The sequence below is a fragment of the Salmo salar genome, chromosome 22, assembly GCF_965601325.2.
Source record: "Salmo salar chromosome 22, fSalSal1, whole genome shotgun sequence".
NCBI lineage: Eukaryota > Metazoa > Chordata > Actinopteri > Salmoniformes > Salmonidae > Salmo > Salmo salar.
The window spans coordinates 10780845-10852933 of NC_138312.1; the positions used below are offsets into that span (position 1 = coordinate 10780845).

The 72089-nt window shown below is 42.3% G+C and overlaps 5 protein-coding genes across 8 annotated transcripts in view; 3 read left to right on the forward strand and 2 right to left on the reverse strand.

Annotated features, from left to right (window-relative positions):
• Positions 1 to 233, forward strand: part of ngfb (nerve growth factor b (beta polypeptide)) — a 24031-nt gene extending 23798 nt beyond the window's left edge. For both annotated transcript variants that reach the window (XM_014166102.3, XM_014166101.3), the window contains exon 3: positions 1 to 233. This exon is cut by the window's left edge and continues 676 nt beyond it. The gene's annotated coding sequence lies outside the window, so the exon portion shown is untranslated.
• A 13960-nt stretch (positions 234 to 14193) lies between these two features.
• tspan2a (tetraspanin 2a) lies at positions 14194 to 30565 on the forward strand. The gene is made up of 8 exons (XM_014166099.3): positions 14194 to 14423; positions 20821 to 20923; positions 23909 to 24006; positions 25052 to 25126; positions 25254 to 25349; positions 25485 to 25547; positions 28811 to 28894; positions 29037 to 30565. The coding sequence occupies exons 1-8, from the start codon at positions 14355 to 14357 to the stop codon at positions 29100 to 29102; spliced, it is 654 nt and encodes a 217-aa protein (XP_014021574.1). The 5' UTR covers positions 14194 to 14354; the 3' UTR covers positions 29103 to 30565.
• A 72-nt stretch (positions 30566 to 30637) lies between these two features.
• Positions 30638 to 43848, reverse strand: LOC106582726 (mitochondrial glutamate carrier 1). Of its 2 annotated transcripts, none has more exons than XM_014166098.3 (10): positions 43702 to 43848; positions 38968 to 39099; positions 38656 to 38781; positions 36595 to 36650; positions 35385 to 35475; positions 35123 to 35241; positions 34844 to 35030; positions 32388 to 32542; positions 32204 to 32279; positions 30638 to 32054 (listed from the first exon to the last, which is right to left on the reverse strand). In XM_014166098.3, the coding sequence occupies exons 1-10, from the start codon at positions 43794 to 43796 to the stop codon at positions 31907 to 31909; spliced, it is 1185 nt and encodes a 394-aa protein (XP_014021573.1). In that variant the 5' UTR covers positions 43797 to 43848; the 3' UTR covers positions 30638 to 31906. The 2 variants fall into 2 exon arrangements, with proteins under 2 accessions (XP_014021573.1, XP_014021572.1); XM_014166097.3 differs by having other exon boundaries at positions 34844 to 35033.
• Positions 43849 to 52067: 8219 nt separating this feature from the next.
• Positions 52068 to 53852, reverse strand: tshba (thyroid stimulating hormone subunit beta a). Its single transcript, NM_001123528.1, is given in 2 exon segments — positions 52068 to 52725; positions 53657 to 53852. Coding segments are annotated over 2 exon segments (420 nt in total). The 5' UTR covers positions 53819 to 53852; the 3' UTR covers positions 52068 to 52467.
• A 9680-nt stretch (positions 53853 to 63532) lies between these two features.
• LOC106582730 (sodium-coupled monocarboxylate transporter 1) overlaps positions 63533 to 72089 on the forward strand; it is a 15963-nt gene continuing 7406 nt past the window's right edge. The window contains exons 1-8 of one of the 2 annotated variants that reach the window (XM_045705362.2): positions 63542 to 63656; positions 64246 to 64532; positions 65857 to 65922; positions 66156 to 66207; positions 66517 to 66584; positions 66842 to 66996; positions 67119 to 67259; positions 67372 to 67501. In XM_045705362.2, the coding sequence (XP_045561318.1) occupies positions 64335 to 64532; positions 65857 to 65922; positions 66156 to 66207; positions 66517 to 66584; positions 66842 to 66996; positions 67119 to 67259; positions 67372 to 67501 (810 nt within the window). In that variant the 5' untranslated portion in view covers positions 63542 to 63656; positions 64246 to 64334. Of the gene's footprint in view, positions 64533 to 65856; positions 65923 to 66155; positions 66208 to 66516; positions 66585 to 66841; positions 66997 to 67118; positions 67260 to 67371; positions 67502 to 72089 lie in introns of both variants that reach the window. The other variant, XM_014166103.3, reaches the window with a different exon arrangement.

The following is a 72089-nucleotide window of genomic DNA, read 5'->3' on the forward strand; positions in this document are numbered from 1 at the left end:
CTAGGTAATATCATCGGGTCACTGCAATACTGCAGTCCCAACCCCCCACCACCTACCCACTGGAGTGCTCTGAGACTCTGCCCCACTACAGCCCTCACCTAGCCGTCTGCACAAAGTAAATTATTGATTATGAGGACTGCAAGTATATAAACCAACCATTTCTTTATCACTTGTTGTTGTTGTTGTTGTTTTGTTGTTGATATTGTTATTTATTAAACACCTCAGTACATGCACTGCATGTTGTTTGGCGTTATTGTCTGGGTGGTGGCTGTCACAGGGACCAATGAACAACAGGCACACTCCTAATGTCAAAAGAAGTGGCTACACTTTTTTTAAACTGTAGAAATGTCTGCTCCATGAGAAAGTGGATGAATAGAAACATACAGCATCATTTTGAGGTCCTTTGGTCAACATTTGGCTCATGGCTTCTCTGAGATGGATCTCTTTTACTTCAGAACAATTTCAGTTCTGTTTTTCCAATTGTCAATTTCAAGAAGGATGAACAAGCCATATCTAAAATAAAAAGTCCCTGTGGGTAAAATTTCTCTCCACGGGCTGACTTTCCTAAATGCCTCAATCTGTTTGCATCATGAAAAGAAATAACATGTAGAGAATAGCTAAGGTTCTTGATTGCTACGAAGCCTTTAGAAAAATCACCCCAGAAAACAAATTTTTGCCAATATTTATTTTACTTTTTATTTTTAGAAGGTGTGTCATGTTCATCACCCTTGAAAGGTTTTGCGTTAGCTCCGTAATTGAAGTAGCACTTTAATTTCTCCCATATTTAGCTTATTTCACCCATGACTAAATGCAAATACAATACTGACACAGATCAATGCTTTCGGGAAAATCCCCCCACACAGCGTCCCTCACACACTTTTAATGTGGTCCAGCAGTCCTGGCTAGGTGGTCTAAATCAAGAGATTGGAATCTTCTCCTGGCTGCGTAGAGCATTTCCATAGCCCAAACACTCAGCTGGATAGCCATCCATCCACCTCCTGGCTGTGACCCCAGGACCTGGGCAGGTCGGGTGTAAACACTAATAAAGGTCAGTTAACCACAGGGCAATGAGGTCACATCTGTGAAGCGAGCTACGACACTGGTCTTCAACCCCAAGTCTGAAAAGACCCACATGGTCTGACTTGTTGTAATGTATGCATTGTATATTATGAAAGTTTGCACAGATAATGATGTATTTAATGTATGTTGCATATGTATTTCATTTATTATGTGTGGCATATGCATTTATCCAGAACTTACTCATGGAAAATAACACTTTTTTTTTTTGCCCAGTGCTAACACAGCTGGTTCAATGTATTCAACTAATCATGAAGCCCATAATTACACTCTTAGAAAAAAAGGTGCTATCTAGAATCTAAAAGGGTTCTTCAGTTGTCCCCATATGAGAACCCTTTGAAGAACCCTTGTTGGTTCCAGGTAGAACACTTTTGGGGCCAAGTAGAACCATTATGGTTCCATGTAGAACCCTACATGGATCCCAAAATGGTTTTACATTGAAAAAGAAAAAAGGTTATTTTGGAACCCTTTTGGAACCCTTTTTTCTAACATTGTAGTTGAATCAAGTGTATTCATTGGCTGGAACAAACACATGCATACATGTGGGTTTCCTGGGACTAGGACTGAAGTACACGGATCTACAGTCTGAGAGTTTACAGAAGTCATAGTTAGACAGTATACTTTGATCCCAAAGCCAGAAATATAAGAGCATGCCAGCATTAGTAGTTTTCAGAGCCCTTGTTCTGTTAATTCCAGAGGAAGTAGAGGTGATGTTTTTGTTTACATAACCCAAGTGACATGCTGGTGAAGAATGCAGACAAATTATCGACCAAGGACGTATTGGCTAGTAATATGTATCTGAAATTACTATTTTGGACCCATAGTTCTATAACCAATGCTGTCTCTATTGCAACTCCCAGTCTCCCACATCTACTATTAAAACTGTATTTGGATGAATAGTAGGCCTACAGTGCTTATTTTCAAATTCACACTAAAATGCATTTTTATTCCACTGTGATATTTGAAAGGCTGACCTTTTAAGGGATGTTTTAAAGCTGAAGAAGAGCCAAACACTGAAAGTTTGCCAACATTGAATAGTGGAGAGTAAACCACATGTCCACACTCCCCTCTGGTGTTCTTTTAGATGATCTACAATCTCCCTACAGTTCAAAGACTGCACTACACTGACCATTGCCCATCCCACTCATACTGTCATAGACAGCTGGTACAATTCTGGTCATGGAAAAAGGACAGGTAAAGACAACTACAAACTCCTCTCAGAGTAGTAATGTTAAACCAACAATCTCTATGCATGATTTCTTTACCAACTAGTTACATTTAATAACCATGAACTATTCCTAGTTGAAAAACAACAAACCATTTTGCTTCAAAAACATTTGTCAAACAGGGATTTGACCATGACCCAATATAAATGCTTCAATTATTTGTCATGTCCTTCACCAGAGAGAAATACAATGTTTAAGTTGTTTGATCTACAGGCTAGTTGGAGAAAGCAGCCGTTCTGACACAGATCCAGAGGGGTTTACCTCCCTTCAGCCAATACAGAGTCAAAACAAAGTGAGCAGAGACTGTAGCTTTGACCATCACTGCCACAACTGCTTGACCTCCTTCCTGCCCATGGACAAGAGGCCCAAAGAATACACATTTAGAGGTCCTCTGCTAGTCTTACAATGAAAAGAAAACAAAATATTTAAAAAATCTAATAAAACATCCTTTAATTTGGTTGAATGGAACAATGATATGGCAGTTTCGATCACGCAGACTGTGGAATCTTGGTGCATGTAAATCTTGGTGACTTAGATTGTCAAAGTGATTCATGATGATTTATTTTTATTTTTAACCTTTATTTAACTAGGCAAGTCAGTTAAGAACAAATTCTTATTTACAATGATGGCCTACCCCATCCAAAACCAGACGACACTGGGCCAATTGTGTGCCGCCCTCTGGGACTCCCAATCATGACCGGATGTGATACAGCCTGGAATCAAATCATGGACTGTAGTGACACCTCTTGCACTGAGATGCAGTGCCTTAGACTGCTGTGCCACTCGGGAGACCTTTTTTTTACGACTCCTTGTCTAGCTTGCTAGCTAAGATTTTGAAAGTATGACGTAGACATGATTGTCCAATCCAAGCTACGGTAGATATAAAGTGATTTGACATCATTTTATATGTGGGCAATGACCTTGAGCCTTCTTGGATGGGCACTTCTAATGTAAATCTATGGCAGCACCCAAGGGGCTTGAATTTTCGAGCTCTCCCCGTAGATTTTGCGGTGACGTAGTGTCCCCATGAGTGACAGAACACTGAGCCAATCACGACGCAACTGGAGAACATTACCATCCCCTACGGTCCGTATTTTCCACTGGCTGCCCCACCACCACAGAAAGCACTGACCTAGGCTGAAACACCTGCATTTTGGAGCAGCCTTAGTCAAGAAAGCAAATAATATATATATTTTTTTATATTGTATGCCAAACTGATATGTGACATGTATTAATGCAAAACAGGCAAAAAAAAAAAAAATCATGTATTTTTTATTGCTGAACAGGTGGGGCTCTGAATGATGGGACGCCACTGGATAGTTGGCAGCATTAGCACAAAACTGAAAGCACGTACCACCACATTTAAACACGGCAAGGTGACTGTGAACATGGACGTGTACAAACAGCCCAGTTATGCCCTCTGTAAGGCAATCAAACAGGCAAAATGTCAGTACAGACTCAAAGTGGAATCGCAATTCAGGGGCTCAGACACGAGACGTACAGTACCAGTCAAAGGTTTGGACAGTCCTACTCATTCAAGTGTTTTTCTTTATTTTTTATATTTTATACATTGTAGAATAATAGTGAAGACATCAAAACTATGAAATAACACATATGGAATCATGTCGTAACCAAAATAAGTGTTAAACAAATCAAAATATATATTACATTTGAGATTCTTCAAAGTAGCCACCCTTTGCCTTGATGAAAGCTTTGCACACTCTTGGCATTCTCTCAGCCAGCTTCATGAGGTAGTCACCTGGAAGGCATTTCAATTAACAGGTGTGCCTTGTTAAAAGTTAATTTGTGGAATTATTTCCTTCTTAATTCGTTTGAGCCAATCAGTTGTGTTGTGACAAGGTAGGGGTGGTAAACAGAAGATAGCCCTATTTGGTAAAGGACCAAGCCCATATTATGGCAAGAACAACTCAAATAAGCAAAGAGAAATGACATGAAGACATGAAGGTCAGTCAATACGAAAAATGTCAAGAACTTAAATGTTTCTTCAAGTGTAATCGCAAAAACCATTAAGCGCTATGATGAAACTGGCTCTCATGAGGACAGCCACAGGAAAGGAAGACCCAGAGTTACTTCTCCTGCAGAGGCTAAGTTCATTAGATTTACCAGCCTCAGAAATTGCAGCCCAAATAAATGCTTCACAGAGTTCAAGTAGCAGACACATCTCAACATCAACTGTTCAGAGGAGACTGCGTTAATCAGGCCTTCATGGTCAAATTACTGCAAAGAAACCACTACTAAAGGACACCAATATTAAGAAGAGACTTGATTAGGCCAAGAAACATGAGCAATGGACATTAGACCGGTGAAAATATGTCCTTTGGTCTAATGAGTCCAAATTAGAGATTTTTGGTTCCAACCGCTGTGTCTTTGTGAGAAGCAGAGTAGGTGAACGGATGATCTTCGCATGTGTGGTTCCCACCGTGAAGTATGGAGGAGGAGGTGTGATGGTGTGGGGGTGCTTTGCTGGTGACACTGTCTGTGATTTATTTAGAATGCAAGGCACACTTAACCAGCATGGCTACAACAGCATTCTGCAGCGATACGCCATCCCATCTGGTTTGCGCTTAGTGGGGCTATCATTTGTTTATCAACATGACAAAACACACCTCCAGGATGTGTAAGGGCTATTTGACCAAGAAGGAGTGTGATGGAGTGCTGCATGACGTGGTCTCCACAATCACCCGACCTCAACCCAATTGAGATGGTTTGGGATGAGTTGGACCGTAGAGTGAAGAAAAAGCAGCCAACAAGTGCTCAGCATATGCGGGAACTCCTTCAAGACTGTTGGAAAAGCATTCCAGGTGAAGCTGTTTGAGAGAATGCCAAGAGTGTGCAAAGCTTTCATCAAGGAAAAAGTGGCTACTTTGAAGTATCCAAAATGTTAAATATATTTAGATTTTTTGAACACTTTATTTGGTTTATACCTAATTCCATATGTGTTATTTCATAGTGTTGATGTCTTCACTACTATTCTACAATGTAGAAAATAGTAAAAATAAACAAAAACCCTTGAATGAGTAGGTGTGTCTAAACTTTTGACAGGTACTGTAGGTGACAGGGACTCCAGACAATAATGGGTTATAAAGGGAAAACCACCCTCTTTGCCTGCTTCGATGAAAACACAGTGCTGCCGAAGCAGGCCACCACTGCTCATGAGGACGGTAACTGAACTAAATGACTATCGCCCCGTAGAACTCACTTCTGTCATCATGAGGGGCTTTGAGAGGCTAGTTAATATCACTTCCACCTTACCAGACATCCTAGACCAACTGCAATTTGCATACCTCCCCAATAGATCCACGATGACGTAATCTCCATGACACTGCCCTATCCCATCTGGACAAGAGGAATACTAATGTAAGAATGCTGTTCATTGACTACAACTCAGCCTTCAACATCATAGTACCCTCCCAGCTCATTAACAAGCTCAAGGCCCTGGGTCTGAACACCGTCCTGAGCAACAGGGTCCTGGACTTCCTGAGAGGACGCCCCCAGGTGGTGAAGGTAGGCAACAACACCTCTGTTACACTGATCCTCAACACAGAGGTCCCACAAGGGTGCGTGCTCAGCCCCTTTCTGTACACCCTGTTCAATGATGACTGCGTGGCCATGCACATCTCCAACTCAATCATCAAGTTTGCAGAAGACACAACAGTGGTAGGTAGGCCTGATTACCAACAACGATGAGACAATCTACGTCAACAAAACAATGGAGCTGATCATGGACTTCAGGAGACAGTAGAGGGAGTACGCCCCCATCCACATCGACGGAGCCACAGTGGAGAAGGTGAAAAAACAGTGGGGGGAAAAGTACCCAATTGTCATACTTGAGTTAAAGTAAAGATAGCTTAATGGAAATTACTCAAGTGAAATTGAAGGTCGCTACAGCGCCTCTTCAACCTCAGGAGGCTGAATACATTTGTCTTGGCCCCTAAGACCCTCACAAACTTTTACAGATGCACCATTGAGAGCATCCTGTAGGGTTGTATCAACACCTGGTACAGCAACTGCACCTTCCACAACCACAGGGCTCTCCAGAGGTTGGTGTGGTCTGCCCAACGTATCACCGTGGGTACACTGCCTGCCCTCCAGGACATCGACAGCACCCTGTGTCACAGAAAGGCCAAGAAGACCATCAAGAAACACAGCCACCCGAGCTACGGCCTGTACACCCCGCTACCATCTACAAGGTGGGGTTAGTGCAGGTGCATCAAAGCTGGGACCGAGATTGAAAAACAGCTTCTATCTCAAGGCCATCAGACTGTTAAATAGTCACCACTAGTCATCCTCTGCCCAGTACCCTGGCCTGAACTTTAGTCACTGTCACTAGCCGACTGCCACCCGGTACTCAACCCTGCAACTTAGAGACTGCTGCCCTATGTACATAGAGGCATTGAACACTGGTCTTTTAAATAATGTTTACATACTGTTTTACCCATTTCATATGTATATACGGTATTCTAGTCAAGGCCTATCCTATTTAACTATTTCTGTACAAACAGTGTTGTAAAGTACTTTAAAATACATTAAAGTACTACTTAAGAAGTGTTTTGGAGTATCTGTACTTTACTTTACTATTTATATTTTTGCTTCATTACTGAGAGCTGAGAGGCGCTGGTATGAGGAGAGGGAGCGCAACGGACACGGGAGGCAGCCCCACAATTTTTTTTTGGGGGGGGGGGCACACGGGGAGATTGGCGGAGTCAGGTAGTAGACCTAAGCCAACTCCCCGTGCTTACCGGAAGCAGCGTGGTACTGGTAAGACACCGTGTTATGCTGTGGAGCGCACGGTGTCCCCAGTGCGCGTTCAAAGCCCGGTGCGCTACATACCAGCCCCCCGCAAGTGCCATGCGAGTGCAGGCATCGAGCCAGGGCGGATGGTGCCAGCTCAGCGCGTCTGGTCTCCAGTGCGCCTCCTCGGTCCAGGTTATCCTGCGCCGGCGTTGCGCACTGTGTCTCCAGAGTGCTGGGAGGGTCCAGTTCGCCCAATGCCTGCTCTCCGCCCGTGCCAGGCCAAAGTGGGCATTCAGCCTGGAGTGTGGGTAAAGAGTGTCCGTACCAGAACTCCAGTGCTCCCCCACAGCCCGGTTTATCCTGTGCCTCCTCCTAGGACCAGGCCTCCAGTGGGTCTCCCCATCCTGGTCCATCCTGTGCCACCTCCCAGGACTAGGCCTCCAGTGGGTCTCCCCATCCTGGTCTGTCCTGTGCCACCTCCCAGGACTAGGCCTCCAGTGGGTCTCACCTGTCCAGAGCTGCCCGCCAGTCAACAGTCGTCAGAGCTGCCCGCCAGTCAACAGTCGTCAGAGCTGCCCGCCAGTCAACAGTCGTCAGAGCTGCCCGCCAGTCAACAGTCGTCAGAGCTGCCCGCCAGTCAACAGTCGCCAGAGAGGTCAGACTGTGCTGAACTGCCGGAGTGGCCAGACTGCGCTGAACTGCCGGAGTGGCCAGACTGCGCTGAACTGCCGGAGTGGCCAGACTGCCCTGAACTGCCGGAGTGGCCAGACTGCCCTGAACTGCCAGAGTGGCCAGACTGCCCTGAACTGCCAGAGTGGCCGGACTGCCCTGAACTGCCAGAGTGGCCAGGGACGCCCGCCAGCCCAGTGAGTCCTGTGCCTACGCCTAGGGCCAGGCCTCTGTCCTGTCTCCCCAGCCTGGTGAGTCCTGTGCCTGTGCCCAGGGCCAGGCATCCATCATGTCTCCCCAGCCTGGTGAATCCTGGGTCAGTGTCGTCGGAGCCGCCAGGGACGCCCGCCAGCCGGGCGCAGCCAGGGTCGCCCGCCAGACGGGCACAGCCAGGGTCGCCCGCCAGACGGGCGCAACCAGGGTCGCCCGCCAGCCGGGCGCAGTCAGCGTCGCCCACCAGACCTTCGGCGCAGCCAGGTGCGCCACATAAGAGGGCGACGTCAAGGGTGGAGCAGAGGCCACGTCCCGCACCTGAGCCGCCGCCGTAAGAAGGCCCACCCGGACCCTCCCCTTCAGAGTCAGGTTTTTGCGTCCGGAGTCCGCACCTTTGGGGGGGGGGTACTGTAACGCCCTGGCCATAGAGAGGGGTTTTTTGTTCTTTATTTTGGTTAGGCCAGGGTGTTACATTGGGTGGGCATTCTATGTTCCTTTTTCTATGTTTTGGTATTTCTTTGTTTTGGGCCATGTGTGTGGCTCCCAATCAGGCACAGCTGAAGCTCGTTGCTGCTGATTGGGAGTCACACATAAGGAGCATGTTTTTCCTTTGGGTTTTGTGGGTAATTGTTTCTTGTTTAGTGTGGTTGCACATGACAGGACTATTGGCTGTCAGTTTCCTTGTTTTTGTATAGTGTTCTTTCCAATTAAATTGAAGGATGAATACTAACTCTGCTGCATTTTGGTCCTTTCCTGAAGACAGCCGTTACATCAAGTAATATTTTCCTGGGTGACTTTCACTTTTACTTGAGTCATTTTCTATGAAGGTATTTTTACTTTTACTCAAGTATGAGAATTGAGTACTTTTTCCACCACTGTGTACATTTTCTATTCAAACTCTCATTTTCTACAGATATACTACATATTATATCCATATACTGTCCATAAAGTCTATGCATCCCATCATATACCTATATATTTATATTCCGGACTCTGACATTGCCAGTCCTAATATTTTTCTATTTCTTAATTTAAAAAAATGTATTTGTAGATTTACGTGTTTTGTATTGTTAGATTTTACTGCACTGTCGGAACTAGGAACATACGCATTTCACTACACTCACAGTAACATCTGCTAAATATGTGTATGTGATGCGACCAATAAAATGTGATTTGATTTAGATTTTCACCCATTGTCTCTGAATCATATGCTAGCACACTGTATTAATTTACAATCATATATTTGGTGGGAATTTAATACCACCAACATTTAACAAACTATTTTGTCAATAGCGATTGATGAGCAAAATGTCTTGACAGTGGAATCCTGAGTGACCTACAAAAGTCATGATGGTGTTTTGGGCTTAATGAAGATTCCACAGGACTATTTCCATAATAAACATATTGACTCTAGATTAAAGACCATTGGACACTGTGCTCATTTAATTATTTATTTCTAATTTATGAACAAATATAAAGGCCTACTTACACTCTTAGAAAAAAAGTTGCTACGTAGAACCATGTAGGGTTCTTTGGTTTGTCCCCATATGAGATCCCTTTTTGGTGCTAGGTAGAAACCTTTGCAGAGAGTTCTACCTAGAACCATCTATGTAGGGTTCTTCATAGAACTCCCTGTAAATGGTTCCAGGACATCTACAGGGTTCTACAGAGAACCACTTTATTATCTAAAGGTTCTTCCTAGAACCCTCTATGAAGGGATATACCGAGAACCCTTTTATCTTTGGAGGGTTCTTCCTAGAACCCTCCAAAGGTTCCACCAGCCTTATTATCCTTTAAAATTCAATTATTTATGCCAAAACATTACATATATCATCAGGCCTTTCTTTGAAGGCCTAGTTATACCCTAACTCAGTGGTGTTGGGAAACTCCTGGTTTACAGGCCACATCAGGCCTGTAAGTCACATTGTGCTGGCTTGCAATGTGATGTTTAATTCCTATTGGAATCCAGACAGAGTTAGGTAGTGATGCTACATTTGATACTGGAGCTCCAAGGCATGCATCGAAATTGCTAAGCAGCTAACTTCGAAACAGTGTGCCAATGCGTGTATTAATTTATCAGAAGTCCGTCATCAATGACGTCTGAAGGTTAGTTTGATCACATGCTTTTTGAAACCGTGTGCTGCAAAATGCGAGATCCCACTGATCTTGCCGTGGTTCCGGTGCTTTCTTCAATTAAGCTGCTTTCAAACACCAACCTCTACTGGATATCGTACCTATAAATATAGTTAGGATTTTGTACATGTCATTTCACCTGACTGGTAGCTTAGAAGGTTGAGTAGGGAACTATGGACAATTTAGGGATGTGAGGGTATTAAGTCGACTCATGTTGAAGGCACACTGTTTTGAAAATAGTTTTATGTGGAACCACACTTTCTATACTGCTATAGATTCCATTTTTGAAAAATAGTCAATGTGAAGGCAAAACAGGGAAGTATGATGTAAGATGGAATACAACTGATTGTAGGCTATTAAAGCAAACGACTTTACGGCCGCGCCATGGAGTTTTGATAAATCAGTGGAGAAAAAAGAAACTGATACTCACACTTTGTTTTTTATTGCTGATCAGCAGATGTCATTAATGTGCATTGTGAACAGATAATGAAGCTCTGAGTAATGAACCTATTTTCTACATAATTGCCTGGAAAGCTTCAATGCTTCAGGAAATGTAGTTCCCCATCAATAGAGTTAGGATGTCCAAACAAGCGGAATGTTTTATTACCCACAAACTGAAATCCTGAATGACTGCCAGGGTTAAAAAGACTGATTATAGAGACTGCCTCAATCATATAAACTGGAACAACCATCTCAGTAAGGGGTGCAATAAGTCTGCCTACTAACAGATTGGATTAGTTTAGAAAAATGTACGCTATTTATCTTTGTGTAGCATAACATGAATCAACCAATCAATGTACATGCAAAAAACACAGATATTAAAACAAACAATTCTGAAAATCACCCTGCAATAGAGCATGCTGGGAAATATGATAAATGTTCAATGTAGAACCCTTCTTGCCTTCCAAAGAATCATCAAAAAACCCTTTCTTCCAAAAACGGTCTTTATGATGTTATAGGTTCTGAGTAGAACCTTTTGCCTTACACATAATGTCACACCCTGATCTGTTTCACTTGTCTTGTGCTTGTTTCCACCCCCCACCAGGTGTCTCCTATTTTTCTACATTATCCTGTGTGTATTTATACCTGGGTTTTCTGTTTATCTGTTGCCAATTCGTCTTGTCTCGTCAAGTCGTCCCAGCGTGTTTTCCGTGTGTTATCGTCTCTCTAGTTTTATTTTCCAGTCTTCCCGGTTCTGACCTTTCTGCCTGCCCTGAGCCTGCCTGCAGTTCTGTCACTTGTTGACTCTTCCTTGGATTACGAACCTCTGCTTACCCACAACCTGCCCTTTTGCCTGACTCTTTGTGGTTGTAAATATACTGAGAACCGAAGCATCTTTCTCCTGTGTCTGCATCTGGGTAAAATCTTGAGTCGTGATAGTACAACTGGCCATGACTGACCCAGAAGACTCAGACCAGCTCGACAACATTATCTCCCTGCAAGGAGCCACCATTGGAAGACATGAGGAGCTACTTCAGAACCTTATGGAGGGACTCCATACCTTGGAGGAATGCCTTGACCATATAGTCAAGTACTGGAGCAAGCCACAGGCTCAGTAACATTGCTACTAGTGATGCTTCTCCCCAGCCTACCCCACTTTCCCGAGAACCCCGCTTACCTCCTCCGGAGCACTATGCAGAAAATCCTGGAACCTGCCGGGCGTTTCTCTCCCAGTACTCCCTCATCTTTGAGCTGCAGCCCATTATTTCCTTCGGATCAGTCGAAGATAGCGTATCTTATAATGCTGATGTCGGGAAGGGTGCTCGCCTGGGCTAAGGCAACGTGGTATTAACAATCAGCCGTTTTCCTTAGTCTGGAGGAGTTTGTGGCGAAGGTAAGGAAGGTGCTCAATTTCCCGGAGAGAGGCGGCTCAGAAGCTACTTCGTCAAGACTCCCGCAGTGTGGCAGACTACATGCTAGACTTTTGCACGCTGCCCGCCGAGAGTGCCTGGAACCTGGAGTCCCTGTTTGACACCTTCCTTCATGGATTATCGGAGGAAATCAAAGACAAACTCACAGCCCGGTAGTTACCCTTCAGTTACCCTTGAATATAAGGATTGATAGGCACCTATGGCAATGCAGGAGGGAAAGGAGGTCTGTTCTCAGCCACAATCGCTCGTCCACGGTTTCTCACTTGTCTCCTACTGAGCCCATGCAACTGGGCAGGGCTAGATTGTCTCCTAGTGAACGTGTACGCAGGCTGAGCTCCAACAGTTGCCTGTACTGTGGTACAACAGGACATTACATATCCACCTGTCCAGTAAAAGACCAGGCTCATCAGTAGGTACGAGTACGCTGATGGGCCATACAGGGAGTCTCCAAACTCCAATTACTCGTACTCCTGTCCACGCTATCCTGCTGTGGGGTGACAGGTCAAAATCTCTGAGTACTCTGGGACTGACAAGAGCTTCATGGACGCTAGCCTGGTATCTGAGCTGGGTATCTCTCCTCAACTCCTCTCAATTCCCATTGACGCCAGAGCTTTGAACAGATGCTTCATTGGCAGGGTCACCGACAGTACAGTTCCCATTAACCTGCAAGTGTTGGGTAATCACAGTGAGTCCATACAGTTTCTACTAATTTAATCTCCTCATACACCTGTGGTTTTGGGATTTCCATGGCTCCAGAGGCACAATCCCCTGATCGACTGGGCTACTGGTTCTATCCTGGGTTGGAGCCAGTTCTGCCACGCATATTGCCTTAAGGTGGCACAGCCTGCCCTGGGATGTCCTTTTGTGGGCTTGGGTAAAGCCTCGGATCTCTCCGGCGTTCTCGCGAAGTACCAGGACCTCCGGGAGGTTTTCAACAAGGCTCGCGCCACATCCCTTCCTCCGCATCGACCCTACGATTGTGCAATAGACCTCCTCCTGGGCACCACACCACCTCGGGGGTGGCTTTATTCCCTGCCTGGCCAGGAGACCAAAACCATGGAGGTATACATTGAAGACTCTCTATTGGCCGGAATCATGCGTCCTTCAATCTCCCCTGCCGAAGGGAGCTTTCTTTGTGGAAAAGAAGTACAAAACCCTGCGCCCGTGTATCAACTTCCGGGGCCACAATGATATCATTGTATAAAATTGTCACCCGCCTACCACTTCTCTCCTTGGCTTTCGAGCCTATCTAGGGTGCGACCATCTTTTCAAAGTTGGACCTTCGGAACGCCTACTACCTGGTTTGGATACGGAAAGGAGACGAGTGGAAGACAGCCTTCAACACTGCTAGCGGATACTACGAGTACCTGGTTATGCAGTTTGGTCTGACCAACGCTCCCTCAGTGTTCCAGGCTCTGTGACATGTTGAACCGGTTTGTGTTTGTCTATCTTGATGACATCCTTGTCTTTTTCCGGTTGACTCAAGAGCATGTTCTCCATGTCCGAGCCTGCCTGCCGTTCTATCCCTCGTTGACTCTGTCTTGGATTACGAACCTCTGCTTGCCCTCGACCTGCCCTTTTGCCTGACCCTTTGTGATAATAACTATTCTGAGAACCGAACCATCCCCCTCCGGTGTCTGCATCTGGGTCATATCCTGAGTCGCGATACAGAATCTATGTCTTCCAAAAAGGGTTCTTCAGATCAAAACGGTTCTTGGTATAACCCTATCCCTCCATAGAGAACCCTTTTGGCAATTTATCTTATGTGTAAATGTTTTAGGCTTTCTTTTGGCATAATGCACTTCAAAGGTTTGGGTAGAAAGTTATTTACCAAGTTTCAGTTTTTGGAAATAAGATCTTAAAATATAATCTGTAGATAGAATATAGCCTATAGAATGCCATCTGATTGAGCATGAAATCAACCCACACATTTCTATTTAGCGTAAGCATGTTTTTCTACATGCTATAATGTCTTTAGTGAAACATTACTGTATTTAAATAGTATAGCTTATAATAAACCTTTTATAGTTAATATTGCACGCGTAGAAAACATACACTTATAAATGTAGTCCTTCGATAAAGTGTTTCAGCCTACAATAAAATAGGCTTGTTACAAGAAACAAATACAATCAAATTAAGTGGAAGTTTAAAATCCCAAAATATTGATATTGGCTTATTTAATGAGGGCACAGCATTTTTGCCATCTGATTAATTTGTACCACTCATAAACCAATGACGGAAATGGGCGGTCCAACAACGCGCGTAAAGCTTCTCCAATGTTGTCATTTTGAGATTGCAGCGCGGTTGTAGACTATTGTTGATGTCAAAGACGCATGTAGAACAAAGTATCGCTGTATTTTCATTCTTTTATTGGTCGTATTAGAGACGGATTTACAGAATCTCTGGAATCATGAGTAAAGTGCAAGGTGGGATGAAATGCGTGAAATATCTTCTTTTTGTTTTCAACTTCATATTCTGGGTAAGTGTTGATCCTACTACCGATACATTTATTCGATCATTAACATGGTTGCATCTGTGCAGAATTTATTGTGATTTATAGTGATTCCTCATAAATTGCATATGCTTTTTGCAGCAAATCCATCTCTCACGCTGCTGTAGCTGATTCATTTATATTCTTCTGCCGGTCCGGAGGGAAAGTACATGTCCTCTGTTGTTGTCGGATTTTTATCAACGTAACTCATTTTCATGGAAGCATGTTGTTACCAAATATAATCATATTCTCTTATTTGATGGTTGAGATAGAAAGCGCGCGTGTGCGCGCTCTCTCGCACGCACACGTTATATTAAATGTTTACAGCAGTATTTCTTCAAAGACATGTTCTCATGGTAACTCCTTTAACCACGACTCACCTCCTTCCAGATGTAGTTGAAGGATCTTAGTTTGATCACTCTTTTGTTGTTGAGAATTTGCGCATGAGCTTCATGATTTACATACATTCACTGAAAACCCGCACTAACACTTGGTTATAACAGTATTCCACTTCTCATGTAGCCTACTTTTGTCCAGTTTATAGTCTTACCACTGACCAAGCAACTGTACTAATGGACTAAATGTTCAAATCCTGTTGCAACTGCTCGGCATCCGACCGTAAGGCGCTACAGAAGGTAGTGCGTACGGCCCAGTACATCAATGGAGCCAAGTTTCCTGCCATCCAGGACCTATGTACTAGGTGGTGCCACACATCGACTAACTTCTACCACCGTTATATAGCCTCGTTATTGTTATTTTATTGTGTTACTTTTTATTGTATTTTTTACTTTAAGTTTATTTGGTAAATATTTACTTAACCCAATTTCTTGAACTGCATTGATGGTTAAGGGCTTGTCAGTAAGCATTTCACCTGTTGTATTCGGTACATGTGACTAATACATTTGGATTTGATTTGTTTATTACATCTGTACCTGAGATTCTGAGGTCACAGTTCTTCACAGGACTGACTGAACTTCATGTTTAGTGTCAACTCAAAGTGTGAATGAACCTCCACATAAAATGTTATTTAAATACTAATGAAATGGTTTATGTAATTGCACAATTACGACATCTATTACAGCAGTATGCATAGTTTGCTCTAGACTGTTGTGATTTACACTGTACGACGTTTCTCTAATTTCAACAGTAAAACACTGTAGAATGCACAGCAAAATACTGCAAATGTGTTTTACAGCACACTATAATACTTTTCTGTGATTTCAACACTAAGACACTGTAGAATGCACATTTTACAAAACATTTTACTGTTGAAATTGTATAAAAACTCTGTGGCACAGCGGTAAGTTGTTGGCTTTAATAGCCTACAATCAGTTGGATTGCATCTTACGTCATACTTCCCTTTTTTGCCTTCAAGTTGACTATTTTTCAAAAACTGAATATATGGCATTATTTAGGATGCTTAACTCAGAAGCTTATACTATACTAAATAAAAAGAATATTTGAACAACAGTGCAGAATGTTTGCTTCCACATACAATTATTTTCAAACTAATGTGCTTTAAACAGGATTCAACCTCATACCCTGATGTCCCTGAATGTTCCCTACTCAACCTTGTAATCTACCATTCAGGTGAAATGACATGTACAAAATCCTAACTATATATCTTTAAGTACGTTATCCAGTAAGGTTGGTGTTTGAAAGCCGCTTAATCGAAGAAAGCACTGGAACCACAGTAAAATCTGTGGGATCTTGCGAAGCTGATGACGTACTTCTGATAAAGTGATACACACATCTGAACACTGCTTTGAAGTTACGCCTCGATCACACCAACAGTGTTTTTGCATTTTGGTACACCAGAAGTACATTCATTTCCAATGGAATGCTATGTGTGCCTTGCAGCATTGCGTTGCAGAGGCAGTTGCAGTGCATTCTGTGGGGTGCATACGTTGGGTTTATCGAACATGCATCAAATTATATGTGTAGACAGTTTGACAGAAATGGTTGCAGAAGGTGAATATTGAACTTTTGTTGCACACATATCCAGATGATGCTGTGTACCATTTTGCGAAAACGCTGTAGGTGTGTTCAGAGCTCCAGTATTACACGTAACATCACTACTAGCGAGTGCATAGTATTGATGTTTCTGAATCATTAACATATTTTGAGGTGTGTCTTGTAAGAGGCTATATTTGTTGCACCAGTTCGTAAGAATGCTTTTTAAGTGATATGTTGTAGTGGTTCCCTAACAGTTACATGTATATAGGGGACAGATCAGAGTAGCAGCAGGTCTTAAACTTTTAATGGTTGAATATTTAACCACGTCCATTTGATCTGTTTTGCCCTGTAATCACAGCCAGTTTGGAAGCCTTTGTTTAGGCCTCTAAAATTATAAGTGATTAAAAACACATAGTATTCATTAATATGCTGAACTTTACAAATGCCTAGCAGCCAACCTGCTTGCTCCAATCCCTTGTAAAATACTGTGAATAAATTACGTTCTTACAGTTTATTAGTCACTTTTACAGTATTGTAGTGTGTTTCATTACTTTGGCATTATAGTAACTTACAGCAAGCTGGCATCAAGTTCTCGTCAATATCTCAGTAATGTATTGACACTATCCAGAGATCATAAGATATCTTGTAATTATAATTATTTTGAAGACCAGTGAATCCTCAACTACAACAACATTTTCAGTAACTGTTACAGAAACGTTTAACTTGCTATGACTATGATAGGCCTATGTGGGTTTTTTTATCAACCTTGGTTGAATGCACCAAATGTAAGTTGCTAAGGGACAAGAGCGCCCGCTAAATGACCAAAATGTACAAATTAAAACTTGTAAAGACTACTGGGTAATATGTCACTTGGTAATAACAGTAATATGTTGTAATTAAACTGTAAATGAGATTACTGTAACTGACTTGGTACTGTAAGTTATATTACAGTACACATTTTGGCCAATCGCTGCCAGGAAGTTACTGTAAATTTTACAGGAAATATTTTACAGTGTATACATATAGTATAAGACTACTGAAGTTCTTGCAGAACTGCAGTTTGTTGGTACATTTCCAACATACTGTAGCTACGATGGCCAACCATATTTCCTATCCCCCTTCCTCATACAAGTTGGCACTGTGATGTAACTTTCTTTTTACTGGGAAGAGTGATGTCACTTTGTCAGACAGGAGCCCTTTGTGCCCAGTTAAGAGACAAAAAGCAGTGGCGTTGTGAGACGAGCCAAAGAGGGCGGGTCATAGTGGACAGGAGAAAGCATACACCGTCAGTTTGGCGTACAGTGCCAACGGGCAGCCAATGCCAGTGTGTGTTACGACACCCATCTGTAGGCTGTAGGCCTGTGAGGCTGGCACAGCCTGTGGCTGAGACACCATGGGCTGTCCTGCTCTGAGTTTTAGCTGTAGGCACAGATCTAGGATCAGCTTACTCTCTGCCTATCCTTGCCATTATCATTAGGGGGTTGAAATACATATGGAATTGTCTGAAGATGGTTATATCAAGGATCATTTACTCATTTTATTTGGAATTTTAAGACCCCTTTAATTCTAAAAAAAAAGTGTATACATTTTTTATTGATGAAACATTGAATTTGGCCTTACTTCTATTAGCCCATAGAAACACATTGAATACCAGATTCATACAGTTGAAGTCGGAAGTTTACGTACACCTTAGCCAAATACATTTAAACTCAGTTTTTCACAATTCCTGACATTTAATCCTAGTAAAAATTCCCTGTATTAGGTCAGTTAGGATCACCACTTTATTTTAAGAATGTGAAATGTCAGAATAATAGTAGAGAGTGATTTATTTCAGCTTTTATTTCTTTCATTACATTCCCAGTGGGTCAGAAGTTTACATACACTCAATTAGTATTTGGTAGCATTGCCTTTAAATTGTTTAAGTTGGTTCAAACGTTTCGGGTAGCCTTCCACAAGCTTCCCACAATAAGTTGGGCGAATTTTGGCCCACTCCTCCTGACAGAGCTGGTGTAACTGAGTAAGGTTTGTAGGCCTCCTTGCTCGCACACACTTCTTCAGTCCTGCCCACAAATGTTATATATGATTGAGGTCAGGGCTTTGTGGTGGCCACTCCAATACCTTTACTTTGTTGTCCCTAAGCCATTTTGCCACAACTTTGGAAGTATGCTTGGGGTCATTGTCCATTTGGAAGACCCATTTGCGACCAAGCTTTAACTTCCTGACTGATGTTTTGAGATGTTGCCTAAAATATATCCACACAATTTTCCTCCCTCATGATGCCATCTATTTTGTGAAGTGCACCAGTTCCTCCTGTAGCAAAGCACCCCCACAACATGATGCTGCCACCCCCGTACTTCACATTTGGGATGGTGTTCTTCAGCTTGCAAGCCTCCCCCTTTTCCCTCCAAACATAACGATGGTCATTCTGGCCAAACATTTCTATTTTTGTTTCATCAGACCAGAGGACATTTCTACAAAAAGTATGATCTTTGTCCCCATGTGCAGTTGCAAACCGTAGTCTGGCTTTTTTATGACGGTTTTGGAGCAGTGGCTTCTTCCTTGCTGAGCGGCCTTTCAGGTTATGTCAATATAGGACTCGTTTTACTGTGGATATAGATACTTTTGTACCTGTTGCCTCCAGCATCTTCACAAGGTCCTTTGCTGTTGTTCTGGGATTGATTTGCACGTTTTGCACCAAAGTACGTTCATCTCTAGGAGACAGAACGCGTCTCCTTCCTGAGCGGTATGACGGCTGCGTGGTCCCATGGTGTTTATACTTGCGTACTATTGTTTGTACAGATGAACGTGGTACCTTCAGGCGTTTGGAAATTGCTCCCAAGGATGAACTAGACTTTTGGAGGTCTAAAAAGAAAACTGAGTTCTTGGCTGATTTCATTTGATTTTCCCATGATGTCAAGCAAAGAGGCACTGAGTTTCAAGGAAGACCTTGAAATACATCCACAGGTACACCTCCAATTGACTCAAATTATGTCACTTAGCCTATCAGAAGCTTCTAAAGCCATGACATCAATTTCTTAACTTTTCCAAGCTGTTTAAAGGCACAGTCAACTTAGTGAATGTAAACGTCTAACCCACTGGAAATGTGAAACAGTGAAATAATCATCTGTAAACAATTGTTGGAAAAATTACTTGCGTCATGCACAAAGTAGATGTCCTAACCGACTTGCCAAAACTATAGTTAACAAGAAATTTGTGGAGTGGTTGAAAAACGAGTTTTAATGACACCAACTTAAGTGTATGTAAACTTCCGACTTCAACTGTACATGGAAAAACAGATAGTCAAAAAATAAATCAAAAGGAAGTTTGTTTTAAAGTGTCTGTCCTATTTCTGAGAGATCAGGAAATTATTCATATATTTTGACCCATTTTTAACTCCTTTTTTTGGCACTAAACTATTTTCAATAATTGCTACTTCCATAAATTATTTTAGCTGGTACCGAGCAATCTTCAGACGATTCTTCTGAGGCTTGTGGGTGTCCTAGACCAAAACATAGAGGGGTCATATCAGTGTGTAGCCCAAACTGTTTGGATGCTACAGACAGAAGTTGGCAGATCGGCGGTCCTGTGCCGCTTGTGGGGGTTGTAGCGCGTAACAGAGAACACCCTCGTGAGAGTCTCATCTTTCCATATAGTGGTCATACTAGTTCGTTCGGATTGCTACAGACAGAGTTTCGAGATCTCTCATCGTCTGACAAACACCACTGTAGCTTGGCCACCTTCCACTGCAGATGCGGAAGGCCGCCATTGGCGGAAGCGGTGGATTGAGACGCAGCCCATGCAAAAAAAACTTATATCTCTAGCTTAAACTGACGGATGGGGATGTTTTTATTATGCTAATTAGATTTCAGCAGTGGCGCCGACATCGACACTAGGACACCTCGGACACAAGGGCTAGTTAGTTGTGAAGTCAATTATTTGATACTGAATGTTCATTGAAACAGCCTTTTTGCCAGGCATTGTTGTTTTCAGAGTAAAACATTTTACTGAACAGTATCTGCCCAGGCCTCTACAAAAGGCCAGATGGTACATGTGACAAAGTCACATGGAGTCATGGGTGACACCACATTGTGTTACTGGGTTTCAATCAATGGGTTATTCTATTTAAGCTCTCATGGGGACCAATGCTGTGCGGTGTCCTGATCTGTTCTCAAGGTCAGGTCAAGATTAGACAACGTTCATAGACACTAGTCGGTCTGTACAGTATCTCACATCTATAGTATGCAACATGATGCTTTAAAAAAGGTCCCTGGTTTATGATGACAAAATACACATTTGTGTAAACTAAACAATAGTGTGCAAAATGTGTTAATTGATTACTGTGTTGCGATGTTATTCAGTGAATATTCCCTGAATGTTGAGGATTTATTTATTTCATGTATGTTCATGCTTTATCTTTTCTGCTCCCCAGCTGTGTGGCTCGTTGGTGTTGGCAGTGGGGTTATGGCTGATGTTTGACCCAAAGACAGACCAGCTCCTGAATGGAGAGGGAGCCCCCGAGACCTTCTTCATAGGTGAGTCCACAGTCAGACCAGGACGCTAGACCGGCTGAACACCTTCCCCACTGGTTCTATTGGAGTTATTGTACTGTACTTAGTTACCATGGTCAGTATGGCACAACGTAGCCATAGCAAAGTGCTATATTTCCTCTAGTTTCATAAATGTTTTGCACGTATTCTTGTACTGAACATGACCCAGCTACCTACAACGTTTACTTAGGTAGGAATACGTTTGAAGTACAGTATTTAATGGGTTGGTATCTTTGTGTTTGTTGGAGCATTTCCCATCAATCTAACCTGTTCTTGTTTCTATCCCATAGGAACATATACGCTATGACAGGAACATTGCATTTGTTTTATGGATTATTCTAAAATTAAAGTCACACTAAATCGCCTGCGGTCATACCCTTGTAGGACATAATAATAGGTTGATTTCTGCAAAAACAGACACATATTCCCCACAAGAGCTTGTTGAAGAGAAAGTGCATGGAGGGGCATTTTCCTGAGCATCCGGTTAAATGCAAACTACACTTGAAATAACATATTATTCACACATTGCCCCATGTCATGTCACAATCTATATTAGCCATTGTATACTGTATGTATTCAAAGACTCTGTCTTGTGTTTCAAGTGACCTCTCAACGTTCAGTATTAAGTATTGGTGTTCCGTATAATATCCTCTCTCTCAATTGGTCTCCTACATGGACATGAGTAGAATGCAGCCTATTCTTGTTACTCCCATTTAGAGCGTAACCTAAAATGGTGACTCACTTTACCAACTCTTCACCATGCCTTCACCCAGTTGGCTGCTGCCCTCAGGGTGCTGTATCTCATTGGGTGGCCTCTGAGGCGACTGTCTCCTAGCGACCGCCACTCCCATCAGCCAGAGAGTCATGATATCATCAACAATTGCATAATTCATTGCACATTGTGATACTGACATCTGATGCCAGCTTTTCTATTAAATCCTAGTTAAATGCAGTGAAAGAAGAGCTGGGTACATGCCCAAGCCTTTTGGGTTGGTGTGTCATCACTGCTGGGATGATGTATGCAATGTAGCTGGCTATGATAATACTATAAGTTCATTTTGGCTTTCGATGCAAATGCCGTACCAGCTCTTGCCTGGGCATCCAAACCATGTGGTACAAAGAGAGCTACCCCCAACATAGGGACTTCTGAGTTTGGTAATGTCTAGGCAATGTATAACAATCACCTGTCCTGAACAGATGTGCTATATAAAACAAGGCTTGGGAATCATGTTACATATAACTTGACTACTAGACTTTTCTGCAGAAAAGCAAGCAGTATGCAGATAGTAAGTGTACGACCAGCTCACAGTAAAAAGCAAAGCACATAAAGCATCAGATGACAGCTTTGATTAGTAATGAAATGGTAGCAATAGAACAGCAGCAACAGGAATCATAAACCAAACTCAAAATCGGATCCAATAAGGCTTTCTGTATTTGTTGTAGCCAACAATACATGCATAACCTCGTATTCGGATCCATTTGAGTTCACATTTAATGTGGAGACGTTACAAATGTCTGGGCAAAAACATAGCACTAAGTTTGATCATGTTTTGTCATAGTCCAAGGGAGCCTTGGATACAAGATAAATATTATATTGGGCAGCATAAGAACAATATGTGAGGGAAAGGTTACCTTTTTGCAGTTGTACTGAAGACAAGACTAATTAGACAGGGATATCAGAGAGGGACAAGGAGGCAGCATTCCCTACGGATGATTCACTTTCCATTCCGTCACCTCTGTGCCTCTGTGCCTCTGTGTAAGCTGAGGCAAGCCTATGGGGAGCAGTGTTATTACAGTACGAGTCGATTTGCACACTAAATGCTCAAAGATTTGCATTGCCCATTGATAACCTCCACCAATGTTGGGGCAGCACAGAAATGCAAATGCTTAGATATCGCAGACACTGAAAAGGAGCTGTACATGTGTTTGGATTGGAGGGCTCTCTTATCAACATCGCCGGCTTTGCTTGTGTAAAGCAAGGCACCTGTCTTGTCTCATGATGTTTTCCATCGCTAAGCAGGAGATCAGCTATGAGCTTAGCCAGCCCTCTTCTTTCCAGTTTCCTCCCCCAGCCAGATTGCAGCCACAGCGGACCGCTTCGCTTCACCTCCTGTCTATTGTTCTTAAACAACGAAAACAACCTCGGCGCACCACAGGCCCCCATGTGGTTTAATTAGGCAGCCGTAGCAGTTCCTGCCTGTGTCGTCGATTAAGCCAAACACTGAGCATGGGGACTTCCCAGGTGTACCATTACTCTACCGTATCATTGTCTAAGTGTCGCACTGTTTCACTGTCTCAGGGAAGGGCTGGTAGTGAAGGCTGGGCTGAGGGGGCATGGGGGAGCATCACCGGGGAGATGAGATGACACCATCCCAGCCGCAGTGCTGTGGTGACTGTGACACTAGTCTCCGAGCAGATGCTACCCCAGCAGAGTCTTTGTTAGGCCTGCCCTGCGATGATGGTCTCTCCTCCTGCTCCTTGTGTTGAGAGGGTTACTGTTGTTCAGGCAGGGGTGGAGCAGATAATGAGGACATCCACAGGCCTCTGAATATATGAGCGCTGTGTTGATGAGACAGATTACAGAGACATATACTGCTGCATATTCAGCAAAGTGGAGCATTGGATTACCTTAGCAACACGTTGCTGTCCAGGGTATGCAAAATATATTAAAATCAACCAAGAATAAATTTGAATAATATGCAATGAGCACTTTGAAGTGGGAAAGTACTTTGTTTTAATGATGAGACTTTTCACCACTTTTCCCTCTGTGACTCATTTGAACTTACAGTTCAGAAAGTCAGCATGAAGATAGTATTACATACGGGATACTCCAACACTTTACTTTGTAGTTAGATTGTGTTGCTGCATGGTAGAATCCATGTGCAACACTCTTGCCTAATGCTGCCACCCTCTGTTGATTCACTGCTCTCTCTCGCTCTCTCTCTCTCTCTCTCTATCTACTCTCCTCAGCCGTGTACATCCTGATTGGTGCAGGCGGGGTCATGATGCTGGTGGGATTCTTCGGTTGCTGTGGAGCTGTGAAGGAGTCACAATGTCTCCTTGCGTCGGTGGGTAAATGGTGGGAGTTTTACCTTAGGTGCCTAGCCTCAGGTTGTGTCTTTAGCCTAAGGTCATTCATGTACTGTACATGTTAGATCATAACCTGTTTCACCTGTTGTGCCATCATCATGATTTGTAATTACATAGTATGCATTTTGAAGTTCACTGTTAAGTGGAATGGAATTTTAACGGCGCGCCAAAACATCTTGAGTGAAGTCAAGCCGAGTGAAAGTCCAAATTTAATCTAAAAAGGTATTACCATTTTTTTTTTATCCTACCGATCTACACAACCAACTCACTTTTTTTTTTTTAAGTGAATGACAACTATAGAACATTTAAGAAATGGAAATGTCTTGATATGTCTTCACACCCCAGAGGTAATACTTGGTGGAAGCACCTTTGGCAGCCATCACAGCTGTGAATTATTTTGAATAAGATTCTACCAGCGTTTCACAACTCTTAGAGCAACATACTGTATATCCATTGTTTTTGTCAAAATTGCTCAAGATCAGTACATTTGGTAGGGAATCGTTGAAGGACAGCAATATTCAAACCTTGTCCCTGATTTTTAAGCAAATTTGAGTCAGAACTGAGACCAGACCACTCAAGAACAATCAACACCTATTGGAAAGCCAGTCTGGTGTGTCTTTGGCATTCACATTTGTGTAATTGTTCTGCTGAAAAACAAAACTTTATCCAGAGTTAAGTTTTCAGAAGACTTGGGTGGGTTTTCCTGTAACTTTTACCTGGGCTTTGCTCCTTTGATATTTCTATTGACCCTGACACTCCCCAGTTCCTGCCGATAACATGATGCTGCCACCACAAGGCGGTTGTAGAGATCAGTTAAAAAAATATATATGTTTTTATATTTAATTTTAAGGCAACGAAATGTGAAGATTATGCTAGGGGTGTGTAGACTTTCACTAGCGACTGTATTGGCATACGGTAGGCCTTGAGTTTAAGCTGACCATATGTCCTGACCAGGGAAATCTCCTGGCCAAATGTACAGGATACTCTGTGAATGAATATAACACTGCCTTCTCTGTTTTGCAGTTCTTTGCCTGCCTTCTTGTAATCTTTGGTGCAGAGGTTGCTGCAGGTGTGTTTGGATTCATGAGCAAAGACAAGGTATATCCACTTTAATCAATGTTCCGATATTTAATTAAATGGGAATTAAAGACAACCAATTGTTTGTACCGCAATCTCGATCTCTTACTTATTTCAATTACTGATTCACCCTTAATCTATGTTTTAGATCATCGAAGACGTTCAACAATTCTATAGTGAATCTATTTCAGAGAGTTCTGAAAATTCCAACGGGACTGCTGTAGCTGAAATTTACCAGAACATTGTGAGTTAAACTTCATTTTATTTTTTGCTCTCATATGTACATGATCATGTCACACTGTCAATGTTGTCCATTTCTATGTTTGGATATACAATGTTTATTTTTGATATCCTATGTTTTTTGTTGTTGTTGCCGTAGCTGAATTGCTGTGGTGTCCCCATGCCTTCGCCTTTGTGTCCTGATGCTGATGAAGACACAAAGGTACAACTCAGATTGAGGCCTCTAGTGGCCATAAGGCCATATTAGCATGGGCAGCGACATTGAGGGCTTCCACAATTTTAATTTAGTCAACTGGGTGGGACTTCATTGGCTAATCCCTCCCGATGACCCTGTTGGAGTCGTGTCCAACCGGGTCATCAGGAGGGATCAGCCAATCGTGAAGAAAACTGACTACATCAAAATGGAGGTTTGCCTCAATGGCGCTGCCGGGTCATTCATACTATGCAGTGGCTTTTGGACCTCATAACTTTAGGGGACTTTTTAAAATTATTCTATCAGAAAAGGGACATGTTTGACTTTCAGAAAAACATATTGGTCAAGCTCAAGCACTTCATTTTTATTTTGGTGCATTTTCCAACCTGTTAGGTGCATACATTTGGAGCCTAAATTAGCCAAAGCTCTGTCAGTGAGCAAGATTGAGCTAGCATAATGGAAAGGGGGATACCTAGTCAATTGTACAACTGACTGCCTTCGACTGAAATGTGTCTTCCGCATTTAACCCAACCTCTGAATCAGAGAGGTGCTGGTGGCTGCCTTAATCGACATCCACGTCTTTGGTGCTTGGGGAACAGTGGGTTAACTGCCTTGTTCAGGGGCAGAATGACAGATTTTTAGGTTGTTAGCTAGGGGATTCAATCCAGCAACCTTTTGGTTACTGGCCCAACACTCTAACCACTAGGCTACCTGCTGATCACTTGAACAGGATTTTAATTTCTCTAAAACATAGTGTTTTAACATTTAGAAATTTGGTAAATGTTCTCAAAAATGTAGCCTAATAGGGTGGAAATGTATGAGTGGGACATACAGACTAACAACATGAAACATGGAAAAATTTATAAAAGAGTGTTTATATACTGCTCAAAAAAATAAAGGGAACACTTAAACAACACATCCTAGATCTGAATGAAAGAAATAATCGTATTAAATACTTTTTTCTTTACATAGTTGAATGTGCTGACAACAAAATCACACAAAAATAATCAATGGAAATCCAATTTATCAACCCATGGAGGTCTGGATTTGGAGTCACACTCAAAATTAAAGTGGAAAACCACACTACAGGCTGATCCAACTTTGATGTAATGTTCTTAAAACAAGTCAAAATGAGGCTCAGTAGTGTGTGTGGCCTCCACGTGCCTGTATGACCTCCCTACAACACCTGGGCATGCTCCTGATGAGGTGGCGGATGGTCTCCTGAGGGATCTCCTCCCAGACCTGGACTAAAGCATCCGCCAACTCCTGGACAGTCTGTGGTGCAACATGGCGTTGGTGGATGGAGCGAGACATGATGTCCCAGATGTGCTCAATTGGATTCAGGTCTGGGGAACGGGCGGGCCAGTCCATAGCATCAATGCCTTCCTCTTGCAGGAACTGCTGACACACTCCAGCCACATGAGGTCTAGCATTGTCTTGCATTAGGAGGAACCCAGGGCCAACCGCACCAGCATATGGTCTCACAAGGGGTCTGAGGATCTCATCTCGGTACCTAATGGCAGTCAGGCTACCTCTGGCGAGAACATGGAGGGCTGTGCAGCCCCCCAAAGAAATGCCACCCTACACCATGACTGACCCACCGCCAAACCGGTCATGCTAGAGGATGTTGCAGGCAGCAGAACGTTCTCCACGGCGTCTCCAGACTCTGTCACGTCTGTCACGTGCTCAGTGTGAACCTGCTTTCATCTGTGAAGAGCACAGGGCGCCAGTGGCAAATTTGCCAATCTTGGTGTTCTCTGGCAAATGCCAAACGTCCTGCACGGTGTTGGGCTGTAAGCACAACCCCTACCGGTGGACGTCGGGCCCTCATACCACCCTCATGGAGTCGGTTTCTGACCGTTTGAGCAGACACATGCACATTTGTGGCCTGCTGGAGGTCGTTTTGCAGGGCTCTGGCAGTGCTTCTCCTGCTCCTCCTTGCACAAAGGCGGAGGTAGCGATCCTGCTGCTGGGTTGTTGCCCTCCTACGGCCTCCTCCACGTCTCCTGATGTACTGGCCTGTCTCCTGGTAGCGCCTCCATGCTCTGGACACTACGCTGACAGACACAGCAAACCTTTTTGCCACAGCTCGCATTGATGTGCCATCCTGGATGAGCTGCACTACCTGAGCCACTTGTGTGGGTTGTAGACTCCGTCTCATGCTACCACTAGAGTGAAAGCACCGCCAGCATTCAAAAGTGACCAAAACATCAGCCAGGAAGCATAGGAACTGAGAAGTGGTCTGTGGTCCCCACCTGCAGAACCACTCCTTTATTGGGGGTGTCTTGCTAATTGCCTATAATTTCCACCTGTTGTCTATTCCATTTGCACAACAGCATGTGAAATGTATTGTCAATCAGTGTTGCTTCCTAAGTGGACAGTTTGATTTCACAGAAGTGTGATTGACTTGGAGTTACATTGTGTTTAAGTGTTCCGTTTATTTTTTTGAGCAGTGTATTTATTTAGCTTTTCACCATTGTTTTACCACCAAAGAAATTATGACACTTTCTGAATGTGGTGACATTGTAGGAAGAGGTTGTTTTCTTAAACTGAGAATTTCAACAAATTAACAGGATAGAAAGTGATATCAGGAACACAAAGAACAGCTTAAATAAAATAATAATAAATACAATAATCAGGAAAAAAAAAACATTATTGACAAGAGAGAATTTAACTAGAACTATAAAATAATGAAGGCTTGAATTTTTTTTTATGGCTTATATCTGTATTTCTTGTGAAAGTTGATGAATAACAACCGAGGACATGGTAAAAATGCCTACATCCATTGAATTAAAGTATTTCAAATGATTAAATTCCCTTTCAAGATCCATATTTTTGTGTATTTAAAGTAAAGGACACCTGACCTTATATTTAAAGCCTTTTGGAATCCACATTTTACACTAAATAAGAAGAGATATTTCCGTGGGACAGAAAAGACACCGCATTTCCTGGGGACAGAAAAGGAACCCTTCCCATGCTGTCACGCTATAATGGCAGATACAAAGATGAATCCTCTATGTTGAAAACAAAAATTGTTTTACCATAGGCCTACTGCTTGTCCCCTACTGAGCGCCATTACTAAGACCTACAGTTGTGTTTGTCACATTACAAAATACAATTTTTAGTTTTAGAAGCTAGTTATAGTACAGTAGTGCAGTTAACTGTGCTTTAAGCATAGGGTTAATATACCCTTAATGTGCTCTTATTATTTTGTAAGAAATAGTGAATAAAGGTATTGTAAGTGACATTATCCTATATCTATATGTTTCCAGGACTGTCTGAATGCAATAATGGACTTTTTCAATGAAAAGCTCTACATTATCGGATATGTGGGGATTGGTGTAGCAGGAGTAATGGTAAGGATCTTACTGACACTCGGGCACAAATTACATTATGCTACATATGATTATTTACAAAATGTTACACATTATACTGCAAAAAACTGTATTACTAGCGTATAGCCTACTAATATAGATGTTTTTTTTGCTCTCTCCTCAGGTCATTGGTATGATCTTCAGTATGGTCCTCTGCTGTGCAATTCGGAACAACAGGGAGGTGATATAGAAAGACCCTGTATCTCTACCCCTCCCACCCTGCAGACCCATCAGCCCTTTGTAATCACCATGCCTGAATGAGGAGGCGACATCACATCTGGGCTGGATGACAGGGGAGCCTTTTTTTTTTTTTAACACAAACATACAAGTCCATAGGGTCAATTTGGTGGTGTGGGTGTGATATCACACCCAAAATATCACCAGGATTTCCCCATCCCCTAGACAGAGGCCTGCACTGTGTGGAGCCAGTGGGACCAGGCCATCTCTCTTTCCTCTGGCATCTTTGTTCACTAAATATCTGGTCCCTCTCGCGCTTCTCTCCAAGCACAACATGGCTCAGGATTTGGCAGTACACTGAGACATTCCCCATTTTTTGCACCCTCTAACACTGCTAGCATTCCATGTACGTGTAACGGCTTCCTTTTTTTGATGAAAGAATGTGATGGCGGAGGAGCATTGATGTAAATACAAACTCCCTTTTTTGTGTGCTTTTTTAACGTTATTGATTCAATGTCTTTGGTAACCTCAACTTAAAAGGGCAATCAGCATTTGAAACAAAGTGTGTTACCAACCCGTTTTGGTAAAAAGCTGAGGGATGGGGCTGTAACAACTCTCAAATGAATAGACAGAGCAATGGATGCAAGGACTGGCCATCCATGATATAAAAATGATGGGGTACAACAGTTGAACTAAGCCCATGAGGCGCTAATACGTTATATTATTCAAGAATCAATGGGTACATATTAATTTATAAGTACAAGAGTGGATGTAGCAAATGCAGATTTCCCATTTAAGGGTTAATTGTGTCTACAGGGCTACTATAGTCACCCATCATCTGCTCGTTAAAGTCGTATGTAGGTCAGTAACCTTAACTCCAGTCTTGGGAGTTTTACCTAACTGTTGTTGGGACTTGCACCTTTGCAGCATACATTTCATTACTCACTACATGCCTACATTTTGCATCTTTGTACAGACAAGCCCAAGCAACCTATTCTCACGCAACTGCATATTTCACCTGAACAACCTGTATGGTTTTTGCCCTCGATTAGCAAAGTGGTGCTCTGCTAGAAGTATCCCCCGCATCTTTATGAGCCGGGAGTGTGGGCCTACAATCCAAAAAAAGAGCCTGTTTCAACTTGACTGACATTCTGAATGACTATTGTCATCAGTGTTCAGGGAAGCAGCTACATTTATGAAGTACTGTCATTCTGTAAATGCCTAACCTTCTGAAGTCTAGATGATAAATGTATTTTGCATTGTCCTGAGTGATCTCTATTAGAGCATGCAATGTGTGAACAGTTACAGTGAGTTAGTGTATTTTGTGTGAATTCTTGTAGGCATTGTAGGCTGTTGTAGAATCCAGTTTATGCTAATAATGTCAAACAAAAAAAAGAAACCAATGAATGCTTTTAATCAGCATGTCCATTTAGTAGCTGCTTTATTGCCTGTAAAATAAAACAGTAATGGGAACAAGTTTCTATTCTTTTAAAATGTTTGGGATATCCTGAGAGAAAGCTCAAATAAATGAAAGACTATTCAACCCAGTTAAGAGCAGACAGATGTTAGATGTTTATTTGGTAAACATATACTGAAAACAAAACTAGAAATACACCATACAAACCAATGTAACAGTCATTTCCTGTGTTAGATTACCTGGGTGCAGATAGAATCAGTGATGCCACTTGGCAGGCTCAGTCAGTCTGGATAAAGTATTGCTTCCTTACAGTGGGGAGAAATACCAATCCACTCATAAGGAAAATACAAAACTATTTGCATGGAATTTAGGGGCATGTTATTAATTTAAAAAAAAACCACCTAAATAATGACCATTAACTAATCTAAGTCTTCACATATATATATATATATATCCCTGAAGTAACATGGACAATAACAGAACACTCCACAACTCTAATGTATATACTACATTATATGAATTAATCTCACAAGTATTTAGAATATAAAAACAATTCAAAAAAAAGATTAACAGTGCTGACAATTCATTAAACCATGATGGGGTCATCTGTCTGGCAACAAACCATGAGGTGTTGCTGTGGAATAGCCATTAAGTGCTTGGTCCATCAATCTCAAACTAAACCTTGGTGAAATGGTGCCAGTAAAAAAAATGTGTTTCTTTAAATAAAAAAAAGTTAAAAAGCTACTTCTAGAATATTTAGAGAGATTTCTGGCCTCCTCAGTTGACCACAGTGAATTTAACAATTCAGACATGTAAATCGGATTACTAGAAGGCTTGAAGTCACATGATTGCAAATACAGTACATGATTGAGGCTTTGAAATACCCACACAAAATCTCTTTACTCCACACTATTGCATTCAAGCACCAGTACAAAAGTGGAATCTTAAATTATCCCCCCAAAAATTTCAGACAACCAATGAATTACTAAAAGAAATAGGTGTGAAATGGCCTTCAGTCCTTGGTTGTGTTGAAGTGGTTGTGTTGAACCTCCTGTCCCTCACAGAGAAAGAGGAACCAGAGGGACTCCCCAGGCAGAGCCACTGCTGCAGTTCTCGGTCCCCAGTTCAGCAAACTGGCGAAAACATTGGTCACAGCCCATTAAATAAGCCAGGAAAACATTTAGAGGAAGTGCAGTACAGCCATTAGACCATACAGGAGGTTTTCCGGTCTTTTCCAGGCTCCAAAGCTCTGACACCTCAACAGTCTAACATGGGTTTATTTTCTGTAATATATACTGACGGTGTATAGCTGCCAATCTTTTGCTGAGATACTTTTCATCCGACGTGTGAGAGTCCCATGCACAGCCAGGCAGGGTTGCTCATCTCATGCAGACAGGTAGTTAGTTGAAAGGGGACAGGTCCAGGATGAACTCTCCGATGCCAATAAAGTACATGACCTGTGCGATGCCGAAGAGAGGAGCGATGACCAGCGCCCTGCAACCTGCTCCCTTCAGGAAGGCAGAGGGACCCTCCTTACGCATGATCTTACTGCCATGGGACAGAGAGTAAATAAATCACTGCTTGAACTGCAGGAATGTGTGTAAATCAATTATTGTAGACCTCACTGGTTGTGAAGTTGCAAAAAGATCAAAGGCAGGAAAATAGAAAGTATTAAAAGAGTGATAAAAAGACTGTACCTGACACAGTCAACCACACCGTTGTAGCTCTCCTCACTGGCGCCTTTGTTAAGAGATTGCAATCTCGTTTTCACAACTGGAATAAAGTGCGAGAACTTGTTATAGCAGGAACTACAGCAGTAAATCAAACCCACATTCCACTAGCTTAATAAAAGTGGGTCACAAACCGAGACTACGAACTCACCATCACAAGGATTGACTGCCACAGCTGCGGTAGAGCCAGCCAGACAGCCAGAGAAGAAAGCCCAGTAGAAGGGTGCCGATTCATCTCGAGAGGGCTGGCCCAGCCGGTTGAGGTGGGCAAATAGTGGGAAGTAGACCATGGAGAAGGGAACATCTCTGAAACACAAAACAAGTGATTTACTGGTTGGTAAATAAACTCGGCAAAAAAAGAAACGTCCTCTCACTGTCAACTGCATGTATTTTCAGCAAACTTAACATGTGTAAATATTTGTATGAACATAACAAGATTCAACCACTGAGACATAAACTGAACAAGTTCCACAGACATGTGAATAACAGAAATTTGGGGGGGGGGTCAAAATCAAAAGTAACAGTCAGTATCTGGTGTGGCCACCAGCTGCATTAAGTACTGCAGTGCATCTCCTCCTCATGGACTGCACCAGATTTGCCAGTTCTTGCTGTGAGATGTTACCCAACTCTTCCACCGGTTGGAACCAAAAACCAAAATTGGACTCATCAGACGAAATAACAAAATTTCCACCGGTCTAATGTCCATTGCTCGTGTTTCTTCACTCAAGCAAGTCTCTTCTTATTGGTGACCTTTCGTAGTGGTTTCTTTGCAGAAATTCAACCATGAAGGCTTGACACACACACACACACACTTCTGAAAAGATGATGTTGAGATGTGTCTGTTACTTGAACATCCGAAGCATTTATTTGGGCTGCAATTGCCGAGGCTGGTAACTCTAACAAACTTATCCTCTGCAGCAGAGGTAACTCTGGGTCTTCCATTCCTTTGGCGGTCCTCATGAGAGCCAGTTTCATCATAGTGCTTGAAAGGTTTTGCTATTGCATTTGAAGAAACTTTCAAAGTTCTTGAAATCTTATGGATTGACTGACCTTCATGTCTTAAAACCTCTTTGGGCTAGGGGGCAGTATTTTGACTTCCGGATGAAAAGCGTGCCCAAAGTAAACTGCCTGTTACTCATGCCCAGAAGCTAGGATATGCATGGATAGAAAACTCTAAAGTTTCTAAAACTGTTAAAATAATGTCTGAGTATAACAGAACTGATATGGCAGGCAAAACCGAGGGAAAACCATCCAATTTTTTAAAAATAATTTCAGCCTACCACTGTTTCCAACGGCTGTCATGATTATTATGACGCAAAATCCTCCCAGATTGCAGTTCCTTGGGCTTCCACTAGATGTCAACAGTCTTTAGAAAGAGTTTCAGGCTTGTTTTTGGAAAAATTTGCTAGAATTTGTAGTTTTTCTAAGTGGCTCCCATTTTGGCTGTAGTGTTTTCATGCACGTGGATGAGAGTGCTTTCTTTGTTGTTTATCAACGGTAAAGACAATAACGATTCTGTCTTAAATTGTATTGTTTATTTACGTATTAGGGTACCTGAGGTTTGATTATAACCGTTGTTTGACTTGTTTGGAGAAGTTTATTGGTAACGTTTGGGATTCATTTTGAAGGAGGGAAACCGGTGGATTATTGAATGAAGCGCGCCAGCTAAACTGAGTTTTTGGGGTTATAAAGAAGGACTTTATCGAACAAAAGGACCATTTGTGATGTAGCTGGAACCTTTTGGAGTGCCAACAGAAGAAGATCTTCAAAGGTAAGGCATTTATTATAATTGTTATTTTGACTTTCGTGGCACACCTGCCTGGTTGAAAAATATTTTTCAGGCTTTTGTACGCGGGGCGCTGTCCTCAGATAATCGCATGGTGTGCTTTCGCCGTAAAGTCTTTTTGAAATCTGACACAGCGGCTGGATTAACAAGCTTTATTTTGATTTATGACACTTCTATTTTCATGAATGTTAAATATTTCTATTTCTATAATTCAAATTCCGCGCTCTGCAATTTCACCGGATGTTGTCAAGGTGGGTCGCTAGCGGAACGCCTGCGCCAGAAAGGTTAAAGTAATGATGGACTGTTATTTCGCTTTGCTTATTTGAGTTGTTCTTGCCATAATATGGACTTGGTCTTTTACCAAATAGGGCTCTCTTCTGTTTTACCACCCCTATCTTGTCGCAACACAACTGATTGGCTCAAACGCATTAAGGAGGAAAGAAATCCCACAAATTGACTTAAGGCACACCTGTTAATTGAAATGCATTCCAGGGGACTACCTCATGAAGCTAGTTGAGAGAATGCCAAGAGCGTGCAAAGCTGTCATCAAGGCAAAGGGTGGCTATTTGAAGGATCTCAACTATATTTTGATTTGTTTAACACTATTTTGGTTACTACATGATTCCATATGTGTTATTTCATAGTTTTGATGTCTTCACTATAATTCTACAATGTAGAAAATAGTAAAAATAAAGAAAAACCCTAGAATGAATTGGTGTTCTTAAACTTATATAAGTTATATTCCTGTTTGTTTTCTAGCCCAGCGCCCCATAAAACATTTTACTTCACATGAGTCACATTCATGTGTAACAATCCCTTACCTCATGAGGGTGGCCCAGAGGCCTTTGTAGAGGCCCTGGATGCCTTGTGTGCGGAGAAGTTCCCGGGCGATCTGGGTAGCAGACAACGCACTGGCTGCAGTGCTGGGCCCCGCGTTGTAGGACCTGCTCAGCACCCTGGTGGCAGCCAGCTTAGTGGGTGACATCGAGGCTGGCTTTCTCTGCTGAGCTGCTGGGATGAAGAACAACAAAAATACATTAATATATTTGCATAACCTTCCATCATCAATCAAATCAGGAAAATACTGTGACCTTGCTTACCTAGCCTTCCAGCATCCTGAAGTTGAATCTTGAGCATTTCCATAGGAGTAGTAATGACAACCTGGCACATGCCTGCACCACAACCTGCCAACATCTCCTTAAACACTGTCAAGCCCTTCCTGCAACAAAGAATCAGATTAGAAAGCATGGGATTGGTCTCGTCAATGACTAGTTGGACACATTATTATACATCTATTACACTACATCAGTCTTCCTCTTAATCTACTGTCTTTAAATGGCAGAAATGTAAACGGTCACTTACTCATTTTTGCTAAGATACTGCCGGAAGAAGTCATTTGCGGCTAGTTTGATGGCCTTCTCAGGAGTGACCAGGGTCAGATTCACAGCAGCACCTGAAGACAAAACAATTGACCATTAGTCAAACCTTAAAAATCATCACGAGCAAGTCAAGACAATAAGTTACATTAAAACATGAGAAACATGATGAAAGCAGAACATGAATGAGAGAAGAGACCAGAAAAGGGCATGCAGAGAGGATGGGAAATAAATTGAGAATGTGAAAAGCTAAGCTAGTCAAATGTAAGAAAGACCAACATTTCTTTAGAAAACTATGTGGGAAGAAGACTTTAGATTAAGGTGTAGGCTAGTCTACGTGCCAGTGGGGAATGGATAGACGAGAATGAAGGTAGCCTTAGCAACTACTACGATACACATTTTCCCAAGAACACTGAATGTCAATGATCACAAGTGTTGGTGAACGAACAGAGAAAGTCAAGAGTCGACAGGAGAGGTGAGAATAAGTTGTATAAAGACATGAAGGAGCAAAATATTTCACAAATAGCACATAAGAAAACAACAATGTTTGCCTAGTTGAAATAGAGCAGTGTAGTAAGAACCATTAAATGATTTGCCTCCAGCGTGGCTGCGCCATATCGGCTAGCCTCTCAATATCCCAGGGGGATCCACGTCTGTAATATGAAAAACACAGATGCAAAAAAAACAAGCATTCCTCACACAAATGGAGCCCCATAAAACAGGCTCCAACCTCCTCTCCACAATAGACACTGTTGCCCATCATAAATGTGTTACATACAATATTCAGTTTCAGTAAGACTATAGTAATGCATTTCACTGAACACTGATCATGTGATCAATTGAAAATGTGGCAATTTCCTTTTATAAGGATTGATGGAGAATATTCTACCATTTATCATTCAATTAAAATTCAAATGAGCATGAAGTAACAAACAATTTGCATAATGAAGGATGCATATAAACATCACTACATTGTGGTGACAATCTATCAATTTTTAAGATCACGTGAATATTGTTTTTTTCTATCAGTAATGAGCAACTGCATTAATTGTGAACAGCAACTTGACAGCTTATACTTTAAGTCAATATATAATTCAATTCTGATCAGTTTGTTGCAAATTCACTAATAGCCCCCCTGTTGACTAGGTATAGAACCACTACTATAAAACTACGACTAAAAATGGAATTACTCTTACCTCTATACATGCCAAAGTATCCTTCTGATCTAACGGTTTTGACAAGGCAGTCCATCCTGAGAGAGAAAAGACATGTTAGAATGAGGGAAATTTCTCACAACAACTAATTACTACTAATTATTTCATGAACAGTTGCATTCATGACAAAGTTTAAAAGACATCATCCAACAAATAATATGTAAATACAAAGTACAGCCATTTCTACCCATGTAGGTAAAACAGAACTAAGGAACATCAAGGGGCTTAAGGCTTGGAGTGGAGATGACAGCTGAATGGGTGCACAGAGCAGAGGGAAATTTCATCTCCCCTCGCACATTCCTCAGGATTACTCAACGGGATAGAATAGGACAATGGCGGGAGTCAGTCATTACAGACACCGGATTCAAAACCTGGCATTAGTCTATGCTTTCACAATGGCAACCCGATTCTTTGAAGTACTGACCAAGATATCCCATCCTATATATTTAGTGCAGATCTGCTAACCTTGAAGAATTTACCAGTTGAGCACCTTTTAAGCCTAATAATGATGTTGGCAAAAAGACTGCCTCAATAAGAATGGTAGGCTATAGACTCATGGGTACTTGGTAATTGCCTGCTCTTCAGTAGTCAACTAGAAATATGTTTAAATGTTCAATCAGGGTTCTCCCTAGGATTTTCCGACAAGGTGGTGCTAATGTAGGCCTACGGTCACGAAGGAAAAACTCCAACTGCCATTTCCTGTGTATGATCCTAAATAAAATTGTAGTCCCAATGACAATTTTTCTAGGTTAAATTTTGGGGTAGTGATTATTCTAAATAATAGGTGTCGATGTGGATAGTCTAGTAAAAATGTAAACTGGCTTCTTAATTTTGTTCGGAGAGAAAATTCGGAATAATTCAATTACTGGATGCAATGTAGTACTCTAGTTTACTGTAGGCTATTTGGAATATGAAACAACTGAACTAGGCCTATATGAGCTTGTTGCAGATCTTTATCCCTGACCTCATCCATCAAGTTAGGTCCGACTACTAGGCTCCCATTCATTCAGCATGTCTTGTTGTCATTGGTGAACTGACTATTATCACATCATTACCAGTCTACTGTTGACATACAGCTATATCAAGAGGACAGATCAAGTACTGATTAATGAACATAGACTGTTCAGATTAGTAGGCCTAACAACTTTCTCTGAAGGACAGTATTAGCGTTATAGCTCTCTCTGCCATGTCTGTTTCCATCCATGCAGCGACGCGCACTAAACTACCGCAACCCTGTACGTTTCCTTGCTCGTCAATGCCCTCACACCCACTACCGTTGCGGAGATCAAAGCATGAGCGGGCAAGAAAGTATTCTCACTTAGTTAACTAAACTCTGTAGCTAACTACCTTCATCGTAATGATGCCATAACTAAGGCGCCAACTACAAAATAGTGGTTGTGCTTGACTAACACCAACATTTACATTTGAATAATTTAGCAGACGCTCTTATCCAGCGCGACTTACAGGAGGCGCAATTAGGGTTAACTGTCTTGCTCAAGTGCAGACAGATTTTCCACCTAGTTGGCTTGGGGATTAGAACCAGCAACCCTTTGGTTACTGGCACAACGCTCTTAAACGCTAAGCTACCTGCCGCCATCTGTACAAATGATATATATATATATATATATATATATATATATATTTGGTTAACAATTCGTTCTCTATTTTTCCCCCTCACACATAAGTGATATCAATGGACGAAGTGGAGAGCTGCCATCCAGTTGGTGGAAGGACAATAGTACTACGACCACTGGACGGAGCGCTAGAGATTTTTCCAACTCGCCCAAGTCGTTTGATTGGCTCAGCTCCAACTTGAGACGGTTGAGTACCAGCTACTTTAAACTGTAATTGTGTGCATGGAATGCAAAGTGCATGCAAGTTGGCAGGTCTGGTAGTGTCATCCTTCCATGCCTTTGAGGTTTTTTAAATAATAATAATTCTTATTATTGTTATTATCATCATCATCATCCAATAAACGATCAAGATTTAGCTATGCAGTCACACGGCATGACATGAGAAGGGAGGACAGAGTGAAGGACTCACATGTTTTTGTAGATCTGTTGGCCTTGCCTCTGATTCTGTAGCCTGGTCTTTACCAGGTCGATGGGAAACACACAGGTAACCCCCACAATGCCAGCAATACCACCATTAATCAGTTTAGCGGTAAGGCTGGAAAAAACAGTTTGAGATTATGTTCAGATTGGCGTATCACAGAACTTCAACGCACTTGAAATAGATAAAATATAATGGATGCATGCCCTTATGAAAACTGTACTGATGATTCATTTTCTTGGGTTAGTAACATCTAGATATTGCACATACAGTATGAGATAGAGAAACCTACAGTGACAGTACCTGATCTGCTGCTTGGCCATGGTATATTTCAGATAGGTAGCAGATGTAGAACGGAGCTGTGAGATCTTAGCTAGTTGTAAGAAGATTGTAGTGGTCAGTAGATCAAGTGCTGATGAGCAGCTGAGTAGATTTCTGGAGGGGAAGAGATGGGGAGATTATATATAGACCATTAGTCTAGAGCACGAGGTGCACAAACGCAACATTACCTTCCAAGAGAATTATCTTCGGTTATAGTCACAGTCGTGTACATTCCCCCTCAAGATGATACCACGACGGCCCTCAAAAGAACTACACTGGAGTTGATGCAAACTGGAAACCACATATCCTGAGGCCGCATTTATAGTAGCTGGGGATTTTAACAAAGTACATTTTAGGAAAACACTACCGAAGTTCTACCAACACATTGACTGTTGTACTCGCGCTGGTAAAATATTGGATCACTGCTACTCAACTTTTCGAAATGCCTACAAGGCCCTCCCCCACCCTCCATTTGGCAAATCTGATCACGACTCCATTTTGCTTCTCCCTTCCTATAAGCAGAAAATCAAACAGGAAGTACCCATGCTAAAGTCTATTCGATGCTGGTCTGACCAATCGGAATCCATGCTTCAAGATTGTTTTGATCACATGAACTGGGATATGTTCTGGGTAGCCTCAGAATAATATCGACAAATACACGGATACGGTGACTGAGTTTATCAGGAAGTGTATAGGAGATGTTGTACCCACTGTGACTATTAAAATGTACCCAAACCAGAAACCGCGGATAGATGGCAGCATTCGCGAAAAACTGAAAGCGCAAACAACTGCATTTAACCATGGCAAGGTGACTGAGAATATAGCCGAATACAAATTGTGTAGTTATTCTCTCCGTAAGGCAATCGAACAGGCAAAATGTCCCAATAGATCCACAGAGGATGCAATCACCCCATCCCATCTGGACAAGAGGAATACCCATGTAAGAATGCTGTTCATTGACTATAGCTCAGCATTCAACACCATAGTACCCTCTATTCTCATCATTAAGCTCGGGGCCCTGGGTCTGAACCCCGTCTTGTGTAACTGGGTCCTGGACATCCTGACGGGCCGTCCCCAGGTGGTGAAGGTAGGAAACAACACCACTTCGCTGATCCTCAACACAGGAGCCAGAAGGGTCCATGGTCAACAATGACGAGACAGCCTACAGGGAGGAGGTGAGGGCCCTGGGAGAGTGGTGCCAGGAAAATAACCTCAAACTCAACGTCAACAAAACAGCACTCCCCTATCCACACCGACGTAACAACGCCTTTTCAACCTCAGGAGACCGAAGAAATGTTTAGATGCACAATTGAGAGCATCCTGTTGGGCTGTATCACCACCTGGTTCGGCAACTGCACCGCCTGCTACCGCAGGGCTCTCCAAAGGGTGGTGCGGTATGCCCAACGCATCACCGGGGGAAAACTACCTGCCCTCCAGGACACCTATAGCACAGGAAGGCCAAAAAGATCACCAAGGACATCAACCAAATGCTGAGGCTCCAGATACTCAACTAGTCTAAAGGCCAGTTTTATTGCTTCTTTAAAATCAGGACAAATGTTTTCAACTGTGCTAACATAATTGCAAAAGGGTTTTCTAATGATCAATTAGCCTTTTAAAATGAGAAACTTGGATTAGCTAACACAACGTGCCATTGGAACACAGGAGTGATGGTTGCTGGTAACGGGCCTCTGTACGCCCATGTAGATATTCCATTTAAAAAAATCTTCAATTTCCAGCTACAATAGTCATTTACAGAATTAACACTGTCTACACTGTATTTCTGATCAATTTGATGTTATCTTAATGGACAAAAAGTGTCCTTTTCTTTCAAAAACAAGAACATTTCTAAGTGAACCCAAACTTTTGAACGGTAGTGTACACTGAAGCTGTAGTTTTAGTTTATGGTTGATGCTGTTTATTTGCCAATCGGCGTTCTCAACAAGCTCAAAGCGGCAGGTAGCCTACTGGTTAGAGCAGGGGTGAGGGACGTCCGGCCTCCGGGTCGTATACAGCCTACGAGACCGTTTGATCAGGCCCCCAAGCCAATTCATATATATATATATATATATATATCCATATCATATCATATCATATCCATATCATATCAAACAAACTCTAGATGTCGTTTTCCCACAATAATAACATTATCAAAATCCTAAATCCAGATGTCGAGGTTCTCTTTGGCATGTGATGAAACGACTGACGTAACAAATACTGCCCAATTCGCCATTTTTGTGCGTGGGATTACCGCCGAGTTTGACACAAGGGAGGAATTGCTGTCTTTGGAAGCCATGCATGGCACCACCAGAGGTGAGGGCTTGTGTGAGAAACTTGTCTCAGCTATGAGTAAATTTGAAAAAGGAAATGGCCTTAATATAGATGGAGAGCCAGCTCGAAAAAGAGGTTAACCACATTAGTGAAAAAATAAATGAGTTGTCTCAGTCTTGATCCAAGTGATTTAATTGTATGCAACAGCATCATACATCAAGAAAGTCTGTGTGCACAGTCCCTGAAGCCGAACAATGTAATGGCAACTGTAGTGTCGACCATCAATTTTTATCAAAAGCAAAAGGGCTGAATAACCACCAATTTAAGGAGCTATTGAGTGATCTTGAATCGGAGTATGGTGATCTTGTTTTCCACTGTGAGGTGTGATGGTCGAGCAGTGGAAATATGCTCGCGCGGTTTTACGGACTGAAGGATGTCGTAAACAATTAATGGCGATGAAGGGGAAACCTGTCACGGAACTGAGTGATGACAAATGGATGTGTGATTTGGCCTTCATGGTGGACATAACCAAGTATCTGTCTGACTTGAACGTCAAGCTCAAAGGGACGAACCAGCTTCTCAGCGATCTGCTGTCAAACGTGAAATCGTACGAAATTAAAACTGTGGCAGGTCCAACTTGAAAGGGGTAACACAGTGCATTTTCCTACTCCGCAAGGACAAGAGCCTGAGATTACGTGGGAATATGCCGTTGAGTGTGGAAAACTCGCAAAGTCATTTTGTGAACTGTTTAAGGATGTAAAAAGTAAACAACTGGAGTTGAACATATTTGCAACCCCGTTTAACGTTGAACAAGCGGATGTGCCGGATGGCCTACAACACGACGTCATTGAGCTGCAAAGCAAAGACGAGCTCAAAGCCAGGTACAACAACCTACCTCTCATTGAGTTCTACAAAATGTACATTAGTGCTGAGCATTTTCCTGTTCTGAGGAGACATGCACTTAAATTTGCATCTGTGTTCGGGACGACCTACTGCCGTGAGCAGTTCTTTTCCAAACTGACTCTTGCAAAGACTCGATTCCACTCAAGACTGACTGACACAAACCTGGAAAACCAGCTGCGAGTAGAGTCATCTTCACTGGCAGCTGACATCAAACGCCTCGTCAAAGATAAGCCGTTTCAGCCATCGCATTAGAGGCGAGTTTGAACAAGTAACCAAAATAACAACATTATTTACAATACTAATATTTATTTAAATAGGACTAGCACTTTTCTAAATACTCAAGGACACAAGAAACATAAGTCCTATTTAAACTATGAAACCAATGTCAGTGATTAAAGTCACATTAACACATGAATGAAGCCGAAAATAGCCAATTGTAATAATATGGCCCCCAAATTAATTTATAAATATCCAAATGGCCCTTGATGGCAAAAAGGTTCCCCACACCTGGGTTAGAGCGTTAGGCCAGTTATCGAAATTTGCTGGGTCGAATCCCCGAGCTGACAAGGTAAAAATCGGTCGTTCTGCCCCTGAACATGGCAGTAAACCCACTGTTCCCCAGTAGGCCGTGATTGTAAATAAGAATTTGTTCTTAACTGACTTGCCCTGTTAAATAAAAATTAAATAAAGAGCACAAGTCGTTGCTCCCAGTTCAAGTAGTACTGTCCGAGTTTCCCACTTATTACAACCTGCTTGGTCTTCCCTGTGGCTCAGTTGGTAGAGCATGGTGTTTGCAACGCAAGCATGGTGTGTGCAACGCCAGGGTTGTGGGTTCGATTCCCACGGGGGGCCAGCGTCTGCTAAATGACTAAAATGTAAATGTAAAAATGCTTACTACTCGAGTAAAATGGGCGTGTAGCTAGTACTGTTAAAGGGTTAGCGCTAATCAGTGTCCTTTGGATGTAGCTACCCCAAACGCATCCGTTTGTATGAATTGAAAGTGTTCTTGGCCCTGAGGCATCAGCTCAGTTGCTAAGTTAGCTAAGACACATTCCGTGTCAGCATATGAACAAGATTCAACTCCAGTCTAACTAGTGTATTCATCTAGGATATTTTCTATAAGCAACCTTATTCAATAACATTCATGTGTTATTACCATTGCCTCATTTACCGACTTCGCTAATGTTAACATTAAAGGCCAGGGTAACGTATAATGACTAACTTATAGCTTGCTAGCTACCGTTAGTTAGCTTGTATTTATCTGGAAATTGCCAATTCAATAACTTCGCTAGCAATAGCTAACGTTGCTGAAACATTACTGATCAAGTGTATCTATAGCAACAACTCGTACTCAAATCTCTAACATGTAATTTAATTGCACTAGCGTGAGCTATTTGATAGCGAGCAAAATCGTTGGCTAACTTCCAACTAGCCGCTGCAATTCCTCTTCCAATAATGCATTGTTAGGAAAAAGAGCAACGATGACATAGCAATTGTCAATACAATTAATATTGATATTTGCCAACGTTCGATAATGTTACTCACCTAAAATAAATGTGAGATGAGATCTTTCGTTCTTGTGCTATCGTCAGTCTCGTAGTCGTGTAACTTGCTGAACGCGAGATAATGGAAAATTCCATTCATTCATTCATTCATGTAAAGGAGGGGCCAAATCGTCAAACCTGGAGTACCAATCCATCCAATCGTGGTTTGCAGATTTACATATTGACGGTTCATTGGTCCATTTACATATTGACGGTTCATTTAGTTGTAGAAGAGTGTGTGGTGGGCGGTAGCATGCGCTCCACAGTAGAATATGGTCAAGTCCAACCCAGTATCTCATTAATTAGTACATAAAAACATTGTGCATATTTGTACATAGTTAATGAGAGGCTGGGTTGCAACCAATAAACCGAATAAAAAGCCTTTTAATTAGATATTTGATGGCGTAGCTAGTTTAGTTATGGCCTGTGTGTCCCATAGAAATATGATTACATAGCTACACTGGTGTCTGCACATTTTAAACAAAACTGTAATTCTCATTTTGCTGTCTGTATACAAATTGTGTAAATCTAAATATACAAATCTAGTTAATAAAGTTGAGTTAAAGCAGATAAATAACAAAAACATGTTAACTGTGGAGGCTTTGCCTTTCGCTTTTGCACAATATAAGGCAGTTCCCACGATAATGAAAATCAACCATGTATACCAATTTACTTCTGACGTGTGAATCTACTATATATTTGACTGTGTCTCACAGTATATGATCACACATTTTAGTACTTGCTTTTCTGTGTCAACATACAATAATGCTTATGTTCAACCAAATAGAGAAAAAAGCTTGAGCAAAGAGCGGGATGCGGCACAGGTGGCATTTGAGGCGGCACTTCAAGAAAGCTAACACACAGCAATATAATTTCAACATGTAGCTAGCTGTAAGTGACATTTCTTCCTAATTCCCTGTATATTTTTAATGCAGTTGAATTCTGGGTACATACCACACTGTTGAAATTTTAATCACAGACAGATTCCCATTCTGTTTGATTTTAATAAATACTTTAGGATCAGAAGGAGCGAGCTGCAAAGCGAGTCGCCTGCTCCTTCCATTAGCCTTTCCCCTGTCCAATGGATAGAGTGGGGCAGCTGCAGCAACATAATTCACCAAAGACCTGGACAAAAAAGGTTTAAGAAGGCCTCAAGACATGGTAAATGTTATGTACATATTTAATTTGGTTCCTAAATAGAGAGCATATTGTGACGGCCCTGAATTTGTCTGAACCGTCTCATTGCTTCTCCTTCCAATAGGACACTTCCCCTTTAATTCCCAATTAAATAGCCAGCATCAGCTCCATAAAAGTGAGGTGAGCTCTCTATTCCGTTTGTTTTGTTGCCTTTAAAAGTGTGCTTTTGTAGCCTAATAGCAAGTTTTACCCAGGATCGGATCCACTTTTTGCTTCTGTTGGACTACACCTCACCAGTCCTGGCTGCCTCATGTTAATTGTATAATATTGTCATTGACTGTAACCTAAGCCTCTGTCTTGCAGGCATGAACTCTTAGGTTGCATGTATTGAAAATAGATTTTAAAAATGTTATATTACTCCCAAAATAAGAGGAACCACAGCTAATGTACATTAAAACCACATAGTTAAGCACATGTAATTTAATGACATATAGTACCAGTCAAAAGTTTGGACACACCTACTCATTCCATAGTTACTTTTTTCACTATTTTTATCATTGCAGAATAATAGGGAAGACATCACAAATATGAAAGAACACATATGGAATCATGTAGTAACCAAAAAAGTGTTAAACAAATCAACATTTTATATTTGAGATTCTTTAAAGTAGCCAGCCTTTACATTGATGACAGCTTTGCACACTCTTGGCATTCTCTCAACCAGATTCATGAGGTAGTCACCTGGAAGGCATTTCAATTTACAGGTGTGTCTTGTTAAAATTACATTTGTGGAATTTCTTTCCTTAATGCATTTGAGCCAATCAGTTGTGTTGTGACAAGGTAGGGTTGGTATACAGAAGATAGCCCTATTTGGTAAAAGATCAAGTCCATATTATGGCAAGAACAGCTCAAATAAGCAAAGACAAATGACAGTCCATCATTACTTTAAGGTCAGAGGGTCAGTCAATCTGGAAAATTTCAAGAACTTTGAAAATTCCTTCAACTGCATTTGCAAAAGCCATCAAGCGCTATGATGAAACTTGCTCTCATGAGGACTGCCACAGGAAAGGAAGACCCAGACTTACCTCTGCTGCAGAGGATAATTTAATTAGAGTTACCAGCCTCAGAAATTGGCAATTAACTGCACCTAAGATTTTACCTCACAGAGTTCAAGTAACAGACATATCTCAACATCAACTGTTCAGACGAGACTACGTGAATCAGACCTTCATGGTCAAATTGTTACAAAGAAACCACTACAAAAGGACACCAATAAGAAGCAGAGACTTTCTTGGGCCAAGAAACATGAGCAATGGACATTAGGCTGGTGGAAATCTGTCCTGTGGTCTGATGAGTGCAAATTTGAGATTTTTGGTTCCAACCGCCGTGTCTTTGTGAGACGCAGAGTAGGTGAATGGATAATCTCTGCATGTGTGGTTCCCACCGTGAAGCATGGAGGAAGATGGTGTGATGGTGTGGGGGTGTTTGAGGCACACTTAACCAACATGGCTATCGGCTATTACAGCCAAGCTATTATTTTCATGTCACATTTTAGCAAATGAATAAAAAATAAGAAATATTACATTTACGTAAGTATTCAGACCCTTTAATCAGTACTTTGTTGAAGCACCTTTGGCAGGGATTACAGCCTTGAGTCTTTTTGGGTATGACGCTATAAGCTTGGCACACGTGTATTTGGGGAGTTTCTCCGATTCTTCTCTGCAGATCCTCTCAAGCTCTGTCAGGTTGGACGGGGAGCATCGCTGTACAGCTTCTTTCAGGTCTTTTCAGAGATGTTCGATCAGGTTGAAGTCCGGGTTATGCCTGGGCCACTCAAGAACATTCAGAGAGTTGTCCTGAAGTCACTCCTGCATGGACTTGGTTGTGTGCTTAGGGTCGTTGTCCTGTTGGAAGGTGAACCTTCGCCTCAGTGTCAGGTCCTGAGCGCTCTGGAGCAGGTTTTCGTCAAGGACCTCTCTGTACTTTGCTCCGTTCATCTTTCCCTTGATCCTGACTAGTCTCCCAGTCCATGCCGCTGAAAAACATCCCCACACCATGATTCTGCCACCACCATGCTTCACCGTACGGATGGTGTCAGGTTTTCTCCAATGCTTGGCATTCACTTCAACGCTTGGCATTCAGGCCAAAGATTTCAATCTTGGTTTCATCAGACCAGAGAATCTTGTTTCTCATTGTCAGAGTCCTTTAGGTGCCTTTTGGCAAACTCCAAGCGAGCTGTCATGTGCCTTTTACTGAGGAGTGCCTTCGGTCTGGCCACTCTATTATAAAGGCCTGATTGTTGGAGTGCTGCAGAGATGGTTGTCCTGTAAGATTCTCCCATCTCCACAGAGGACCTCTGGAGCTCTAGTCAGAGTCACCATCAGGTTTTTGGTCACCTCCCTGACCAAGGCCCTTCTGTTTTGGTACCCTTCCCCAGATCTGTGCCTCGACACAATCCTGTCTCGGAGATCTACAGACAATTCCTTCGATCTCATGGCTTGGCTTTTGCTCTAACATGCACTGTCAACTGTACGACCTTACATAGACAGGTGTGTGCCTTTCCAAATCATGTCCAATCAATTGAATTTAGTACAGGTGGTGGACTCCAATCAAGTTTTAGAAAGATCTCAAGGATGACCAATGAAAAAGGATGCACCTTTCATAAGAAAGGGTCTGAATACTTATGTAAATCAGGTATTTCTGTTTTTATATTTTATCAATTTGCTAACATTTCTAAAAACCTGTATTCACTTTGTCATTATGGGGTATTGTGTCACGACTTCTGCCGAAGTCGGTTCCTCTCCTTGTTCGTGCGGTGTTCGGCGGTCAATGTCACCGGTCTTCTAGCCATCGCCGATCCATTTTTCATTTTCCATTTGTTTTGTCTTGTTTTCCCACACACTTGGTTTTCATTCCCTCATTACATGTTGTGTATTTAACCCTCTGTTCCACCCATGTCTTTGTGTGGAATTGTTTGTTGTAAGTGCTTGTGCACATTGTTGTCTGGTACGCGACGGGTTTTGTACCCATACGTTGTTATTCTGGATGCCGGTGGTTTTGTATATTAAACTGCTCCGGTTATTACCCAGTTCTGCTCTCCTGCGTCTGACTTCTCTGCCACCAGTTACACACCCCTTACATATTGTGTGTAGATTTTTAAAATCCGTTTTAGAAAAAGGCTGTAATGTAACAAATGTCAAGGAGTCTGAATACTTTCTGAATGCACTATATATATAGAACAATTTATTTGTTCTTTTTTTGGTGTCACATTTAGGTTTGTAGTTTGTCTTTTGCCCATGGCTGTGCCACAGCTGTGTGGTTGTTTAAATTATGTAATTAATGACTTCCTAATAATTACTCCTGACTCAGGGCACTACAACCTGTCCCTTCCTGCTCTGAACTTCTCCGGGTGTCTGAGAGATTGGACAGTGGGGCTGGATGAACTTGTAAATAGTGGCTACTGGACAGCCACCATGACTCACCAGACCATCTTGGACACGATCTCCTCCATTGTCCTGACTGCTCACAGGAGATGCATGCCATATCAGTGGATGGGAATCGCAAGCAATGCCGCTTCCAGAAAGCCTCCTTCTCATGTGTCAATGTTTTGTTCAGGGTAAAATTATACCGTCTTAAAGTGCATGCTGCTCTTCTTTTGTGTTATGAATTATATTTGTGTGATGTTATATTGCAGTTGGTCTTTTTTTTTTGAAGAACATTAATTGTCAACTAGAAGGGCATTTTCTTTGAAGAAAAATTGTGAGACAGTGATTTGTCTTTTTGCTTTATCCAACCCCCCCTGAGACACAGACACAGACCCACACACAGAGAGGTTGGAGCAACACGGTCAGATGTCTGGGATTTGAACCTGCAACCCACCTCTCTAACCTCTAGGCTACTTGCCACGCCTTTGTGGTTTGGTTTGATGTATAATTTTGTGATGTCATCTTGCAGTCTGACTCTCCATGTAGTGTTGAGAAGGGCTTCTACGACGGGTGTCTTCCTGGCGAAAGACGATGACGTCATCCTTCGTCAAACGTGTCCATACAAAGACCAATCATGTAATTATTCTTACAGTTCCTAGCTTTAATGTCACCCAGTTTAGAACTTGTTTATTTTAAGTTAATCTCTGCACTTCACTGTGATTTTCATGTTGTAGACACCAGGCAAAGGAATGTGTGGCACGTCAGAGTTGACAGCGGTCAAAGAGACGTCAGGAAAATCATCTGCCAAAGTAGATGAGGAGGGCCTTGAAATAGCAGTTTTCTGACACAGCGTGCTCCTCAAGGCCGTCAACATGTACAGAGGCGAGATATATGGCTATCCAATGTACTTGCAAAAGGAGCTGTCTTCTGCTGACACGGTGGGCTTTTTCTGCTGCGATGTTGCATGCAAATCCTGGTCATATTTGCAGAAAGTTGTGCAGGCGTGCCCATAGTTGAAGTAGCTTCTAAAAATGCACACTCTCCTCACCATTATGCATGCGAAGGCACATGAATGGTCTTATGAGGTAATTGTTTTCCTTCATGACTGTTTTTGGGTTATGCACAAAGCATATTGTAATGCTTTTTAAAATAATAGAATTAATACATTATTGCATTTTTTGATTTGTTCATTACGGCATTATATTATAGTAGAGCAGGTAAATAGTTTTATATCCAGAGCTGTAAGTCTATTATGATAACATAACTAATGCTGAAGAAGGTTTAGGATTGCAACATAATTCCCTTAATAATGTTGAACTATTAAATGGTCCTTATATTTGAGCTCGAGCACACTTCAATTAATAAGATAAACCTAATTGCCTCTCTCCTGGACTGTCACCTGGCCACGGTTTAGAGGCTTGCATACTACAATGACCCTGAGTGCTGAGCCGGAGGGGTTTAAACTCCTGGCAGGTGCAACCAAGCTGGCCAGGTCGAAGGGTCCATGGTCCTCCATGTTGGGGGTTGGGCGTGGGGCTAACTATCCCACCCTGGAAAAACAGAAATATTGACGAATGGAAACCAAATAAATTGCCCCAAAGCAGGACATTTTCTTGGACACATGTTACTGTTGAAGGGAGAAGCTAACAGTGAAAGACAATTTTTACTGACGATGCTATGATGATACTGAACATCTGGATGAGTCTAATTTTGAATATGGGTGCTTCACGTTTAACCGTTTAACTGCGTTTATTGATGCCTCTTTTCAAAGAGATGCCAGTAATGGAACTTTTATTGATATTGAGCATTTCCCCACCTTACGGCCTTCTGAACCTAGCCAAAAGTCGGATGCTATCAGATCTACCCCTGGCGGGTGTGAATGGATTGTGATTGGATCCAGGAGGATGAAGAGACCCGCACCCCAGTGTTCCATTTTTTTTCTCAGAGCGTCATGATATTAATCTCCCTAATCGTACAGGTTTGCCCAGCTTGTTGCATCATACCCAAGAATCGAGGCTGTAATTGCTGCCAACGGTGCTTCTTTAGTGGCGGCAGGTAGCCTAGCGGATAGAGCTTTGGGCCAGTAACCGAAAGGTTGCTGGATGGAATCCCTGAGTTGACAAGGTAAAAATCTGCCGTTCTGCCCCTGAACAAGGCAGTTAACCCACTGTTCCCTGGTAGGCCGTCATTGTAAATAAACATTTGTTCTTAACTGACTTGCCTAGTTAAATAAAGGTTGCATTTAAATAACAAAAATTCAACAAAGTACTGAGTAAAGAGTCTGAATACTTATTTAAATATGATATTTCTATTTTTCAATTTATAAAATTAGCAAAAAATTCTAAAAGCCGGTTTTTGCTTTGTCATTATGGGGTATTGTGTGTAGATTGATGAGGGGAAAAAACGATTTAATTCATTTTAGAATTAGGCTGTAACCTAACAAAATGTGAAAAAAGTCAAGGGGTCTGAATACTTTCCGAAGGCACTGTGTATATGATGTTTGGCAATTAGGCTTGGCTCGCAGTCCGCGTTCCAATTCATCGCAATGGTGTTCAATGGAGTTGGACAGTTAAGTTCTTCCCCACCAATCTCGAAAAGAAATGTGCATGGATCTCGCTTTGTACACAGGGGCATTGTCATTCTGAAACAGGAATGGGCCTTCCCCAAACTGTTGCCACAAAGTTGGAAGCACAGAATCGTCTAGAATGTTATTGTATGCTGTAGCTTTAAGATTTCCCTTCACTGGAATTAAGGGGTCTAGCTTGAACCATGAAAAACAGCCCCAGACCATTATTCCTCCTCCATCAAACTTTACCGTAGGCACTATGCATTCGGGCAGGTAGCATTCTCCTGGCATCCGCCAATCCCGGATTAGTCCGTTGGACTGCCAGATGGTGAAGCGTGATTCATCACTCCAGATACCGCTTTTCCACTGCTCTAGAGTCAATGGGGGCGAGCTTTACACCACTTCAGCCGACACTTGGCATTGCGCATGGTGATCTTAGGCTTGTGTGTGGCTGCTCGGCAATGAAAACCCATTTCATGAAGCTCCCGACTAACAATTATTGCGATGACGTTGCTTTCAGAGGCAGTTTAGAACTCGATAGTGAGTGCTGCAATTGAGGACAGACGTGTTACTTGCTTTAGCACTCGACGGTCCAGTTATGTGAGCTTGACTGGCCTACCACTTCGTGGCTGAGCCATTATTGCGCCTAGACGTTTCCATTTCACAATTCAGCAGTTACAGTTGACCAGGGCAGCTCTAGCAGGGTAGAAATTTGATGAACTGACTTGTTGGAAAAGTGGCATCCTGTGACGGTGCCACGTTGAAAGTCACTGACTTCTTCAGTAAGGACATTCTTCTTCCAATGTTTGTCTTTGGAGATTGCATGGCTGTGTGCTCGATTTTATACAACTGTCAGCAACGGTGTTGCTGAAATAGCCAAATCCACTAATTTGAAGCGGTGTCCACATATTTTTGTATATACAGTGTATGTATGTCTACCTCAATTACCTCGTACCCCTGCACATTGACTCAATACTGGTACTCCCTGTACATAGCCCTGTTATTTTTTACTCATTATTGTTATTCACTGTGTAATTATTCTGCGTGTCACTATTTATATTTTTTATCTTTATCTGTAACTCTGCATTGTTGGAAAAGGACTCATAAATAGTTATTACACTGTTAGTCTACAAGTGTTGTTTTACGAAGCATGACAATTAACATTTGATTTGCGGTGTGTGTGGAGTGTGACAGTGTGTTCCTACACAGGATGTGATTCATTCAGATGAGTTACAACTATTTACAGACTTCAGCTTTAATAACGTCCCATTCATGATATTGGTTCACCGTAAACAAAATAGCTCAGTGAATCAATGGACAGGAAAGACATGAGGCAGACAGAAATACCAGGATCAGCCTCCAATGCAAGCAAAGTAGCAAACAAAAAGGCATATTAACATACCAAACACAACAGCAACAATACATGTCACAATGAATAGGATACACCACCCTGTAGCTCACTGTATCCACCACAAACACATGAATACAACAATGCTGTTCTGTTATCATAATGATTAGGCTACTGACCATAAACTTGATTTGAACTGACCATTCTCCTTGCCTTATTGGTCATTATGGTCATTACAGCCAAACTATCTAGGGAAGGGAGAGCGTTATCAGTTGGGGGGGATGTAGTTGTTCAGGCCAGGGTATGGTAGATGTGTCTGAGTGGCTTGGAACACCTGGCGCCGTCTCCACTGCTGGCCTTGTGGGCACACTCATCACTGTCTGTGTTGCAGGTGCCACAGTGGCAGCTGAGGGCTACGGGGTAGGTGAAGAGAGGGTTGGCATGGAGTGGGCAACCAGGTAGTATGACTGTTCGGTACTCCACCTGGTCATAGGTACAGCCTCTCTGTATAAGGAAACGTGGTCCGGCCAGCTCCTTCATGTTACTGTCCTGGTAATCACATGCACACAAACACACATGCTTAACATACACTAAGTGTACCAAACATTAGGAACACCATCCTAATATTGAGTTGCACCCCCTTTTGCCCACAGAACAGCCACAATTCATTGGGGCATGGACTCCACAAAGTGTTGAAACTGTTCCACAGGGATGCTGGCCCATGTTAACTCCAATGCTTCCCACAGTTGTGTCAAGTTGACTGGATGTCCTTTGGGTGGTGGACCATTCTTTATACACACTGTTGAGCGTGAAAAACCCAGCAGCGTTGCAGTTCTTGACACACTCAAACCAGTACGCCTGGCACCTACTAACATACCCCGTTCTAAGGCACTTAAATCTTTTGTCTTGTCCATTCACCCTCTGAATGGCACACTTACACAATCTCAATTGTCTAAAGGCTTAAAAATTCTTCTTTAACCCGTCTCCTCCCGATCATCTACACTGATTGAAGTGTATTTAACAAGTGACATCAATAAGGGATCATAACTTTCACCTGGATTCGTGGAAAGAGCAGGTGTTCTTAATGTTTTGTACACTCAGTGTACTGTATATACAGTACTGTACGTGCGATGTAGGTCAAATATGCCTCACGGTCGGCCTGCGATTGGAATTTGTTATAGTTGATGTTTCAAGTTATACTTATATTTTTTGCGTCTCTTCTGCAATGCAAAACGTGTGACAGGATATACAATGTATACATTGTATTTTGTATATTGACCTTGTCTGTATCTACTAGTCTGCTGCTATCATGGCCAGGTCGGTCTTATAAAATATTATGCAAAATCTCGATGCGATTACTCTGATAAAATAAAGGTAAAACATAAAATCTTTTATGGGGGGATAAAAGTTTATAAGTGAGTGAATTTTACAGATCCATTAAAGAACTAAGAATGTCTGGTTGAGGTTATAGCCTACTTACCCTTGAGTAGCAGAAGCCCATGCAAATGGTCGTATTGATGGCCACGCAGAAGTCACATTCACGTCTCTCCTCATACAGAGTGTAGTCCGTGGGCACACACATGGGCACAGCTTGGCTGAAGAGCAGGCAAAGGAGACCACACATGGCCACGGACAATTCCATTTGGCAAACAGCGAAGATGTTCCGTCACACAATCAAGAACCTGCATAGAAGTAGAGCAAATGGCAAGAATAAAATATGAACAAATCTAAAGTTTTTTAGTTGGAAATATGAAAAAAATTGAGGTCGATGCATTTGAGAAGCCATTTTAATAAAACACAACTCAGTCATGCACCAATAGCATGACAAAGAAGCTGTACCGGTGTTCCTGTCAGGTCAGCTCTGCTCACTCACCTGGTAGAGCTGGGCACCTGCAAGTCTGATGATGCTGTCTGATGGAGCCTGATGGTCTTTATACAGTCATCCTAATCCACCTTGATCCTACTGGACCATTATCTCCCATCTCTGACAGTGTGGACGCAGGAATCTCCTGGCCCATTATGAGGATGACATGCATTAATAAAAGGCATCCTCTGTAACTACAAACTTCCATTACCAGTACAGCAATGTGTGGGCTTAACCTGTAATAACATCATAATAACCCTGCTCTTTGGCAGTATGTAATGCAGTATGTGGCAATCCCACTTGGTAGCACAATAGAAAACTAAGTGGTAAATTCAGAGATTGGTCCGGTCCAGTAACAACCCTGTGTCCAACTCTTAGACAAGCAACTCCTAGAAGTGTCTGTTAAAACCTCTTATGGACAGGCGTTCCACTAGCGGACGCCTCACCAATATCCAATGGTAGCGCCTGGCGCGAAATTTGAAAAACCTTAAAAATGCTATAATTTCAATTTCTCAAACATATGACTATTTTACACCATTTGAAAGACAAGACTCCTTTATTTAACCACATTGTCCGATTTCAAAAAGGCTTTACAGTGAAAGCAAAACATTAGATTATGTCAGGAGAGTACCCAGCCAGAAATAATCACACACCCATTTTTCAAGCTAGCATATATGTCACAAAAACCAAAACCACAGCTAAATGCAGCACTAACCTTTGATGATCTTCATCAGATGACACTCCTAGGACATTATGTTATACAATACATGCATGTTTTGTTCAATCAAGTTCATATTTATATCAAAAACCAGCTTTTTACATTAGCATGTTTTGTTCAGAACTAGCATAGCCACTGAAAACTTCCTGTGAATTTACTAAATGACTCACGATAAACGTTGACAAAAAACATAACAATTATTTTAAGAATTATAGATACAGCACTCCTTTATGCAATCGCGGTGTCCGATTTTAAAATAGCTTTTTGGTGAAAGCACATTTTGCAATATTCTGAGTACATAGCCCGGCCATCACGGCTAGCTATTTTGACACCCACCAAGTTTGGCACTCACCAAACTCAGATTTACTATAAGAAAAATTGGATTACCTTTGCTGTTCTTCGTCAGAATGCACTCCCAGGACTTCTACTTCAACAACCAATGTTGTTTTGGTTCGAAATAATCCATAGTTATATCCAAATAGCTCCGTTTTGTTTGTGCGTTCAAGTCACTATCCGAAGGGTGACGCGCCGGCGCGTTTCGTGACAAAAAAATTCAAAATATTCCATTACTGTACTTCGAAGCATGTCAAACGCTGTTTAAAATCCATTTTTATGCGATTTTTCTCGTAAAATAGCGATAATATTCCAACCGGGAGACGTTGTATCCGTTCAAACACTGAAAGAAAAAAATGGAGTCGTCTCGTGCACGAGCGCCTCAGTGTCATTGTCCTCAGAAGGACCACTCACCAAAACCCCTGCTGTTTTTTGCCCAGAGACTGCAGAGCTATCATTCCACGTTCTGGCACCTTCCTAGAGCCAATGAAAGCCTTAGAAAATGTCATGTTACAGCACAGAGGCTGTATTTTCGACATAGAGGCTATAGAAGGACAAGAAATGGTCAGACAGGGCACTTCCCATATAGAATCTTCTCAGGTTTTGGCCTGCCATATGAGTTCTGTTATACTCACAGACACCATTCAAACTGTTTTAGAAACTTTAGAGTGTTTTCTATCCAAATCTACTAATTATATGGAAATTCTCATTTCTGGGCTGGAGTAATAACCCGATTAAATTGGGTAGGTTTTTTATCCGGCCGTGAAAATACTGCCCCCTATCCCAAACAAGTTAATTAAATAAAAAAAAATGTAAATGTTCTTCAAATCTAGGAACAGGATCTGCTAAGCATATAGGGCCTACAACAGGGTTCTCCAACTGGCGGCCCGCGGGCCTAATTTGGCTCGCGGGTGGTTTTATTTGCCCCCCCAAGTTTACTGAGCAAAAAAAAATATATATATACTTTTTATTTTATTTTTAATTTTCATTGTTGAACGTAAAAACACCAGGAAATCAGCTCCAAGTGTTTTTAATTTAGTAAATCTGTTCACAAGTATTTCTACGCATAATAGAGAGAAACGTGATCATATACAAGTGAAAGCAAGGTTCGAAATGATAATGTTAGTCAAATCTTATATATATTTGGGCTTCTGGTGGTCAATTTGCAGTCTACAAATTATATGTAATTATGTTCCGGGCCCTCCGACCATCGCTGAAGAAAAAATCTGCCTGCGGCTGAATCTAGTTGATGATCCCTTGGCCTACAATAATGGTTAAAATCACAGGGCAAAGTGGAGATGCAACCATAAGCTTACATATCCAATTCTTTCAGATCTACATGTTCCTATACATCATTTGCCTAGGGGTCAGGGGCTAGAGGTTATTTCTGGACATAGGCCTACTTTTGTTGTTTAGTTACACTTTCAATTGGTTGGAAAAAGATGTGAAAGTGTGTTTAAAAATATCAAGCTTTGCAAGCAATCATGGTGTTTTGAAATATGGTCAAAGTTCATACAATGCCATAAAGATGTGTATCATCCTGAAATACCTCGTCTATTAAACTCTGATGAGCTCTATAACAAAGTCATATGGGATTCCATGTAAGCCTATAACTGCAACCTACCTCCATTTAACTATTTGCTGTTACATAAGACGTTTTTTGTTTTTACATCATCTATACGTTTGGGTTTTGTAAGGATTTTGATACTTCCACTTTAGGTCGCTGTGGTGAAGTGAGCGTGAGGCTCCTCTCACCACGCATGTGCTTATCAAGGCCTTCAGCCACCAGAGCCATGGCCTTTTCACCCCACTACCATCTAGAAGGCGGAGACAGTACAGGTGCATCAAAGCTGGGACCGAGAGACTGGTAAACAGTTTCTATCTCCAGGCCATCAGACTGTTAAATAGTCACCAGTAGCCGGCCTTCGCCCAGTACCCACCCCTGAACCTTAGTCACTGGTCTAGCCAGCTACCACCAGGACTCTACCCAGCACCTTAGATACTGCTGCCCTATGTACACTGCCTTCAGAATGCATTCACACCCCTTGATTCTTTTCCACATGTGGTTGTGTTAGAACCTGAATTTAAAATGGATTAAAATTTGATTTTTTTTTGTCACTAGCCTACAAATCATTCCACATAATGTCAAAGTGGAATTGTGTTCTTAGAACATTTTACAAGCCAAAATAAGTTCAGGAGTAAAAATGTGCTTAACAAGTCACATAATAACGTATGTGGACTCATTATGTGTAAGATAATTTAACATGATTTTTTGACTCATCGCTGTACCCCACACATACAATTGTCTCTAAGGTCCCTCAGTCGAGCAGTGAATTTCAAACAGATTCAACCATTTTCCAATGCCTTGCAAAGAAGAGCGCCAATTGGTAGATGGGTAAAAAATATATCTTTGAACATGGTGAAGTTATTAATGACACTTTGGCTGGCGTATCAATACACCTAGTCACTACAAAGATATAGGAGTCCTTCCTAACTCAGTTGCCGGAGAGGAAGGAAACCGCTTAGGGATTTCACCATGAGGCCAATGGTGACTTTAAAACAATTACTGAGTTTAATGGCTGTGATAGGATAAAACTGAGGATGGATCAACAACCTTTTAGTTATTGCACAATACTAACATAAATTACAGAGTGAAAAGAAGGAAGCTTGTACAGAAAATTAAAATATTCCAAAACATACATCCTTTTTGCAACAAAGCACTAAAGTAATACTGCAAAAAATGTGGCAAAGCAATTCACTTTTTGTCCTGAATACAAAGTGTTATGTTTGGGGCAAATCCAATCCAATGTCACACCCTGATCTGTTTCAACTGTCTTTGTGATTGTCTCCACCCACCTCCAGGTGTCTCCTGTTTTCCCCATTAGTCCCCGGTGTATTTATCCCTCTGTTTCCTGTCTTCCTGTGCCAGTTTGTCTTGTTTTGCCAAGTCAACCAGCGTTTCTCCTAGCTCCTATTTTTCAACAGTCTCTGTTTTTTCTTAGCCCTCCTCGTTTTAACCCTTGCCTGCCCTGATGCCGAATCCACCTGCCTGACCACTCTGCCTGTTCTGACCTCGAGCCTGCCTATCCCCTTGTACTGCTTGGACTCGGACCTGTTCACTGAACCCCTGCCTGTCCTGACCTCGAGCCTGCCTATCCCCTGGTACTGTTTGGACTCTGACCTGGTTTATGAACTCTCGCCTGTCCCTGGCCTGCCTTTTGCCTAGCCCTTTGGGTATAATAAATATCGGAGCTCAACCATCTGCCTCCTGTGTCTGCATTTGGGTCTTGCCTTTTTCCCTTATATTCAACACATCACTGAGTACCACTCTCCATATTTTCAAGCATATTGATGGCAGCGTCATGTAATGGGTATGCTTTTAGTCAGGAATGGGGAGTTTTTCAAGATAAAAAGGAAATGAAATGGAGCTAAGCACAGGCAAAATCCTAGAGGAAAACCTGTTTCAGTCTGCTTTCCACCAGACACTGGGAGATTAATTCACTTTTCCGCAGGACAATAACCTAAAACACAAGGCCAAATCTACACTGGAGTTTCTTACCAAGAAGACAGGGCTCAAGTTACAGTTTAGATTGAAATCTACTTGGAAATCTATGGCAAGGCCTGAAAATGGTTCTCTAGCAATGATCAACTACCCAAGCTGACAGAGCTTGAAGAATTTTTAAAACAATAATGGGCAAATGTTGCACAATCTAGGTGTGGACAGCTCTTAGAGACTTACCCAGAAAGACACACAGCTGTAATCGCTTCCAAAGGTGCTTCTATAAAGTATTGACTCAGGGGTGTGAATACTTATGTAAATAGAATATTTCTGTATTTCATTTTCAAACAATTTGCAAAAATTACTAAAAACATGTTTTCACTTTGTCAATGTGGGTTATTTTGTGTAGACTATATTTTTGAATCATTTTGAATTCAGGCTGTAACACAACAAAATGTGGACTAAGTCAAGGGGTATGAATACTTTATGAAGGCACTGTACATAGTCTTTGAACACTGGTCAATTTAATAATGTTTACATACTGTTTTATGCCCACTTTATATGTGTATAGTGTATTGTAGTCATGGCTCATCCAATATAACTACTGCTGTAAACATGTTTTCTATTCATATGCTGTCCATACTATCTATACACACCATTATTTGAATATACACTATATATACAAAAGTATGTGGACACCCCTTCAAATTAGTGGATTCTGCTATTTTAGCTACACCCATTGCTGACAGAAGTATAACAGTGAGCACACAGCCATGCAATCTCCATTGACAAACATTGGCAGTAGAATGGTAACTTTCAACATGGCACCGTCATAGGATGCCACCTTTCCAACAAGTCAGTTTGTCAAATTTCTGCCCTGCTAGAGCTGCCCTGGATAACTGTAATTTCTGTTATTGTGAAGTGGAAAGTCTAGGAGCAACAACGTCTGAACTGCAAAGTGGTAGGCCATACAAGCACACAGAAAGGGACTGCCAAGTGCTCAAGCACGTAACGCGTAAAAATCGTCTGTCCTCGTTTGCAATATTCACTACCGAGTTCCAAACTGCCTCTGGAAGCAATGTCGGCACAAGAACTGTTAATCGGGAGCATCGTTAAATGGGTTTCAATGCCCGAGCAGCCGCACACAAGCCTAAGATCACCATGCTCAATGCCAAGCGTTGGCTGGAGTGATGAATCACGCTTCACGATCTGACAGTCCGACAGACGAATCTGGGTTTCGCGGATGCCAGGGGAAAGCTACCTGCCCAAACGCATAGTGCCAACTGTAAAGTTTGGTGGAGGAATAATGGTCTGGGGCTGTTTTTCATGGTTTGGGCTAGGTCCCTTAGTTCCAGTGAAGGGAAATCTCAATGCTTCAGCATGCAATGATATTCTAGATGATTCTGTGCTTCCAAGTTTGTGGCAACAGTTTGGGGAAGGCCCTTTCCTGTTTCAGCATGACAATGCCCCTGTGCACAAAGCAAGGTCCATACAGAAATGTTTTGTCAAGATCGGTGTGGAAGAACTTGACTGTCCTGCACAGAGCCCTGATTGCAACCCCATCAAACACCTTTGGGATGAATTGGAACACCCACTGAGAGGCAGGCCTAATCGCACAACATCAGTGCCCGACCTCACTAATGCTCTTGTGGCTGAATGGAAGCCAGTCCCCACAGCAATGTTGCAACATCTATTGGAAAGCCTTCCTAGGTTGGTATAGCAGCAAAGGGGGGACCAACTCCATATTAAGGCCCATGATTTTGAAATGAGATGTTTGGCGAGCAGGTGTCCACATACTTTTGGTCATGTATATATATTTATATTCCGAACTCTGACGTTGCTCTTTCTGATACATCTTAATTTCTTAGTTATTTGCATGGACTCTACAGACTTTTTTTTCTCTGCCCTCGATAGATTTAGTAACGCTAATTCTGTCTATAATAGAAGGGGAAAGCCCCCAATAACTTTTGAACGGGCTGTGAAGAGACATGAGGTTTGGACCATTGGTTTTCTTTGAGGAGTATCTACACAATTAAAATATATATTATTTTACCCATTGGTCAAAATAAGATGTTTTGATTGGACACCGTACATGGAGTAATGGAAACATTTTGCCGCTAATGCCCATTTACCTCAATTTTACACATTTTCATGTCTTATGAAACCAGGATACGAATCCTTACCGAATAAATTCTTTAATAATAATACTTTAAAAAATACTAAGACAGGACCCGCGGTCCATCTGGGTCCGGATTCGGCCACGGTCTGCCTATTGAGTGTGTATGGTGTAGAGCTTGTTCTGTGACACAGGCTATCACAGCCTGATCGGATAACCAAGGCAACCTGACATTCAACTAATTGAAACACTAGCGGCAAAATAAAAAATAACAGAACAAATTGTTCAGTGTTGCTCAGCAGTAGGCTCAAAGCCAATGAATGTTCAGTTCCTGGTTACAGTAAATATTATTGTCAACAGTAAGTACTGAGAACAGGGAATTGAAATCTGAAAGCTATCAGGCTATGGCAGGTTTATTTTCATCTGAAATCTCATATTATACCCCACAATCTTAAACAAACTTAACCCAACTGTAAAATCAACATGCTTGATTTGCATATAGTAAGCCCTCGATACACCTTGTTTATGAGGTACTGCCTTCCAGTAAATGTAATAATCTACTGCATTGATGGGAACAGATAACCAATGGAAGGTGCACAATGCAGAAATTGCTCAGCCATTTCCTGGTTTCTAAAATTCTAATTTGCCTAATTTCAGTGTATGTGACAAAATAAGCAAGAGAATCATTGTACCATCTAAACTGCTGTGAAATATATTTTCCCTATCCCAAAATATTGTATTTTCAGTTGTTTGAAGATGGTTAACAATACTAAAAATTGCAAAAACTAAACTTAACCCTCCTGTTGTGTTCCGGTCGAATTGGACCAATTTACAAGTTTTCTCTCTGAAAAATGTATTAATTTAATCTGATTGTCATAAGGTTCCATGACTTAGTCCACACAGGGCATCTGAACACCCAAATTACATTTTGATGATTTTCATTCAATTTTGGGTGTTTTATTTAACTTTTGTACACCTGTGGTGTTTCTGTTAAAAAATGATCAGTCTTTAGAAATTAATGGGTGAGACTACAATTAGTCTATAAAATTGAGTTCAGACACATGCCCATTCATCAGCTGGACACACTTCTTTTCCCAGACCACCGTACGCACGCACGCACGCACACACACACACACACTCTTGTGTCCTACTGCCCGAAGAAAAAGAAGAATGTGCTCCTGATGACAACTCTGCACAGGGATGCCGCTGTGAGTATCAGGGAGGACAAGAAGCCCAACGCTGTCCTGGATTACAACAGAGTGGGAGTTAATAACAACCTTGATAAGATATTTTTTATCTTTCAAGTTTCATGCACTTTTTTTTCTATTACCAGATTGTTTTATCTGCAACATAAAAATAAGATGTTGTTTGTGGAAATGCTCATTGAATTTGTGAACAATATGGAGTCAACTCTATTTGAATGTTTTTGTTATTGTTAGTAATACTGTTATTGTTACTGTTGTTCTTTAATGTGTTCAGACATTCATTTTGTAATATGCTAAAGTTTTCATGTGTAGTTTTGGGCCTATGTCCTTTCTTTACTAATAAAATCATACCGGTCTGTTTTGGCCAGGAACACAACAGATGTTATTTTGGGCCTACTATTTAAAAATTTGAAATGGTTTCAAAACAAATGTCCTTGTTAAACTTTGACACAGATAGTCTGTGATAAATAGCACAATATGTTTCATCTGAGTATTTGTTATAGTCAAAATAATCCATACATTATGCTTTCTTTACTCAAAAACAAGTTGTTTGAGCTCAGGTCAATGAGGCCTACAGGCCATAAATAGCAAATAGAAATTCAAAACTTATAATGTTCACAAAAACTTAAGTTGGTAAAAAGATCTAACACAATATTAGGTGATAATATGTGTATTATTATGGATTTATAATCAGCTATAATGGGGGGGTAATTTTGGGCCGGGAACACAGAATTAATTAACATGAAACGAACACAACAGGAGGGTTAAGAAGGGGAAGCATAGAAAAAAACGCACATAGAACAGATATACTGCTTCTTAGACTTGCTTTCATTGAGAATGACAGATCTATAACTCACATTTCTATGTGAATTTGGTCAGTAGCCCAAAAAGTTTCATATTGCAGTTTAAGTGTTTTAATTTGATGTTCATGATTGTATAGAGGATTATCCCTGCATCTCATGGTCATGTAAGGTTGTAACTGAGTCCTTGAGTGATTCAGTATCCTTATTTTCCCCAAAAACTGAACATTGTCTTCTATTTCAAAAAGTGCTTGCATCCAAAATTATTTTTCCAATATACTGACTCATGCAATGGGATGGAATGACTCATCAATGGCTGATCAATGACTGCATGTGTTGTTCTATCTCACAGCTGACGTTGCTTGTCTGGAATGTCTAATCAGTCAAGTTTTAATGTCATGTTCACTGATACAGGGTTGTAACTGCATTGTAACTTCCTTTCTTGCAAGCTCTAAACCCAACAATGCAGTAATCAATATAATTGTAGTACTAAAAATAACATAAGGTAGAACAAAAACACACGAAAATGATACAAAATATAATAAAAAAGTTTGGTCTTAGAGTCCATAAATATTGCAGGAGTTCTTGATGCGGATCCCATGCTTCGACAGTTACAACAGTGTCAGGCTGACAATGCATGGTGATTTACCTCAATAATAAAACCAACAGTATATTTCTATTGAATGCTAGAGCAGCTTGCAGGCCAAACACACTTTATGAAGTCAGATATAAAGATCATTCCGTTTTACAATCTTGGAAGGCGGTGTGATGAATTCTGTATCTGTTGTCCTTGGGTGATGATTCATTAAAGTTGTATTTATGGTTAACCAGCACCAATAGTGTGTTCTTCCATGCTTTTGTCAGGACAAGGGGAGCATACAAGGAAGTCTTGCTAAACTGGAGGATGCTTTGCTAGTAGTTTTCAGCGTTGTTCAACCTCAACAAGTAAGGAAGACTTATCACATAGGAATATTGGACATTAGTTCTTGGGATTCTAGGATGTTTGTAGAAGAACATTTCTTTCCATTGTGGATGTCTATTGTAACTGTCAAATAACTGCAATAATTTCAACACTTAATCTGTATTGATACTGGCATTCCTGAGGTGCATATCTAGTTGACTGAGAATTGATGTGCTATTGGTTTGTTCTCTTGGAAAACTGAAAAACGGGTTGGCCTCAATTTTAGTAAAATTGTTTTATTTTGACATTCTTAAGAAAAATTAAATAATAATTCTCCTTTGTGAAAGTTAAATAATTCTGTAATTCATAATACATTTATTTGATCGAATTTTAAATAGGAAAAATTGTGTGCATTGGAAAGAAAGGAAATTAAATATTAGCAACATTGCCTAACAATCAACCTGTAAGATCTAAGTTACGAGCAGTGGGTGAAGGTATTTACATAGTAAAGGTGAGATAAGTGTTGGTCCCTGCCTGAGAGATCTCTTCTGGGCTCATTAACCATGACGATCGGCACAGGGGGCCCCGTGGCCTCGTTCTCAGTATGGGACTATGTGGTATTTGTGGGCACAGTCCTGGGGGCAGCTGGCATTGGCCTGTTCCAAGCCATCCGGGGCCGCAAGAACAACAACAGCGGTGAGTTCCTACTGGGGGGCCGTCAGATGACAGCGGTGCCCGTTGCCATGTCCCTCACTGCCAGCTTCATGTCTGGCATCACCGTGATCGGCACGCCAGCCGAAGCCTATCGGTTTGGGACGGACTACTGGATCTTTGCCATCTCCTATGCCATCATGTCCATCATCACCGCCGAGATCTTTGTCCCTCTCTTCTACCGCCTGGGCATCACCAGCACCTATGAGGTAAGGAGATATACCAGTGTCAGACCCACCTGGGTCAAATACATTGTACTTTTGTGACTATTCCACTGGGTCTATTGTACCGGTCAAACAGCAAGTGCAATCAACGTGGATGGAGATAAAGTGAAGAGGAATAGGGGAACTTGGGTAAGCGGTTGGGTGTAGATGAGATGATAAGATGAATCAGCAGGGAGAGGTGTAGATGAGAGGGTGATGTCTAACATGTCTATCCGTTGTAATTTAACTAATGATTCATCACTGATCCATGAAAGCAATCTAATCCAGGAGGGGTGTCTTCCTGTTACATCTGTTTCATTCAGCATATATGATAACTAAATATGTGACTAATTGCATTAAAAGTCCATACAATTATTTCCTTTGTTTTGACAAAGAAACCATTGATGACTTAATCAAAATAATGTTGAGGCTTTAGACTTGCAGATAATAATGATGATTCTAATTTGTGAAGCGCTTTTCTCAGACCCAAGGTGCAAACATTTTATAATAAATAATAATAAAAACAATCCAGAACATAGAACACAGACAACAATCAAAGCTATATACAGGTGTCGCCAGATCCAGAGGACACAATAACAGAATTTGCTGAGGTCCTTGAAAGCTTTTCTGAACAGCACAGTCTTGAGCTATGCCTTAAAGTAGGAACGAGAGTCTGCAGCCCTAATAGTGTCTGAAAGCCCTGTTTTTAGTCTACTGCGGGGGTGCTGAAGGTAGACGGACCTGGAGGAGTGAGGGGTGCATGTGGGGCAGGAGGGTAGAATGAGGTACAAGAGATACTTGGGTCCAGAGTTGTGGATAGCTTGGTAGGTGTGAACCAGGATATACTTCTGAAAAGTCTATGCATCTTTCATTTTCATCACTTCCTGATTACCCAGATAACAATTCTAGGGAGAAAGAACATTATTGTAATGTTACACGTAATGTTCCCCTAATGTTTGAGTGTCCAGTTTTCCATTAGTTAGGGGAACAATCTATGTTAACAAAGACCTTCCGAGAACCCTTTTAGCAGATTTTTATGTCAGAGTTAGGAGGAACATTCCCTTAATTTGAAACAGAACATACTCAGAACATGGTTACCATGTTCTCAGAATATACAACATTAATGTTCTAAAAACATTTCATGGGATGTTGCAAGAAAATTCACGTGTTCAGTTTTCTGAGGGTTAGTGACCTAATGAGACACTTACGGGAACGTTCTCAAACAATTTGGGAACATGTTGTTATTAGCTGGGTAGGAACAAATATTTACAAGTGTAAAAAGCCAATGAAATCAGGCCAGGTTTGACTAAAATGTTTATTTTCTCTGCAGTATCTGGAGATGCGCTTTAATAAGTTGATTCGGGTGATCGGGACATCCATGTACATCACACAAACGGTAAATATTCAGTTAACATCATGAAGATGGGATGAAAGGATAGGCAATACTTCCCTAAGGAATTGGTGGAAACAATAATATCTGTAATACTTTAACGACAAAAAATTGCCCTTCTTTTTTCCATTGCCTGTTTTTCTGAAGCCATCTGGCCATCTCAGGTAAACATTCCACCTTTATGAATGTGCATCAAGTATATGTTAACATCAATCAACTAATTGCTGTGTTTCTTTCAGGCCCTGTACACTGGTATGGTCATATATGCGCCAGCTCTCGCACTCAATCAAAGTAAGTCATATGCAAAGTACCTCTGTCATGTCCCTTATCCAAACCACAATAATATTATATGTGCGTTGATCGAGGGTCTGGCTGATTATACATCTTTAGCTAATTAAATTGGTCTATGATCTGATGATTGTGTTGTCTAATTGTTATTGAATTGATGCTATCAGCAGCTCAAAAGAGAACATGCAGATATTGTTAGGTTAAGTGATATCATACATGATTCATATGTATATAGTTTAATCTCAAGGAAACAGTTGAAGAGTATTATTTGGACATGTCATGTAAACGGGTCTGTACCTCTGTGTGTTTCAGTCACAGGGATGGACCTCTGGGGAGTGCTGGTGGCCACTGGGGTGGTGTGCATCCTCTACTGTACCCTGGTCAGTGGCTCATCTCACACTCCCAATCAGCAATCAACACCTTCCTGCTGTGACAATACACATGACCAAGGCCAGGAGTTTTTCCTGACCCCATGACATGACCATGCAAGGAAAACTCTGTGCCCTAGTTATGGGCAATTACTAGGGTCCAGGAAACACAACAGAACCTACACATGAACATACCTCTTTTGTGTACATGAGGTTACGACATACTGTACATTCCTTCCCCTGACTCCATGTTGTATTGTTGTTCTCAGGGAGGTCTGAAAGCGGTGATATGGACAGACGTGTTTCAGATGGTGATCATGTTAGCAGGTTTCGTGGCTGTCATCGCCAGGGGGGCTGTCATCCAGGGGGGCCTGGGGAAGATCTGGGACGACTGCTACCAGGGAGGCAGGCTCAGCGCGTTTGAGTAAGTATAATGTCCACAAATGTCATGCAGGGATTGAATAGCTACAATGATAAAAATGAATTACCAGCACAGTATGACTCATAGTTTACTGAGCATTTTCAATTTAATACCTTCTAATGCAGTTTTGATCCAGACCCTTTGAAGCGTCACACGTTCTGGACGATTGTGGTTGGTGGCAGTATAATGTGGGTGTCCATTTACTCCATCAACCAGTCACAGGTGCAGCGTTACATCTCTTGCAAAACCCTAACCCAAGCCAAACTGTAAGGTGCACTCCTACTTTCCACAATTTAGAACATTCATACAGGAAAAGCTGTGAAAGAAGAATAGCAATATGAGTGTTTGTTCCATGTTTGCTTTCTTTAATACCTTCAGGTCACTCTATGGGAATATAATTGGTCTCTGGTTGACTGTGAGCTTAGCAGTGTTCTCCGGCCTCACCATGTACTCCATTTACAAAGACTGTGATCCATTCACTAACGGTGATGTAGGGGCAGTTGATCAGGTAAGTAAGTGTAAGACAGCTATGGTTAATATAGCTGTCTATTTACCACCACAAACCGATGCTGGCACTAAGACTGTACTCAATAAGCTGTAAGGCCATAAGCCAACAAGAAAATGCTCTTCCAGAGGAAGGCGCTCCTAGTGGCTGGTGATTTCAATGCAGGAAAACTGAAATCCGTTTTACATAATTTCTACCAGCATGTCACCTGTGCGACTATAGGGGGAAAAAAACAACTAAAAATGATCTTTACTCACACAGACATGCATACAACGCTCTCATTCGCCCTCCATTTGGCAAATCTGACCATAACTCTGTCCTCCTGATTTCTCCTTACAAGCAAAGACTCAAACAGGAAGTACCAGTGACACGCTTAGTTCAGAAGTGGTCAGATTAAGCAGATGTTAAATTACAGGACTGTTTTGCTAGCACAGACTGGAATATGTTCCGGGATTAATCCGATGGCATTGAAGAGTTTACCACATTAATCACTGGCTTCATTACTAAGTGCACCGACGTCTTCTTCCCCAAAGTGACCTTCCATACATATCCCAACCAGAAGCCATGGACTACAGGCAATGTCCGCACTGAGATAAAGGCTAGAGCTGCCGCTTGAAAGGAGCGGGACACTAACGCGGATGCTTATAAGAAATCCTGCTACGTCCTCCAAGGAACCATCAAACAGGCAAAGCATCAAAACAGGACTAAGATCAAATTCTACTACACCGGCTCTGATGCTCATTGGATGTGGCAGGGCTTGCAAACTATCACGGATTATAAAGGGAAACATAGCCACGAGCTGCAAAGTGACAGGGGCCTACCAAATCAGGGAAATGCCTTCTATGCTCGCTGCGAGGCTAACAACACTGAACCATGCGTGAGAGCACCAGCTGTTTCGGAAGACTGTGTGATCACTTAGATTAACATTCAAAATACGGCAGGGCCAGACGGATTACCAGGACACATACTTAGAGCATGCGCTGACCAGTTGCGAAGTGTCTTCACTGACATTTTCAACCTCTCCCTGACCCAGTTTGTAATACCTACATGTTTCTAGCAGACCACCATAGTCCCTGTGCTTAAGAACGCCAAGGTAACCCATCTAAATGACCATCGCCCCTAACCACTCACATCTGTAGCCATGAAATGCTTTGAAAGGCTGGTTTTGAAATTACTCACATCAACACCATCACCCAGACACCCTGGACCCTCCAATTCGCATACTTATCCAACAGATCCAAAGATGACGCAATCTCTATTGCACTCCACACTGCCTTTTCCCACTTGGACAAAAGAACACCTATGTGAGAATGCTGTTCATTGACTACAGCTCAGCGAAGGCCGGGTCCAAGATGTCTTTAGCCGGGACCCAGCACCTCTCCTCCGGGCCATAACCCTCCCAGTCAACCAGGTACTGGAAACCTCTGCCCTGTGGTTGAACCTTCAGGAGGCGTCTCACCGTATACACTGGCTGGCCACCGATAACCCGGGGGGGAGGGATGGGCCTGGCGACAGAAGACAAAGGACAGTGAGACATGGGCTTAATCCTAGACACATGGAAGGTAGGGTGAATAAGGAGGGTACGGGGTAACACAAGATGGACAGCAGTGGAACTCAGGACTCTGGAGATGAGAAAAGGACCAATGAACCGAGGAGACAGCTTGCGGGACTCTACCCAAAGGGGCAGATCCCTAGTGGAAAGCCATACCCTCTGCCCAGTGCGGTTGCGGCGAGCTGGGGTCCGGCGACGGTCCACATGTCAACGATACCTGGAGTTGGTCTTGAGAATAGCCGCCCTGGCTCTTCTCCAGGTACGTCAACAACGGTGGAAAAACATCTGGGCCGAGGGTACGCTGACCTCCTGCTCTTGTTCCAGGAAGAGTGGAGGCTGATTCCCCTTTCGAGTGCTCCATGGGGTGAGTCCCGTGGCAGAATTGGGAAGGGTGTTCCGGGCATACTCCACCCAGACCAGTTGACGGCTCCAGGTAGTGGGGTTGGTTGAGGCCGGGCACCTTAAGGTGGTCTCCAGGTCTTGGTTGACTCGCTCTGACTGACCGTTAGTTTGGGGATGGAATCCGGATGACAGACTGTCCCATGACCCAATAAGGGTGCAGCATGGGTACCAGAACTGTGACGAGAACTGAGGACCCTGATCGAAGACCATGTCTACTGGGAGTCCATGGATCCGGAAGACATGCTGCACCATAAGCTGGGCCATCTCCTTGGTAGTTTGGGGAGAGAGATGAAATTGGCGGCCTTGGAGAACCGATCAACTACCGTCAGAATGACAGTGTTGCCATCAGAAGGAGGGAGCCAAGTGACAAAGTCCAGAGATATGAGACAAGGGACGATGAGGGACCGGTAGTGACTGAATGAGGCCAGAAGGAGCTTGCCATGGAGTCTTGTTCTGAGCACACACTGTGCATGCAGCAAAAAGGCAGAGACGTCAGGGACCATTGTTGGCCACCGTTGTCGGAGGAAGGCTAGTGTACGACGGGACCCTGGATGACAGGTCAGCCTGGAGGAATGAGCCATTTCCAGGACTGGACTGGATTAGGGACAAACAGCCGGTTAGCCGGGCCCCCTTCAGTTCCAGGCTGGGAGCGTTGTGCCTCGCGGACCAGGTTTTCAATACCCCAATCCACAGTGGCAGCAAGGCATGAGGTATGGAGAATGGTTTCAGAGGTCGAGGGTGTGGCAGAGGAACTGTATAGGCCGGAGAGGGCGTCAGGCTTCACATTCTTTGACCCTGGGTGGCAGGAGATGGTGAAGTTAAATCTGGTGAACAGGAGGGCCCACCGAGCCTGCCTGGAGTTGAGGCGCATGGCTGTACGGAGATATTCCAGGTTTGTAAGGTCGGTCCAGACCAGGAATGGCTGTTCTGCTCCTTCCAGCCAGTGCTTCCACTCTTCCAACGCCATCTTCACCGCCAGGAATTCTCGGTTGCCAACATCGTAGTTCCTTTCATCAGGATTGAGACGATGGGACTGGAAGGCACAGGGATGAAGCTTCTGGTCCTGGGCAGATCGCCGGGACAGGATGGCCCCCACTCCAAAATCCGAAGCATCTACTTCCACCACAAATTGACGCAAGGAGTCCGGATGGATGAAGATGGGTGCTGTTGTGAACCGATGCTTCAGGTCCACAAAGGCTTTGTCGACAGCTGGAGACCATTTGAACGGTACCTTGGGAGAGGTGAGTGCTGAGAGGGGGGCCGCCAGGGTGCTGTAGTCCCGAATGAAACGGCGGTTGAAGTTTGCAAACCCAAGAAACCGTTGCAACTGCACCCTGGACGTTGGTTGAGGCCAATCCACCACTGCTTTCACCTTTCCAGGATCTACCAGAACATTGCCCTCAGCAATGACATATCCCAGAAAGGTGATTGTAGAGCGGTGCAACTCACACTTCTCGGCTTTCAAGAACAGTTGGTTCTCCAGGAGGTGCTGAAGGACCTGTCTGACATGAAGAACATGTTCTTGTGCAGATCGGGAAAAAAACAGGATGTCGTCAAGGCACACGAACACAAACCGGTTTAGCATGTCCCGAAGCAAATCATTGACCAAAGCCTGGAAAACAGCTGGGGTGTTGGTGAGTCCAAATGGCATGACCTGGTACTCATAGTGTCCACTGGCTGTGTTGAGGCTGTCTTCCACTCATCCCCCTCGCATATCCCAACAAGGTGGTAGGCATTTCGAAGGTCCAACTTGGAAAATACGGTGGCCCACTGGAGAGGTTCAAACGCCGAGGAGAGGTAGGGGCTAACGATTCTTGACAGTAAGGTCATTAAGTTCCCGGTAGTCAATGCACGGATGCAGGGTCTTGTCCTTCTTCTCCACAAAGAAAACCCTGCACCGGCAGGAGATGCAGACGGACGCATGGCCCCAGTGGCCAGAGACTCCTCAATAGCTTTGGTCTCTGGTCCAGACAGAGAATACAATCAATGCCGAGGTGGTGTAGTGCCTGGGAGAAGATCAATGGCACAATCATAAGGACGGTGCGGGGGAAGGGAAGTAGCACACTTCCAGGAGATCATGGCATTCTGTGGGGATAGCAGAGACATCCACAGTCTTGCTAACATCCAGAGGAAGATGACTTGAGGAAGGCTGTGCTGCTTGAAGGCAGTGGGAATGTCAAGATGGGCTCCAACCCAGGATGGAGCTTGTGGTCCAATCAATCATCGGATTGTGCTTTTGAAGCCAGCAAAATCCCAAAACAACCGGAACATGGGGAGATGCAATGAGGAGGAACTGTATGGTCTCACTGTGGTTACCAGAAATCCGTAATTGAACGGGCACAGTACTATGGGTGACTTTCCTTATAGAGCGGCCATCCAGTGCCCTAGCATCCATGGGCACAGAGAGAGGCTGAGTGGGAATACTAAGCTCCGAAGCTATCGTGGCATCCATAAAACTTGCATCAGCCCTAGAGTCAATGAGCACTCAGAGAGACTTAGACTGAAGTTTGCAAACCCAAGAAACCGTTGCAACTGCACCCTGGACGTTGGTTGAGGCCAATCCACCACTGCTTTCACCTTTCCAGGATCTACCAGAACATTGCCCTCAGCAATGACATATCCCAGAAAGGTGATTGT

Excerpts from the sequence above, each read along its gene's own strand:
- LOC106582726 (XM_014166097.3), bottom strand. The coding sequence starts at position 43,796 with ATGGAATTTTCCATTATCTCGCGTTCAGCAAGTTACACGACTACGAGA. Across the intron at positions 39,100-43,701 it reads TCATCTCACATTTATTTTAG|AAATCTACTCAGCTGCTCAT; the intron begins GTGAGTAACATT and ends CTTCCCCTCCAG. Across the intron at positions 35,034-35,122 it reads TCAGGATGCTGGAAGGCTAG|CAGCTCAGCAGAGAAAGCCA; the intron begins GTAAGCAAGGTC and ends TCTTCATCCCAG.
- tspan2a (XM_014166099.3), top strand. The coding sequence starts at position 14,355 with ATGAGTAAAGTGCAAGGTGGGATGAAATGCGTGAAATATCTTCTTTTT. Across the intron at positions 14,424-20,820 it reads TTTTCAACTTCATATTCTGG|CTGTGTGGCTCGTTGGTGTT; the intron begins GTAAGTGTTGAT and ends TCTGCTCCCCAG. Across the intron at positions 24,007-25,051 it reads CACAATGTCTCCTTGCGTCG|TTCTTTGCCTGCCTTCTTGT; the intron begins GTGGGTAAATGG and ends TCTGTTTTGCAG.